Below are 72,089 nucleotides of genomic sequence, written 5' to 3' on the forward strand. Positions count from 1 at the left end.
AGTCTATTGGAAAGCTCATGTCATGGCATGCTAGTCATCATTCAAGTGATGAAAAATGGAGGATCCCTGCAGACACACCGACATGGCAACATATAGATAATTTGTGGCCCGTTTTCAAAGAAGAGCCAAGAAATTTGAGATTTGGTTTAGGTATGGATGGAATCAATCCATTTGGCATCAAAAGCACATCATAGAGTGTATGGCCAGTGGTATTGGTGAACTATAATATTCCTCCATCCATGGCAATTAAAAAGGGACATGTAATGTTGTCCCTTCTGATTCCTGAAAAGCACAAGGTAAAAAACATGGACATTTACTTAGAGCCTTTGATTGAAGAGTTAGAAATGTTATGGGAAGATATTGAGGTGCAAGATACAAGCACATCTGCATCCTCTAGAGATTTCACATTGAAGGCCATGTTGTTGTGAACCATGCATGACTTTCTAGGATACGGAGAGTGTTCAGGTACATGTATATAACTCTATATTTGAAATTCAAGACTTGAATCAATTGCATTTTATTAATTCACTTGTCTGTTCACGTTTAACCACATCAGGATATCATGCATGTCCTATTTGCGGTCCCTCTCTAGTTTCCTCTAGGCCGACACGTTTAAAGAAGGTTATCTATGACAATCATCATCAATTTCTCCCTATTGACCATCCCAAATATATTCTCCCTACTAATGGAATGACTCCACAATCTCTATCCATTTGAGATTAGAAGGAGAGATGGATTAATGCCGACAGCCACCCTCCACTCGACATGATTCGGTAAGAAGTGCATTTCTCTCGATTGACTTTAAAGTATTTAACATTATGAATTGTTTACATAATATATTGTTTATTTGTTAGGTTCTCTATATTTTTTCGTCTTTCGTATTGGACTGAACTCAAGATCAATCACTTGTTGGGACCCCATGCACATATTCAAAAATGTTGTATCTACATTATGGGATCACTTGATAGGGACTCATGATTCAGTCAATGTAAGGGCGGATTTACGTAACATTGGTCGCATGAGATGAGCATGGCCATGCATTGAACCTAGAGGAAAGATTGAGCTACCCCATGCACCTTGGATGTTGTGAAAGAACGAGGAAAAAATAGTGAAGGAACAAATATGTAGCTTTCGAACAACCACAAGATGTATGAGATGTCTCAAGGAAACCTTCATAAAGAAAAAGAAAAGATGTGTGGAGCAACTATCTAGTTTAAAGTCCCACGATTGGCACAAAATGATTCAAGTAAGGGTATCTCTAACCATAAATATAGTAATTAGTGGAGTAACTATGTGTAAACTTTGGGGTATGATGAATTTTTCCTCAACTAATCATTTGATCTATAAATATTGTTTACATTCAGTTCGTACTTCCTACTAGTATATCCCATTGTGTATCCAAAGATGTATGTGATATCATTTACAAGATGGGAGAGCTTGTGAGGTGTGTATACATTGTATTTTTTCATTATATATCTTTGAATTTCTACACAAAAATAAACAATTGTCAAATACATCCTGACAGATACGTGAGCTCAAAGAAAATTGATCGAAACACATTGCATATCTGTTGAGGTGATTTGTTTGGTGGAGGAAATTTTTCCTCGATCCATTTTGACTACTCAATTACATTTACTCATATATTTGATTGATGAGATCGCACTTTGTGGGGCAGTTTATGCAAGGTGGATGTTTTTTCTTAAGCGCTTCATGAAAACCTTGAAAGATTTTGTAAGGCAAAAAGCATGACCTGAGAGAAGCATGGCTGAGGGTTGGTTAGTGCAATCATCCCTTGTTTATATCTCTGAATATCTTACTGAAGTGAACCCCTCTCAACTATGACTATGGAAAGATGATGAAGACTTGAGAATGACCTCTATAATACCTCAAGAAAAATAAATGAGTAAAGTGCTAACAAAAGAAGAACTTCGTAAGTTAAATAGTTTTTGTGTGCTCAATAGTGATGTAATGAGCAAATGGGTGCCACTATATAATGAACCAAGGGCAAGAAGAAAAAGCGAAAGATAAGCATTTCCCACCAGATATGGACGTAATGTATTATTTCTAGATCATCTAAATGCGCTCCCACGTCGTATTGATATAGATTGGTTACATGAGGAAATGGAGAGAATGAAAAAAGAGGAGGAAATTAATATATCTCAAGAAGAGTGGGAATACGTATGAGGTTGCTTATCAAAGGTAAGACATACTATCAATTAATTTGTTTCTATAAGTTATATTTTATATAAAAAATTGACATGTTCGATCTTAATCTTTTACTACTAGTGCACATTATTCAATGCTATTTGGCATGAGGGTAAACATATTCGAACTCAACGTATAGATGAAAAGAGAAATACCCAAGATTGCGGTATCCTTGCTCACTTCGAGGATGCCAATGGTACCATGGAAAGTTATTGTGGCTTGATCCAATATATTCTGAAGCTTGACTTCAGAAGATTCTTTATATATGTAGTGGATATGAAGTGGTTTGAAGAAGTGGTAACAAATGGTGAGCATTGCACAATCAAACGTCATCCAAGCGGTTTTGTAATCATTGACTCTATAAAATTTCACCAAAACAAGAATAACACATTAGTACTACCTCAACAATGCGAGCAGGTATATATGCAAAAGCTAATTTTTTTATATGTATACATGTGATACATATACACAATATAATAAGTATTTAAGTTTCTTGCTTTTGTTTTTCAAATACAAGTTATGTATCATCCAATGGTAAACAATAACCGATGGTAGTATGTCATCCCTATATCTAATCGTTCAAAACCAATATATGGTAATATGACCGACATAGAGATAGTACATGACAATCTAACAATTAATGATGATGTACATGATGACACTATAATGGATGATATGCGTGATATAGTACAAGATGAACCTCGCGAGGATGTTCAAGAAAACGCAGAAGAAAACAACAATGTGATTAATAATATTGATGAAGTTATTGAGCAATATAGCAATACATCTAATAGCGGGATAGACTTATTTGTTTCGTTACCTCTTGGTAACATAGACCTAGAAATAGATAGTTTAGCAAGGGCTGATCTCATTGAAGATGAGATGGATCATTCACTGTAACATACTTAATTTGCTTAATGATTTAATGTGTATTCTTAATTCTATGAAAAATATCATGCGCACACATGCATACTCAAGAATCAATAGTCAAGTTTAAAGCTAAATTGAATTTTCCATAATAAAAAGGAAGTATTTTTTATCATCTTCAAGTAGAGAAATTATGAGATACATGCAATGCTTGCTACTAATTGTATAATAAGGTTTCTGTCGCTTGCCTCTAATTACTTATATCAGGCTTGTCAACTGGAGGAACTGCCATTCATTAGAGAGCAATGCAAAAATAATTATTAACTCTGATTTTTTTATTATATTAAGTCCAATTTCATGAGTAGGATGTAGCTCAATAAGAAAAATCAAATCGCCTCATTGATTCGTATTCGTTTGTTTTCACATGATAATATAGCCAATGGCTATGAAGATGTATTTCATCCTACACAAAGCTTATTGAATAGGATAATAAATTGTCAACAAATTAAGATAAGCAAGGATATGTTGAATTGATGGTATAAGTAACATACAACTTGCTTATATAGAAGTGCAACTTGATGAGTACAATACATATGAGTATCTTTTAAAGTTAAGGGTAACCGTGGCATCTTGGCCACAATTATTAATATTGACCATCTCAAGGTTTAAGAATTATATATTAAATTTATCAGTACCTAGATCCTAGACCCTAGAATATAGGCTTTAAGAGTCAAAATCTTAAAGTCTCAAATGTAAATAACCATTTTATGTGCTCATTTAAAACTTAGCATTCATGATTCACAAATCAAAGGCTACAATGTAGACCACGACTCATTCTATATGAAAAAATAATGTAATACATTTAACATAATGCAAAGGAGAAGTGAAAAGATAAAACTAATGTTAATATGATAATATAAAATAACCAAAACATAAAAATGTGAAAAAAGAGTCAAAGATTCAAGAGTTAAAACTAAAGGCTCCTAGCTAGTACAAACTATTTTGGTTCGAAACATTCCATAACTATGGATAAACAAGGTATTCTCCCAAATATCTAGAGTGAAATCCTTGTGAGGAGCCATGGTGCTCTAAGTTCAAGCCTCAAGGCTAAGGAGATGGGATGATGCAAAAACATGACCTATGATGAGAGCATGGAGAAGGATGAGAAAGAGAAAGAGATGAAAGTGGACTTGGACGAGAAAGAGATGGAGGAGGACAAAAAAGAGATGAAGGCACATGAGAAGAAGTGTGTAGCCATGTAGGTTGAGTAGACAAGCAAGTTGCAAGAGGAGTCACATGAGGAGATAGGAAACCTCCAAGGAGACACAATGGTACCAAAATGTATCCAAGAGAGATGAAATGAAACCAAAAAAAACATATTCTCTAGATAAAACATGATGTTGAATTATTTTGGATAAAGCATGTCCCCAAGAAACACTTTTTAAAATTTAAAAATCTTACCTTAAATGTTTCACTTGTTGACCCTATTTTGTGAAAAGAAACAAAATGTTTTGTTAGTTTTTAGGATTTACATTTCATCGAATCTAGAGACAATTTGTATTACTATGCATGAAACTTTGTAGTGCATATTTTAATTCAACTCAAAGCAACATGAGAATGACAACATTTTAATAGGGGATTTTTTCACCTCTTAGACTTCAAAAAGTCTAATTATAGGTACTACATGTGGCTTGACTCCAAAAATCTACCCCCGACTAAAGAGAACCCTTTGGTTATGGAAGTTATGAGTGACCCAATGTTGTATACCACTTTTCCTATTCCATTAGAGTAAAGGTAACAATGTGTCTTGCACTATTTTCAAAGAGTAGAAGTTCCATGCCTATAGAAAAGTGAACTAGATAAAATTCAAACAAAGCAGAGATAATTTTGTGTGTGCATGTGTGTGTGTCTGTGTTGGATTCCAACCTCCTTGATTCATGTTGAGTTATTCCTTGAGGGATCATTGTAACCCTCTCTAGATGCAGTAAATGAGTTTGCAAGGCTAATATTTTAATTCAAATCAAAGAAAAATGTAAATTATTATATTTTTTAAAGGAATGTTTTCATATTTGAAAATTTTTGTAAACTTATAAAGATGAGATTGTCACTTCATGATTAATCAATTAATATAAGTGTTAAGTGTAATACACCTTTAAGTATGTATCAAACACATTTGATAAAATGCTTTTCCTAGTACAAATCATCCTATGCTTCTCACAATGCTTACTAAATAATGTGGAAGACTAACTAGCATACACATATATCAATGTTTTCTCTAGATTAAGGTCTAAACCCTGCCATGTACTTCTCCATACTACAAGTTCATGGCTATGCTACTAGTCTCTTTGAGCATATTAACTTGTGTCATTTCTTTTAATATTCATTTGAAACATGAGGCATGAGGCTCACAATGTCCCATTTTCCAAGTAAAAGGAAGGTCTAATCTAAAGCATATCTATTTCCTTTAAAGTAAGATAGTAGCGTTAAATTCAAGGAAATCATAATAAACTTAGTACAACTTTAAGATATATTACTTATTTGATTTATGCATTAGGGAGTTAGCAAGATAGAAAAAAAAACCCTCATACAAATAGAAAATATATTTTCTAATCTTAGCCACTAGTACTATCTCCCTTTTAACCTCTAGTTGGATAACTTATGCCCATTATATGAATTAGGGAGTCTCAGAGGTAGCCAAAAAGAGCCCCTCTTATAGAGAAGAAGAGTATTGTCTACCCTCATAGAACACTATATTAGGAAACTTGGAAATTCTCATATGGTTTGGGAATTTCCAATATACTTTATATTTGGCCACATGGCTAAATCTTTACCCTATTTGAAAGTGGGACTTTGGAGATTCCCAGATTCTCTAATATGGTGTTATAGGCAATAATACTAGTTTTCTTATGAGCTTATAAACTCAACATGATTTTCTTCAAGGATTCACTCAAAAAAATGTAGATGTATCACATAAAAGGATATCATTTATTAGGGATATTTAGATACATTGAATAGAATAATAATATGTTTTATTCATCAAGAGTTCACACATAAGGGGTTTTTAAATTAAGCATTGGATGCACCTCAAGTAGTTTTCATAGTTACACTTATTTTAGTGGTCACAATGTCTAAAGGTAGATAACCTTGTTTTTATCATAATTTGATTTTTGTTTCTAATTACCACAAAGTATATGAATTAAATAAAAGACCAAGGGATGCAAAGGACCAATGGAAAAAAGAGAGATATGATTGATTAAGATAGGCTTCACTCCAATAGTCCTTGCATATTTATCCCTCATTGTTTTGTCATTATTTATACAATTTGTTTTGTCATTATTTATCCCTCAATTGTTTTGTCATTATTTATACAATTTCAGATCATTAGTTCTAATTAGATCTATTTTAATCCAATTTTCAAATATTATTTTATCATTTTAGATAGGCACCTTAAAAGATATAAGCGTTTATTCAACTTTTTACATCTCATTACTACTCAAGGTTCACTATTAAGAACCCCTTTCAGTCACACAAAACTAATGCATGTTTTAAAAACCTCTTATGAGTACATATTTTGTGCCATATAGAGCAATTATTTATAGATTGAATAGAAAAGGATTATGTCTTATTTGAGAGAACTCACAAAAATGGGTATTTATAAATAAGCCTTGAATGCATGTGATATAGAGAATACATATATAGTGAACCCCTCGCATAGATAGCCTTTCATCCAATCTTGCTTTCCCACTCTTACTACATAAGAGTTGGTATCATTTCGAAAATTTTTCTGTCTAAAATTCTTGAAACATGTACAATTACTAAATGATACATTACCGAGATGAAAAAGTAGTGAAATAGGACCTCTAAAAATTTAATATTTTTTGGCAACCTCAATATATTTAATGTAATACTTAAGTTTTTCATGAGCACATTTTATTTCATATTTTTAAGAGATTATCATCCACGAGTCCCCTTTATTATGTGATTTAAGTTAGTGGACCAAGACATGCAAAGCTAATAATTGGCCTACACAATGCTTCATTATGCAAAGGATCCACTAAAATTCATTCTCTTTCAAGGCAATTTTGAGTTGTATATTGAAGCCATTTCGAAATTCTATATGCCTTGTCAAAATGAGAGCCAAATGCACATTTATCTCACAACAAGAATATAGGAGAATAGCGACAACCATTTCCAACACAAATTAACGGTGTTGCTATTTGCGTCGCAAATAGCGACGATACTTAGACAAAAAAAAGTGGGTTGAAACCCAAGCGCAGCATTTTGCGCCAAAGAGCGAAAGAGAGCAAACTGCATCGTGTGTTTGAGAGGGAGAGGAAAAAAAAAAGAATGAGGAAAAATGAGAGCTTCTCATCATGGTCGCCACCGTTTGTGAAGAAGAGAGTGTACGAAGGGCGAAGAGAAGCCACTGAATCCATCCTCGAACCTTTGCGGTGAGTACATTGCTCCTCTTGGTTTGCTTTTGTTTTTTCTCTTTTTGTTTTGCTTATTTTTATTAAAAATTGTATACTAAGAGAGAGAAAAAATGAGAGAGAGAGAGAAAGAGAAAAAAAAAGAAGGAACGGGAGAGATAGGGAATAAACATGAAACATAATAAAAAAAGAGAGAAAGAGAGAAAGGAAGAGAGAGCAGAATGAAAGGATAAAAAACAAAGAGAGTAAGATCTTGTTCTTTAATTTTTTATTTTCTTGTTTATTGTAGTAGTAGTAGTAGGAGTTCTTGAATTTATTATTTTCTTATTTGTAGTGGTAGTAGTGGTGGTGCTGGTAGTAATAGTAGTAGTAGTTCTTTAATTTGTAGTAATACTAGTAGTAGTAGTAGTAGTAGTAATAGTAGTAGTTCTTTAATTTGTAGTAGTACTAGTAGTGGTGGTGGTAGTAGTAGTAACAATAGTAGTAGTAGCAATAGTAGTTCTTTAATTTCTTCTTTTTTTATTTTTTGTTGTTGTAGTAGTTCTTTAATTTTTTCTTTTCTTGTTTTTTTTGTTGTTATTGTAGTAGTAGTGGTGGTAGTAGTTTTTTAATTTATTCTTTTCTTGTTTTTTTTTTTGTAGTAGTAGTAGTAGAAGAGAGAGAGAGAAAGAGATGTTTTGTTAAAGGCGCACCTTGGGTATGTTCGACGCTTCGAGAAGGTGAGTGGTGGTGGTGGTGGTGGTGGTGGTAGAGAGAGGTTTTGTTAAAGGCGCATCTTTGGTGTATTTGAGAAGGCGAGTACTAGTAGTAGTGGTGGTCCAGTGCAATACCACGGGACGAGAAATACTCCGACATAGGGTAGCTACTTTCTCGTTCCCATGCGTAGCATATTAGACTTTATTTGTGTTGCTAGGAAAAGGAAAGGTCAAATCCTTTTGTCTCATGCTAAAAATTGAAAGGTCTTTAGACCTTAGCCAATGTATGCAAATTTGAATTTTATAATTCAAGAAAGGAAAAGGAGGTGGTTGCAGTCATGGGATTTGGGGAGGTGGGAGGTTGAGGTGGTTACACCCTCTCTCTTCCTTTATCTTCTCATGTCACGGTTCATTTCTTCCTCTCTCATTTTGGCACAACTCTTGCCTTCTTGTTCTTGTTTCCCTCTCTTGTGCTTCATGCTCATTTCTAATGGAGAGTGAGGAAGAGGAAGAGGGTGAGGATGGAAGAATTGTCAAATTTCTTGTGTGTCCCTCTCTTGTGTGTTTGGAGAGCATGGTTCTTGGTGAGAAAGAAGAGGTTTCTTGCAGGTTTTGTGTCCAGCAATGTATTTGCAGCCTCTACCTAGCCGGTTCGTGGTTCATATTGTGCCGTGGCAGGGTGCACTGGCCGGGAAAGAGGTGGCTATGGAACCTGCAAGAGAATGGGTTGCAGTTGCATTTTGGCCATGGAAAACTTGAATCTTTACGAGTTGCATTCTTAGAGGAAGAGGATGGACCTGCTTTGATGGGAATGTTAGTGAAGGTTTCAATAAGGATTGGGTAATGCCTTATAGATGGATCTTGCAAAACCTTGAAGACAGCTGTGAGTATGAATGTAGTGGCAGCGCGCACAATAATGCTTATACAAAAGGTTTCCTGTGCGCTGACTTTGACAGGCTCAGAGATACAATGATGCGGCCATTACCCAGCACGTAGCACTTAAGTCATTGCATATAATTCTATATTACTACTTCGGACGACCCTTTTAATCACTAGCGCAGCCTCATCCTGGTCACTAGTGCTCAGAGACATAGAGTAGAGAGATAGAGAGAGTGCGAGTGCCCCAGCCACCACAGCTTTGATCCCTCCAATCTGCACTATCAGCTCCCATTTCTCTGACTCGCATCAATGGCAAGATTAGGCCGCGCAGGATCAAGAAACAGTCTAGCTCGTGCTAATAATGGCAGCATCGGCTATTCAGGGCAAAATGGCTGCACATGATTGGGCAAATCGGAAGATCCTTTCCTTTGCTCCTGTGAGCTCACTGAGTACTGTTTGTGCTTCAAACTGCGCCTGGAACACATAACCTTGAAGACAGCTGCGATTCTGGACGACATGGTGGCATCAGACATAGCATCAAGAAATAGCGTAGCCCATGCAAATGACGATAGCATCAGTCAGTCAGAAAAAAATGGTTGTGTAGGATTTCCAGGTCTCTCCCATGGCATCGACAGCTACAGTCTCAGGGGCTATAAAAGATCAATCATCACAGATCTGCAGCATCGAATCACACTGTATGATGGTGTCGACATCAAGTTCGCCTTATCTTTCTTGATATGGCTTCTCAGTATTCCGCGTGGCACCAACGGCCATTCGACCTTATCTCATTATTCCATTTCTTTTAACAGAGAAGAAAAAAATAAGGAAGACCTTCCTTAAAGCTCATTCACCCACTTCCTTTTGACCTTTGCAATATCACTCATTCTATACACACAAGTATTGACTAATTTTTATTTATTTTAGTTTTATCTTTAATAAAACCTACCTTTCTTTCCCTTCCAAAATATATCAACCGGGTGGCGTACCTTATTTCCATATCTCTTGTGAGGGTGTGCTTACGTGTGATATCTTTTTCGGGTTTCTTTCATGAGCTTTATAGTGTGGTTATCTTTCATTCTAACTTGAGTGTGACCTTGTTCTTGTTTACAAATTGTTGAAGAGCCCTATCTTTCGGGTATTTTCTTGTAGTTTTATTTGGCATGTGTTTAAACCTAGGCTTCAACGTCCTAGTTGTGTGTGTATTTTTGTGATTATTTTTCTATCCAAATCCAATGACAATTCAAAGACAATGAAGACCAAAGACGAAGATGAAGATGAAGATTTTTCCAAGAGCTGATTGTGGTTCTTCTTCAAGTTTGTTCGCGGGGACGCTTCACACTTAAGCGTGGGAAGAATGATGACCAGGAAATCAGTGCAAATAAAGGCACAAAAATGTGCTAAACATGGAAACATCCTTTGCAAACTAACACTTTGCTTTTGTACCCCTTTGTCAAAAATCAAATATGAAGCAAAGTAAAATGTGTAGTTAAAAAGGCTCACACTATAAAATGTTGCTAGGAAAAGGAAAGGTCAAATCCTTTTGTCTCATGCTAAAAATTGAAAGGTCTTTAGACCTTAGCCAATGTATGCAAATTTGAATTTTATAATTCAAGAAAGGAAAAGGAGGTGGTTGCAGTCGTGGGATTTGGGGAGGTGGGAGGTTGAGGTGGTTACACCCTCTCTCTTCCTTTATCTTCTCATGTCACGGTTCATTTCTTCCTCTCTCATTTTGGCACAACTCTTGCCTTCTTGTTCTTGTTTCCCTCTCTTGTGCTTCATGCTCATTTCTAATGGAGAGTGAGGAAGAGGAAGAGGGTGAGGATGGAAGAATTGTCAAATTTCTTGTGTGTCCCTCTCTTGTGTGTTTGGAGAGCATGGTTCTTGGTGAGAAAGAAGAGGTTTCTTGCAGGTTTTGTGTCCAGCAATGTATTTGCAGCCTCTACCTAGCCGGTTCGTGGTTCATATTGTGCCGTGGCAGGGTGCTCTTCAGTAGGCCTGTCCATAGGCAGGTGGAGACTTTACATACATTAATTTTGTTAAGTTACAAGTGAATAAATCCCTTCTCAAACAATTTAAGAAAGAAAAAAAGAAGGATAACAAAAACAAATTGTTTGTCAAAACGTAGACCAAATGGAAAATGATGAAGACCGTGATGTTCAAGATTGCGAGACGTATCTTAATCAGCGTGTCCCATATTCTTGCTCTCAATGTAAGTTGGCAATTAGACCAAAACATTGATTGTCTATGGAACACGTAGAACGCTTCGATGAGTTTCAATCAGAGATCATTGATTAAGCGATCTCAGATTTTGAGCAAACGGTAAGAAAAGTATATATCAATCATGCAATGTATTCGCAAACTAATTGAATATCATATACAAAAACATTGAATGTGGCTGTAAAATTTATTATAGGAAGGTGACGTCTCATCCCAACGAGGAGTGCACCTTGGCGGCCAGTTAGAAGAGTTCGTGGGTGTGCAATGGATGGAGTGACTAAGTCAATCCACCACTTAAAATGTACTACCCAATCTATACCGTCAATACTAGAGGAGACAAGCAGTCTTCTAGAATTTTCTACAATCTTGGAGCCTGAGATGGAGGCAATGATTGATATATTGATGCCCATGGATATCAAGACATTTGATCTGCTTAGATTGTAAGTGACCTATGTATTTTGATTGTAAGTGACCTATGTATTTTGCTATTTGGAGTGTATTTGTTGTTTGTAATCCTTCTTCATTTGTGACAATTTGTACTATTGATTGCGATCGCATGATGCCTTGTTCTAGAAATACGCGGGGCGATGTATAGGTTGCCAAATTTAGTGCAATGGATCTCACAGGAGATCAAGACATCCTCTATTGAATCTACAAGGTGGAGATCAGTGGAGATGGTCTGTCTCTTTGAGAAGTACCTACCCACCAGTATGCTGACAATGGAAACCCACCTTCTCGTGCATCTTGTAGTTGAAGTGGAGATTGCTAAACTTGTCCATACGTGATGGATGTTCTTCTTAGAGCGCTTCATGAAAACCCTGAAAGGATTTATGCGACAACGAGCTCCGCCAAACTGGGTGATTTACAGGTTGTCAAATTTAGTACAATGGATCTCAAAAGAAGATTAAGACATCCTCTATTGAATCCGCAAAGCAGGAAGCAATGGAGACGGTCTATCTCTTTAAGAAGTACCTACCCACCAGTATACTCACAATATAAACCCACCTTCTAGTGTATCTTCTAGATAAAGTTGAGATTGTTGGATATGTTCATACGCAATAGATGTTCTTGAAGCGTTTCATGAAAACCCTAAAAGGCTTTGTGTGACAACGAGCTCAGCCAGAAGGTTAGCATGGTTGAAGGTTGGTTGGTGTCTAAGGTATTAATGCATATTTCACACTGGCTACCAACGGTGGATCAACAGTATGCTATGGTCGTTGAAGGACGATGATAGACTGATCGAAGATGTGGTGGTTGAAAATGGGATGGAAAAAAGAATGGATGCTACAATGAAAAAAATAAAATCGTTTTTGTATGTTGCACAATGCCTCCATGGAGACGTGGCTCGCTAGGCAGGAATAAGCTAGGAAAGATCGGAAAGAAGCGCAATCTAAATTTCAACGTAGTACTCACCATCGACCGATTCGATAACTCGAGGACATAAAGGAGATCCCATGGTTTATGTCAACACGGTGGTTGCATGGAGCTTTAAGCGTAGCGTCTTGTGAAGCGGCGAAGATCTCAACTAAGAAGTGGGAATTCTCGAGGGAATGTAGTCCAAAGATGACGACGTGTTTAGGGTTTGTCGTATCTAGATTTTATATACGGCAACTAATTGACTATTTCAATGTACAATACAAATATGCAGTGCAGCGTGACCGCACGAATGGCATTTTTGCATAGAGTATATCGACAAAAATACGCTCCACAACAAATTGTGATATCATGGCAAAGTTCGAGAAAGAGAGCCGACGACGAGCAACAGATTCAAATACCGTTATAGATGAGATAGAGTATTTTGGAAGCTTACAAAGTATTATCACATTGGATTACCGTAGCTTTTCCATGATCCTATTCGATGTGCAATGATTCAAAGTCATACTTAAAGGAGCTAGGGCAAGAGTTCTAAGAGGTCCATCTGGATTTCTCAAAAAAGATTCTGAAAAAACATGGACAAATTTGCGCGACACGTTTGTATTATTGGCCCATTGTGAATAGATATATGAACACATGTTTTTTTAATTTTATTACGACATGGTACATGTCACAAAAGTTAAATCTCTCTTGTACATGATTTTAAACATATAATTTCCTATCTAAACCTCCGACAACCTCGATGATGGTATGTTGTACCTTCAGCTCCTAGAAGTACAAGAGGATATGATCAAAGCAATGTTCCCAAGGTAGATTAGGACGGTATGCAAATAGAGGGGTCAATATTGCAAGGGATAGAGACCACCGAAAGCTTGGAGCATATAAAGGAGCCAGAATTTGATAACAATGATAGAAATACAAGAGTCCAAGAATTCTTTGAGAACGAGGTCAACTCATCCTTTTGTAGTGAACTTTCTATCGATCTTATAGTGTATTCGGAGTTATGTTAGGAGATTGACATGAAACCATAGTGTACTTCATACTTGGAGTATCCATCTACTCAATTCGTTGACAAATCGCTTATAACGATACATAAAATGTGTGTTTTAAGTAAGATCAATTTTTGAAGATTTATATTATCATGCTTTGCTCGATTTATATTGATTATGCTAACATCAATTCTATCTATGCAAGAAACCTTTGTGGATATTTGGATCCACACGATGAGTCTAGGGATGAGCGACAAGAAGCTACAAAATATCTTCACATGTATGTCTCTAGATCAGATGACTCGATTCAAAGATATGGCGGACATTGAGCTATCTCGGGCACCATCAAGTCGTTCTGTTATATTTACTTTGTTGCATTTTGATGCTTGAGTTTCTTGTAGACGAGATCAATACACCAAACTTGGGCCCAACTGAGAGAGTGGTTCTAGAGGATGTTGCAGAGACATGGACACAGTGAGCCCATGATCAGCTCCAGATACAAGTGCTACTTCTCGCTCTCGTGCAGGTTCGAGAGAACGTGGCTCAAATGGTTGTTGTGGAGATACCGACGCAATGTCTCCAACTCCGCGTGCTACATCACCTATGAAAATTTGTCACATTTATGGAAACGTCTACTCTAGTCACTCCAGCTTTTGCTCTCAGCCGTCCGCAGGTGGCACCCCTATGGGTGCTACTCCGAGAGATACTACTCCCATAGGTACACTAGATGTACATGGATATCCTCACTCCAGCTTTTGCTCTCAGCCGTCCGCAGGTGGCACCCCTATGGGTACTACTCCCATAGGTACACTAGATGTACATGGATATCCTGAATATGTCCAAGAGCATGGTCGCAGGTGGGAGAGGATACATCTTAGGCATACCCCATAGGGATATGAATACCTTCACTACAAGGGATCAGGCTCATACCCGCGCTCCTAGCCGCACAAAATGACTTGGAAAAAAAAGTGTCGGGCCCGTGTAATAGCGCGTGTATCATCGCGGCCAGAGACATGCGTGTAAAAGCGCGTGTACAGTGACAGCCAGTCGCGCGAATACACGACCCCATACACGCGTTCTGCGCAGTTTTGCTGCAAATTTACACGCGAATCTAACAGACTATCCGCGCAAATATACGCGATTTTGACAGATGACACGCGCTTATACACGCGATCGCAGAGGGAAAAAAAAAATCCAGAGAGTGCTTTTGGGTGCCTAGATGCTGTTCCAGCATCCAGCCACCCAAAGGCACTCTCTGGATTTTTTTTTGGTGCATTGCACCATAAAAAAAGAGCGATTTAGATTTCAAGACTCACTCTCTATGAATACACGATTCAATATTACTATCTAAAACTTAATACACGACTCAAGACTCACGATTCAATACATTGTCAATACATGATACATTTGTGTACAAGGGAGTCCATATGTCAAAATAGCCCATGGCTTTAATTAGGAACAAATATATACAAAGTCAAATAGGGAGCTAGGTGCAAAAAAGCCCATGGCTTCAATTACAAAATTTTTTTGTACAACCACATCCTACAGTATTCTGAAAGCTAATCAGAGGATGATGAGAACCCTGTGCTCTCTCCATGATCAGAGGAGCTCGCATCGGTATCTTCCGATGAGTGGTGCTCGCCTCCACCAGGAGCAGTGGCACGAACATCAGCAGTGGCGGCTGGATCATCAGGGGCAGGAGCATCAGCAGCTTGTGCCTGTTCAAGAAATATACCGTATGTAAGTATACATATATATGCAATTAAATAAACCGAAATCATTCATTTAGAGTTTTCAAGTACCTGTCGACCGTATGGTCTCATGGCCGCGTCAAACTGCGCATCCGTAATACGTCCCTCGTTTCTGAAGATGGCCCACGTGTCACGTCTGCTATTGCGGCGAGCATACCCAGTCTCGTGGGCTGTGGGCCCTCTCCCCATAACCCGTCGCTGTAACATAATCAAGATAGTTTGTAAGATCAAAACAATCATAGAATCAATGAATTTGGCAAACAATCAAATAAAGAGGCAAGTTACTTACGAACTCTGCCTCCCACGACTCGACGCCGCCAGATCCGAAATGCGACGATCCAATGGTCTCCATCTGGATCCGTCATGCCTCCACATGCTGCCTGCTCTTCACGCCTCCCTCTGCGCGCTTCTTTGCCTCCTTCCACTCGCGTTTGTGGGCAGTGGCAGGTTTCTCACAAGGATAGCCACCCGCAGCTACATTCACCCCATCATCGTACGCGAGTTTCTTAAGGTGAGATCTTTTATTACTTAAGATCTCCCTTATTCGCGTTCTTCCCCATACATCCGAGAATGTCGCTCGTGGGGGATTGGGGTACCGACTATGTACACTATCTAGGACCTCCCTAACTAACCGGCTATCCTGATCTTTAAATTTTACAAAACAGTTTCTATACATGTTTGAAACTACCCCCCGCATATACTCCATCACCTCTTTCCCTCTCGCATCCATGACTACCCCGCCCCTATCCGTAACATCGTAGAAAATCTCTCCCTCCACCTCTCTCGCCTCCTCCGACTCCTCACTGTCTCCTCGTACATGCCTCCCTCCATGCCCTCTCTCACCGCGTGCCCTACTACCCCCCCCACCAAAGCACCCGCCGCATAATCCTCCACTCCCGCTCTCCCTACTGCGACGTCGGCTCTCATCTGTACTGCGGGAGTAGCCATGACTAGGGGTGGCTGCACGTGACTATGTACGTGACTGTGGCTGTGAGGGAGCACGTGATGGTGGCCATGAGCCCTCACGTGACGGTACAGAGGAGGGTGTGCGTGAGTGTGTCCGTGCAGGGGTGTCTCCTCGGTGAGCGTGTATGCGCAGGGGTACGTCTCGCCGAACTCGCAGGCGTAGACGGCAGTGGAGAGGCTTGTGTACTTGGGGGCGCAGTGTGACCTGGGAGTCTAGGAGGAGGATGGGCATACATATACTCTGTCAGCTCCACTGGATTAGGATGGCGCCCAAAATGGTTTATCATCTCCATCATCCAAGTGGCGTATGCCCACGGATCGGAGGAAGAGCCTGGATCCATGAAGAATCTGCAAAGCGTCGAAATTCCGCCTCAATGAACCAAGCAAAACATGCATATAAAAAATAAACATATCTCCTACAATATATCTCCTCAATATATCTCCTACAATATATAACCTACAACATATATCTACCATTCTAGAAAATAAACATATCTCTTACAATACCAAACATCGAATTAGTAGAAGATCATAAGCCAAAAGAAGAAGTTCATTTCGAATTAGTGACGAAATTCATGAAAAACAAAAACTCTTTCCTCTATCTTGACGGACATTGTCCATCAAGGGAGAAATGACTAAACACATACACAAGGGTTCCTTCTTCTCTCTTTCCTCTATCTTGACGGATGTCGTTTGTCAAGAAATAAATAGTTAAGCACATATACAATGTGTGAATTCTATCCTCTGTCGCTTTCAAGTACACATAGCACGGGTGGAAAGAAAGAAAGCGACAGATTTGCCAAAACAAATAAACGACAACCAACCTCTTTGAAAAGTCTTTGAAAAGTGAGTTCATTGATTCTTGCTTCTCTCTCCCTTTCTGTGTTGTCTGCACCCTTTGCTTCTTTTGGGTAGTCCAAGAGGGAGAAGGCTGGTTCGAAGAGGCAGGTTCGAGGGTTTGGAAGAGCTGGAGGCAGAGGTACTGTAGCGACAAAGAAAGAAGAAGAAGAAGTGTTTTGAAAGAGGGCTTTTGAAAGAAAGAAAGCGACGCAGAAAGAAGAAGAAGAAGTGTTTTGAAAGAGGGCTTTTGAAAGAAAGAAAGCGGCGCGCGCGGTAGGTAAACGCGAAAAGCACGTGTGTAAAAGCGCGTGTAAAAGCGCAGCAGAATACATTGTAGATGCGCCTGTACACGCGACACAGAGACTGTTTATACTTTTTTTAAAAACTGATTGTTCTTGTGTATCCATTGTTTTGTGCATAGGATGTGTATGATTTCACTAAAAACTGATCCTACTTCTGTATTGGTTATTTTGGACATAGCATGTCATCATCCTCTTCAAGCAGTTCTGGTGAGGATGAGACAATGCGTCATCGTGATCGCGACGTGTGGCTGGCACAAAGGATCAAGTGTACGTGTAATCGATGTCAAGGGTGCATTGTACGAGCGCGTCGAATTACATTGAATCACATCTCGATGTATGGAGAATGGATTCAAACAGGTTTAGAGGTGAGAAGATGTGAATTGAAAGTATTAAAATAACTCATGGTGTGCAAATTAATGGAGCGCGTTGTAATATATATACTGTGATTGAAGCAGGATGTAGTACCACACCCTAACATGGTGCCATACGCACGGCGAGAGCATGCAAAGCGTCGACGAGATGATGCTGGAGCTTCGGGATCTATTGTCGGAGATGAGTGGGAAAGGGATGACAATAGCCCTGCACCCCACGAAGTTGTGGAAGAGGAAGTGTTTGATGACATGGTGCGGAATCTTTTTAGGGATGATCGCAAAGGTGTGGACGACAATGATATGGAACAAGAGCATCTCTACAACGCTTCATCGACACCGGTTTTTGAAGGGTGCACATTCTCTATTTTACGTGCTTCACTTGAACTGCTCAATATACAAACAGTTTATGGATGGAGCAATGCAAGTCTTGACGCATTATTGAAGTAAGCATTGTAACTTGCAAATTTCAGTTAGTGGTTTTTGGTTTACAGTATAGGGTTTAGGGTTATGGGCTAATTGATGATATTGGATGCAGGCTATTATCAAACATGCTTCCAAAGGGGAATAGACTACCCACCTCAAGAGACAAAGCGAGGCGCTATGTGACATCTCTTGGAGGATTGGATTATGATCGCATACATGCATGCGTCAATGATTGCATTCTCTTTCGTGGGACGCATAAGGAGGCTCGACAGTGTCCCACTTGTGGTGAAGCAAGGTATAGAACAGATGTGAAGAGTTTTGATGTACCTCGTAAAGTCTTGCGACACTTTCCTATAATTCCTCGCATCAAACACATGTTCAAGTGCAAATCCATAGCAGAGCTCATGTCATGGCATTCCTCGCATCGATCGGATGATGGCATGTGGAGAATTCCTGCAGACACTCCTGCTTGGAAGCATATTGAAGATGAGTGGGCCAGCTTTAAAACAGAGCCCAGAAACTTGAGACTTGGCCTAGGTATGGATGGAGTGAATCCGTTTGGTTTCAAGAGCACCGCATACAGCGTGTGGCCGGTTGTGTTGGTGAATTACAACCTTCCACCATCAATGGCGATCAAGAAGGGACATCTTATGTTATCCCTTCTGATTCCAGGGAAACATAAAGTCAAGCATATGGATGTTTATCTTGAACCGTTGATTGATGAGTTGGAGGAACTATGGAGAGGTGTTGCGGTAGTGGACATTAGTAGGCCTCCCTCCTCTCGACACTTCGACTTAAAAGCAGTGTTGATGTGGACAATGCATGACTTTCCAGGATACAGCGATTGTTCTAGTAAGAATTCTAACTACCTCCCGACTCTAATACTACTAGCTATATCAATTATAACTATTGACTTTATTATTCTAACTTTTTTTTTATTTTAACAGGTTTGAGGACATCGGGTAAACATGCATGTCCTATATGTGGCCCTTCATTGGTACATGAGTATGCTGATGGTTTGTGTAAGACCATATTCGATAATCATCATCGATTTCTCCCATCAGATCACCCTAAATATGCTCCTAGTAAGAGGAGCATTCATCCACATACACTTCGTGCAAAAGATTGGAAGCGTATTTGGGAGTCTTCAAATGTTCTTCCTCCAGATGGCATGAACAGGTACATCTCCATTGTTTTCAATCTTGTTTTGTGTAGTCTCTAAAGTTGGAATAAAGATGACAGTCTGTAATCCCTTGTGTAGGTACTCCATTTTTTTCCGGCTACCATATTGGACCCATCTCAAGATCAACCATCTTCTTGATCCCATGCACATCTTCAAGAATGTGGGATCTAGTATTTGGGAACATGTTATTGGTAAAAGAGACAATGTTAGCGTACGGGAGGACTTGCAGGTCGCAGGACGTATGCGTCAAGCTTGGCCACGAGAGGAGGATGGGCACGTTCGTCTTCCGCCTGCTCCCTGGATTATATCAAAGAAGGAGGAGAAGCAGGTAAAGCAAGCCATCACCACTTTGCGTACTCCCACTGGATGCATGAGATCGTTGAAGGGAGCGTTTACAACCACTAAGAAAAGAGGGGTTGAGCAACTACATGGGTTGAAGTCCCACGATTGGCACAAGATGCTCCAAGTAAGTGTTTTCCAATTATTGTAGGTTGAAATTAAATTTTGTAATGCCCTAACCCAAATATACATGTGCTCTTATGTGCGCAGTTCATACTACCTACTAGCATCGACCATTGTGCAAACAGTAGTTTAAAAAGATGTATTTATAAGATGGGCGAGCTTGTGAGGTATGTAAATCCCATGTAAGATCACCCTTCATTATACCTTGCAAAATGAATGTGCATGAGGTATAACGTACTGTGCATTTATTTTTCAGATATGTTAGTTCCAAAGCAATTGATCCAGCCACATTGGATGATGCGCGTGTTATGGCAGTGGAGGTGGTTTGTATGGTAGAGGAGACTTTTCCGCGAACCATTCTCACAAGTCAACTACATCTCATTGTGCATTTAGTGGATGAAATTGCTTTATGTGGCACTGTGCATGCCCGTTGGATGTTCTTCCTAGAGCGCTTCATGAAGACCTTAAAAGACTTTGTGAGGCAAAGTGCAAGGCCCGAAGGAAGCATGGCTGAGGGTTGGTTGATACAAGAGTCTCTTGTATATATATCAGAATTTCTTGATCAGGTGGATAGCTCTTTGCCGCGACTATGGAGCAATGAAGAGGACTTGAGGATGACGTCTATTGTGCCTCAAGGAAAAGGACAGAGCAAAGTAATTGAGAGAACATTGATTGATGATCTTAATTTCACTTGCATCCTTAATAGTGATGTGATGAGCAGATGGGTTACAAGATACGAGGATGCAAAGACAAAAAGGCAAGCAGACAGAGCTCTCTTTCGGAGGCAACATGGCTCTCGTAAGGCGTACCCTAAGCATCTAGCAACACTTCCGAATGATATTCATGTTGATTGGTTGCATGAGGAAATGGAGAGAGCAGAGAGAGATGAGGGGCTGCATATCACGGCGAAAGAATGGGAGTATGCACGAGGATGCATGTTAAAGGTACATAGAACAAATGTAAATTTGCATTCTTTGTAAGTGATTGGCTTTTCATATTTATTCACATTAATTGCTTACATAGATATTGCTTATATTTTGGTCCAGTGCACTATGTTCAATGCTATATGGTGTGAAGGCAAGCATTTTCGAACACAAAGAATAGATGAAAAGAGGAATACACAAGATTGCGGTGTCATTAGTAGCTTTGAGGGAGCCAATGGAAAAATTGATGATTATTGTGACACAATCCAAGACATATACAGACTTGACTTTCGCCGCTTCTTTGTGTATGTTTTGGATGTCAAATGGCAAATGAACGTGGTGGAAAAAGGGCCTAACGCAACGATAAAACGCCATGCAAGTGGCTATGTAACTATTGACTCTACAAAGTTTTGGCAAACAAAGAAAGATAGGCTCGTATTGCCACAACAATGTGAGCAAGTATGCATTTTTTTACAAATGTGTTTCATGTACATATATATCTAAGCTCGCGCACCCCTTGACTTTTGATATGCTAATTAATTAATGAATTATGTGTATTTGAGCAGGTTATCTATCTGCCAATGGTGCATGACAATAAATGGTGGTATGTCATCCCTATTGCACCACGTTCCAAAGTAATGTATAATACATTCACTGATATGGAGCATATGGAGGATGTGGCAAGCCGCAAAGAAGATGATGTCGAACATGCCAATGTAGATGATCATGATAATGAGGATGAGCGTGCCATTTCTCATGATCATGAGGATGACCCTTCCATTGAGGATGATGGTGATGATGATGAGAATGATCAAGGCATCGGTACCATTATCAATGGGCAAAATAGCGATAGTAGAATAAATTTAATCGTAGCCTTACAAATTGATCAAATGGATATTGATGTTGATCGTTTGGCAAGGATGGATCTTATTGAAGATGAGATCAAACCCTAACCAATCCATCACTGTATTGTTCCAAATTCATGATATTTCTATTGTATACTTTGTCTTTCAATAACCATATGAAGATATATTTTTCAATATATTACGTTGTTGTAAGTGCATGTAGTGGGATTTTGTAATGGTTTGTAAACACTGCAATGCACAATGACATTTTTAAAACTTAATGGTTTTCTGTTTTGAAAAGAAATGGATTTCTGTAGTTAGGCTCTGTGTCGCGTGTAACAGAGCGTGTATTATGACAGACTTAACGCGCAAATACACGCGCCCACACATGCAATTATACACGCGCTGTTACATGCATGTATACACGCGCCCGATATTGCTGTAAGTATAAACGACCATACACGCGCCGGTAACTTTTCGCGTGTAATGGACGCGTGTATGGTGGCATTGTGTTGTAGTGCTTGTAGATGATATGACATGAGCCATCATCCTAAATTATAAGAGAATGAGGATAATGGCTCGTATAAAAGAGTTGTGTCAACAAGTTTTTCGACATGTCGTGGATCATTAGAAGAACATATCAGAGGGGAGCAAGGACTATATAGTAGCATCCTTGCATGAGTTTCTGGTACCCACTGCAGTAGATAAGTTTTCCGCAAGTTCGATGATGGAGTTCATGTATGCGTACATGTCACACAGATGATCAGACGCACGCAAGGCACTTAAGAGTGGGGCCTTAAAGTCGGAGTGACTAGATGTAGATGACTGGCGCCGACTCAAGGAGCAGGCTACCAATTCTCGAAGAAATTGGAGACAACAGTGTGAAGCGTCAAGGACATAACTGGAGATAGAAGTGGTCCATCATCTTGGGAGTGACAACCACACAGGACTTATCTAGGAGACTTAGTAAGTTTTTCTTTTATTATTCTTGCTTATTTTTTTACAATCACTTGTATTTAAAATCATGTTTTTAATAGTGTATTTTGTTTTCTTTGTAGCATTCCATTATAAACCGCGATCCCACCGACCTATAGACTCGATATACAAAGAGACACAGTCTCACTGCATTGATCGACCAATTATATGAACGCGGCCGCCTAGTAAGCCACTCATCTTTCTTGTCTGTACTAGTTATTAATTTTAATTAAAATGCATTATTATATGGCGGGCTTCTGTGTAGTTTCTTTTTTTGTTGAGTCCATTTGATGCTCCTTTTTTGCGATGGGACGAGCTTTCGGATGGCGAGGATCTATAGCTCACCCTTGGATCCGTAGAGTGCACAACCTCTTCTTTTTTTGTCATGTGATTTATGTAGACATTTTCTATACACTATCTTATTATCATCATTTACATCTTGCTATGATTGTACCGTCACTTTCATTACACAATCTTGTATTTATTTTATGTATCACTCTTATAGATTCAAGTACACTTTACCTTCATGAAAACATGCATTTTACACTTTACTGTAACTCTTTTGTATGGCCCAAATAAAGCACATAGTGTTATTTGTGATCCCTGTAACCGTCACCATTAGCATTACAAATTTACTGCACGTGTCGCTATTTGCATCGCAGTTAGTGTCGCAAATTGTCACTATTCACGTTGCTATCATCGTAGTATATACAACGATGATAGGGATATGTATAGCGACGATAATAGTGATTGTTCTACGACGTTGCTAATACGAACGTTTTTTTACGACGAGGATAATTTTTGTATGAATATTTTCATCGCTTTGAACGTCTATATGAGGCTTGTATCTTGTAGTGTCTTTGACTACTATGTCATTGTCTCCAGTATGAAATTTGTCTATGATTAAGAGCATAAAGATACCACGACTCAAAATTTACTCATGGGTGTATAAAATAAAGGGGATAATTAAAGTTTTGAATATAAATTGATCATAAAAATGGAGCTTATGAGTGTATATGAAAACATGTGGTCCTATTTGAAAATGAAAAGTATATGACAAGGCTTACTAGTGTTAGTATATGAAAAGTATATAGCAAGTCTCCATGTGATATAAATTTAGAAATTACAAGATAAATTATTTATGCTTTTATTTGAGACATTCAAGCTTGAAACCTTTGTAATCTTAATAATATTTTAAAAACTTACTTTCTTTTCGAAAGGAATTTGAAGACTATCCCATATTTAAAAATAGTATCCAAACATCTTAAGTGAAACCAAACACGACATTCTTGGCCATTTTAATTTGCAATTTTAGAAGGTTCACCACAAATTTTATGAATTTTACAAACTACCCAACTTGTCTCAATTCAAAATCTGGGATGAATGGCTTTTAAGGCTACTATTAAAAATAGTTTTTCTTTTTCTTTACTACTCTTACGCACCCTTGGATATATACTTGAAACATTTTGAAATCTTTGAGATGAGAAAAAATAGATAGAAAACCAAGATACAACATGAGAAAATAAGAAGCTCAAGAGTTATATCAAATGTGACTTTGTGGTGAGGCTATTGATAACATAGATTGATAGAACTTATTGGTATGATTAGTAGCCAATGTGATGGATAGTATTAATCAAAAGATTATAAATAACATCAATTAAGATGAAAAGATTTGAAAATGAGAAAATTTGGAGCCACTGCTTAAGGAGAGATATAAAAGAATTGGAAAGAATAAAATCTAGCACCACATAAGGACATTTTCTTTATAAGAAGTTGCAAATTCTAACTGCTTAAAAATGAATAGCTTTGAAATTTTAAACCTCTAAATAAATTGGTCTATTATTTGAGCTTTATAACCATAAAAGGTATGGGAGAGGCATATCCATCCCAAAACTTCATCATTTTTGTGAAAAGCCCCCTCAAATTTTTACACTTTGCATAAAAGTCTTATGGTTGGTCTTAAGTGAAAACATGGGACATGGGACATGTTTGTCTTGAAAATTGATGATCTTATAGAAATAATTTATTTTTTATCACTATTTTCAAATGATATGTTTACCCCATCTATAACTAAAAGCTTAATAACTTTAGAAGAGGTAAAGAAGTTATTGCATTCTTATAAACCTGAACCTATATCAAGATGTTTTCTTTTTGTGAGAGTTGAGGAACCTTGAGCTTTTGAAAGTAATAATGGATTTTAATACTTAATCAAGAATTCTTCCAAAAAAACTTAAGTCCATATCTAAAACATATACATCCAAAAGTAACTTATTGGTTTTCTCCAAAAAAATTTACATTTTGCAACGTAAGAATAGTTCAGTATCCTCTAGAAAATCTAAATTCATCAAGGTGTTTAAGAATTTTCTATATGAGGATAAACAAAGCCCTATAACTCTAGAAAAGTGAGAAAAGTAAAGTGTTTTTATGTTTCAAGTATGTTGCCTTTGGTAGAAAAACCAATATCCATCGACTCACTTTTCTCTTGAAGGTGTAGTTAAGGTCACCATTCAAGCTTAACATCCATGCTATACACCAAGATATTGATTCATGAATATATAATTTGCCAAAGAGATAAATGCTTGAATGTACAAGATATCATATGACAATCTTGAAGTATTATTACTTTCTTTTCATATGAGAAACATTTGTTTCTTTTCTTTGTATATGCACATTCTAAATCGTGAGTTGAACCTCTTGTATTAGAGCATGAATACTTGAATCCTTTTGGTTTTCTTGATCAAAATTGTGGTTCAAAACTCATGTCATCTTTATACAACTCAAAGGTGCAGTTGACTTCAACATGTTTAAATATATCATGTGCCACCTCCATCCAAGGAGGTCTAAGGATAGACATAATTATGATAGATGTAGGTTAAAATAGAGATATGGTTGGACAAATGATAGAACTAGGATAAAATTCATATTGTGCTACATATCTAGGGCATGCTTCGCATGATGATATGCAAATTGAGTACACATCACATCCCTAAATTCTAACAAACTACACCACACACCCACATCTCACTTTAACCTAAGCCTTATTGAATAGTCCCTAAAAGCAAATTAAGAGGTTGTAGATGATGATATATGTAGGTGGACTGGAGCCCTAAATGAGAAAGGCAATCATCGTTGAATGTATGAAATAAATCATGTGCTAAGATTTCATGGAACTTAGGTCATTGAACATGGCCTTTTGTTGTATTATTGGAGCCATAAATGAAGGACACACCTAGACCCGTGCTTTGCAAGCAATGTAAGTAAAGTTAGGTTTGTCCTAAGCAACACTTTGGATAGCAAGAGGAACACTGACCATTGTTAAACAATGACCTAACATTTCAGTACCAAAAGACATTGCCAAGGATGACACAAGTCTAGATGATATCAATGGAACTATGTTAGGCTCTGCATATCCTACTTCTACATGGGTTGTGGTGGTTGTTGCACCATTTTTCCCATTTATATATCATGATCACAAATCCTATGCATCAATTGGGCAATTTCACCTCCCCCAAAATGGCTTTCATGAAAGAGACCTCGAGCTCCTAGTAGGGGAAACAGTGTGGCCAACAAACCCCAAATGCAAAGTAGTCAAACCAAAAGATGTATCCTAGTGCTCTAGTCGTTAGAATTTAAGGATCAATATTGCTCGTTGATTGGTTTGTAGTTCCATATGCATAGAAGCTAGCCGATGGATAACATTCATATTGCTAGTGCGAGTTAACACCCACATTTTGGAAGGTGTTTAGGTGGACTTCTTGAGGCTACGGAGACCCCACTACCCTTGCAATAACTCTATGCAACACACTGGGTAGTGGGGGATCCCACTACCCTGGGGTAGGACCTGGCTCTAAGAGCTAAGAATCTTGCCACATACTAAGTCTTTACTTGCATTTCAAAGTAAAGATAGCTATCAATTTAGCAGGTTAAAATGAAAAAGGCATATCACACTATGTAAATTTCTTATTAAACATCTAAAAGGTTTTCCAAGTTTATGTATGACCCCACTCTAATATAAAGAATTCTTTTGTATCCATGCCTTATTACTTAGTGGTACCTTCCTTGTAGCCGAGGCACTGCAATAAAAAAAGGAGGCCACACACCACAACAGAAACGAGGCATAGACACGCATGTTAGACACGCAAAGTCGAGCGCATCTATCATTGCGTCTATATGTGTGTATAAAAGAGCGTGTAAATATATGCGAATTTTGCGTCTATATATACGTGTAAATAGATGCGAATATAGACGCGTCTTCAAACGCGTAATTATTTAACCACCTAAAATTGGACTTAATATAATAAAAAAACCAAAGTTAATAATTATTTTTACATTGCTCTCTAATGAATGGCAGTTCCTCCAGTTGACAAGCCTGATATAAGTAATTAGCGACAAGCGACAGAAACCTTATTATACAATTAGTAGCAAGAATTGCATATATCTCGTAATTTCTCTACTTGAAGATGATAAAAAATACTTCCTTTTTATATGAAAAATTCAATTTAGCTTTAATGATTCTTGAGTATGCATGTGTGCGCATGATATTTTCCATAGAATTAAGAATACACATTGAATCATTAAGCAAATTAAGTATGTTACAGTGAATGATCCATCTCATCTTCAATGAGATCAGCCCTTGCTAAACTATCTACTTCTGGGTCTATGTTACCAACAGGTAACGAAACAAACAAGTCTATCCCACTATCAGATGTGTTGCTATATTGCTCAATAACTTCAGCAATATCATCAATCACATTATTGTCCTCTTCTGCGTTTCCTTGAACATCCTCGCGAGGTTCATCTTGTACTATATCATGCATATCATCCATTATGGTATCATCATGTACATCATCATTAATTGTTGAATTGTCATCTACTATCTCTATGTCGATAATATTACCATATATTGGTTTTGAACGATTAGATATAGGGATGACATACCACCATCGGTTATTGTTTACCATTGGATGATACACAACTTGTATTTGAAAAACAAAAGCAAGAAACTTAAATACTTATTATATTGTGTATATGTATCACATGTATACATATAAAAAATTTAGCTTTTGCATATATACCTGCTCGCATTGTTGAGGCAGTACTAATGTGTCATTCTTGTTTTGGTGAAGTTTCATAGAGTCAATGATTACAAAAACACTTGGATGACGTCTGATTGTGCAATACTCACCATTTGTTACTACTTCTTTAAATCACTTCACATCCAGTACATATATAAATAATCGTCTGAAGTCAAGCTTCAGAATATCTTGGATCAAGCCACAATAACCTTCCATGGTACCATTGGCATCCTCGAAGTGAGCAAGGACACCACAATCTTGGGTATTTCTCTTTTCATCTATACGTTGAGTTCGAAGATGTTTATCCTCACACTAAATAGCATTGAATAATGTACACTAGTAGTAAAATATTAAGATCAAACATGTCAATTTTTTATATAAAATATAACTTATAGAAACAAATTAATTGATAGTATGTCTCACCTTTGATAAGAAACCTCATGTGTATTCCCACTCTTCTTGAGATATATTAATTTCCTCTTTTTCCATTCTCGCCATTTTCTCATGTAACCAATCTATATTAATATGACGTGGGAGTGCATTTAGATTATCTGAAAATGAGACATTACATCTATATCTGGTGCGAAATGCTTGTCTTTCGTTTTTTCTTCTTGCCCTTGCTTCATTATATAGTGTCACTCATTTTCTCATTACATCACTATTGAGCACACAAAAACTATTTAACTTACGAAGTTCTTCTTTTGTTAGTACTTTACTCATTCCTTTTCCTTGAGGTATTATAGAGATCATCCTCAAGTCTTCATCATCTTTCCATAGTTGTGGTTTAAAAGGGGTCCACTTCAGTAAGATATTCAGAGATATAAACAAGGGATGATTGCACTAACCAACCCTCAACCATGCTTCCCTCAGGCCGTGCTTTTTTCCTCACAAAATCTTTCAAGATTTTCATGAAGCACTCAAGAAAAAATATCCACCTTGCATGAACTACCCCACAAAGTGCGATCTCATCAATCGAATATATGAGTAAATGTAATTGAGTAGTCAAAATGGATCGAGGAAAAATTTCCTCCACCAAACAAACCACCTCAACAAATAATACTCGAGCATCTTGCAATTTGTTTGGATCAATTTCCTTCAAGCTCACATATCTATCAAGATATATTTGACAATTGTTTATTTTTATGTAGAAATTCAAAGATATATAATGAAAAAATACAATGTATACACACCTCACAAGCTCTCCTATCTTGTAAATGATATCACGTACATCTCTGAATACACAATGGGATATGCTAGTAGGAAGTACGAACTGAATGTAAACAATATTCATAGATCAAATGATTAATTGAGGAAAAAGTCATAATACCTCAAAGTTTACACATAGTTACTCCACTAATTACTATATTCAAGGTTAGAGATACTCTTACTTGAATCATTTTGTGCCAATCGTGGGACTTCAAACCAGATAGTTGCTCCACACATATTTTCTTTTTCTTTATGAAGGCTCCCTTGAGACATCTTATACATCCTGTGGATGTTCGAAAGCTACATATTGTTACTCCACTATTTTTTTCTCATTCTTTGATAACATCCAAGGTGCATGGGGTAGCTCAATCTTTCCTCTAGGTCCAATACATAGCCACACTCGTCTCATGCAACCAATGTTACGTAAATCCTCCCTTACATTGACTGAATCACGAGCCCCTATCAAGTGATCCCATAATGTAGATACAACATTTTTGAATATGTGTATGGGGTCCAACAAGTAATTGATCTTGAGTTCAGTCCAATACGAAAGACGAAAAAATATAGAAAACCTAACAAACAAATAATATATTATGTAAACAATTCATCATGCTAAATACTTTAAAGTCAATCGAGAGAAATGCACTTCTTACCGACTCATGCCGAGTGGAGGATGGCTGTCGGCATTAATCCATCTCTCCTTCCAATCTCGAATGATTAGAGATTGTGGAGTCATTTCATTAGTAGGGAGAACATATTTGGAATGGTCAATAGGAAGAAATCGATGATGATTGTCGATAACCTTCTTTAAACGTGCCGGCCTAGAGGAAACTAGAGAGGGACCGCAAATAGGACATGCGTGATATCCTGATGTGGTTAAACCTGAACAAACAAGTGAATTCAAAAAATGCCACTACAAGGATTTGAGCTAGTAGCGACGCCGATTAGCGACGGCGGATAGCGACGTCGCTATTAGCGTCGCTATTTGCGTCGCTATTTGTATCGCATTTGCGACGTAAATAGCGACGCTCCACAGGAAAAAAAAGCGACCGAAATCGAGCGCGGTTTTCATTTCGTGTTTGCTCCATTGTGAGTTTTGAGAGCGAGAGCGAGGGAGAGAGCGACCGTCGTGAGAGAAGGAGAGGAAGAAGACTTGCCGTCGCCGCCGTTGTTCGCGAAGGAGAGGAGACTTCATCACAAAGAGGAGCCGCCCCACGCTCGCCATATCTTATCGGTGAGTCTCCCTCTCTCTTTCTTTTGCTTATTTAATATTTAAATCACTCTCTTTTGCTTGTTTAGGAGAGGAAATGAGAGAGAATGAGAGGGAGAGGAAGAGAGAGGGAGAGAGTACGAGGGAGAGGAAGAGGAAGAGGGAGGGATAGGAAATGAGAGAGGGAGAGAGAAAAAGAGAGGGAGAGGGAGGGAGAGGAAAAGTACATTCTCTCTTCCTCTCCCTTTTGCTTGTTTAATGTTTAAAGCACTTTCTTTTTTGCTTGTTTAGGAGAGGAAATGAGAGAGTAAGAGAGAAAGAGGGAGAGGGAGAGGAAGAAAGAGAAAGAGAAAGAGAATGAGAGGGAGAGGGAGAGGGAGAGGGAGAGGGAGGGAAAGGAAATGAGAGAGGGAGAGAAAGAGAGAGTGCATTCTCTCTCCCTCTCCCTTTTGCTTGTTTAATGTTTAAAACACTTTATTTTTTGCTTGTTTAGGAGAGAAAATGAGAGAGAAAGAGAGGGAGAGAAAGAGAGGGAGAGGAAGAGGGAGGGGAAGGGGAAGGAAATGAGAGAGAGAGAAAGAGAAAGAGAGGAAGAGTGCATTGTCTCTCTCTCTCTCCCTTTTGCTTGTTTAATGTTTAAATCACTTTATTTTTTGCTTGTTTAGGAAATGAGAGAGAAAGAGAGATAGAGAGGGAGAGAAAGAAAGGGAGAGGAAGAGGGAGGGGAAGGAAATAAGAAAGGGAGAGAAACAGAAAAAGGGAGAGGGAGAGGGAGAGGGAGAGGGAGGGAGAGTGCATTCTCTCTCTCTCTCCCTCTTGCTTGTTTAATGTTTGAATTACTTTCTTTTTTGTTTGTTTAGGAGAGAAAATGAGAGAGAAAGAGAGAAAGAGAGGGAGAGGGAGAGAGAGGGAGAGGAAGAGAGGAAGAGGAAGAGAGAGGAAGAGGAAGGGGAATAAAATTTAAGATAATAGACTTATCGATAATGGTACGCAATGTGCTTTGCCATGGGCCACGTACATTTGTGACTCTTTAAGATGGCTTAAAATTGGTCATGTCCTTCATAATGTCCAAGTAGGGGATCTAATTGTGATATGCATAATTCATTGTTTTTGTATTAACTTTATAAGCATAACAAATTAGAAATCATGCCAACTAGTCAACGGAAGGACTAAAAGAAAATGATACCCTAGCTAATGGTCATTACGGTACTTCATCAAAATGAATCCAAAAGTATTGTTATAGAAGAAGAATCCCTTAAATTGAGTATAAGATATTTTCTCTCAGGTCTTATGACTATGAGTAGAATTGATTGAAATAGATTTTATTACTATACTTGATAAATTTCATACATGGCATTAATTTTAATACGCGATCCTAGGACAAAAAAACCACATTTCTAAGATGCTTTTTATTGAGACTGATTTATTATTAGACTAAAAGATCCTCAATGATGCTCATAAATGGATTACTTATACTCAAAGCCCTCTAGTGCAGTTTTTTACAATAACGAATAATTATCTATCGAGACAAACAAATCCTTGAGCATGATACAAGGCCGAGATATAACATCAAAAAATCTCTCAACTACTATGTACAATGCAAGATTTATGGTCAACTTGCAACTTGACATACATCTCCATAAAGCTATCCATTTAAGCCTCGTTTCATGTAATGTAGATAAGATGAAAAACGAAGGTCTTATTGTTCAAGACGGCGAGACGTATCTTAATCAGCGTGTCCCATGTCCTTGCTCTCAATGCAAGTTGACAATTAGACAAAAATGTAGATTGTCTATAGAACACGTACAACGATTTGGCGAGTTTCAATCTGAGATCATTGATCAGGCGATTGCAGATTTTCAGCAAACGGTAATTTGAAGTTAATATTAATCATGCATTGTACTCGCAAGCTAATTGAAAACCATACACAATAAGATTGGGTCTTGTTGGCAAATTTTCTATCCAGGGGAGGTGATGTCTCAACCCAAGGAGTACACCCTTTGCAGCCAATTAGAAGAGTTCGTGGACGTGCAATGGATGGATTGCACGAGCCAATCCACCACTCGCAAGGCCCATCTATACCGTCAATGCCATAGAAGATAGACAACCTTCTCGACCTACCTACAATCTTGGAGCCTGAGATGGAGGCAATGATCGATGCACTGATTTCCATGGATGTTGAGACGTCTGACCCGCTTAGAGAGGAAGCATCCATATCATTATATGATGGGTGCCGAGTATCTCGGTTGAAGACATTGCTTGCACTCTTAAGTGTGCAAGCAAAATACGGTTGGAGCAATACGAGTGTGACTGAGTTATTCAGGTACCATAGGCTTCATTGATTTTTTTTAATAGTTTTATTACAAACATTTGTGCTTTTTCAAGGTGTTTTATGATTTTTTTCAAGTTATTGAAATATCATATATTACCACCTGCAAATACAATGCCTAAGTCTCGTGATGATGCATGACATGTTTTACAGAAGCTTGGTATGGACTACAATAACATCCATGCATGTATCAACGATTGCATACTGTTTCGAGATGAATACGAGACTATGGAGACATGTCCAAAGTGTGGTGCTCATAGGTATCGACAGGACTTGCAAGGGCAAACCATCCCTCAAAAATTTCTCAGACACTTTCTGCTCATCCCCCGCATAAACCACATTTTTCGCACGTCTGACATGGCAAGCTTAACAACGTGGCATGTGCAGAATAGGTCCACGGATGGAGTTCAACGAATATTAGCGGATTCGCACGCATGGAGCCACATTGACTCTACCTTCCCAGGCTTTGCACGAGAGCCAAGGAATCTTCGGCTCGATCTCGCCATGGATAATGTGAACCCATCCAGTCTGCGCTCAACTTCTTACAGTGTGTGGCCTATAGTGCTTGTCAACTACAACATCCCTCCATGGCTTTCTACGAAGAAAGGACATCTCATCCTTACCTTACTTGTCCCGGGCCGCTACAAAGTAAAAAATATGGACGTGTATCTTCATCCATTAGTCGATGACCTTAAGATTTTGTGGGAGGAGGGGGTCACTGTGCAAGATATGAGCATGCACGATAGTCGGCAGTCAGCCAACATTCGAGCCATTCTCATGTGGACAATGCATGACTTTCCGGGATTGGGAGAGTCCTCAGGTGAGCAGACCTCGGTTCTCGCTGGTAATATCTATATTTTATTTCATTCAATCAAGTATTCACTAGGTCATGACTCGCCTTACAGGTCTTGTTACCTCAGATTATTATGCATGTCCATTGTGTAGGCCACAGTTAGACTCCTGAAGGTCACGAACCATGAAGAAGATGGTATATCAAGGACACGCCGCTTTCTTTCCGGAGAATCATGAACTCAGGGAAGGTTTTCTTGGATGACCTCTAACATGTATGAACGATGCAAGGTGGTAAGAGCTAAAAATGGTAAACCTGGAATCATATCCAAATGGAATGCGACGGTTCTTAGTTTTCTACGAGTTGCCATATTAGACCCACTTACAGGTCAACCACTTGTTGGATCCCATGCATATTTTCAAGAATGTGGGCAGCTTGCTATGGAACCACAGCACAGAAAAGAGAGACACTATAGGGTCTCGAATGGATTTGAAGGAGATAGGTAAGATGGAGACGCTTTGGCCGCAGTCAAGTACTGAAGGGGTAGTGCAGCTTCCTCGCGCTCCTTGGGTTTTGTCCACCAAAGAAGAGCGCATTTTGAAGCAAGTAATCAAGTTTATCCGCACTCTGACGGATATAATGCGTTCTCTCAGGTCCGCATTTTCTAAAGATGACCAATTGTCGAGGCTAAAATCCCATGATTGGCATAAGATATGTCAGGTTTGTGAACATAATGGATTGAAATTAGCGTGGGTATTTTGCAATTTGGAAAGTGGCCATCATTCATAATGCTTTCTCATTTGTGGCAATTTGTTCTACCGATTGTGATCACAGGATGCCTTACTCTAGAAATTTGCGAAGCCATTTACAAGTTGTCGATTTTGGTGCAATGGATCTCACAGAAAGAGATTAAGACGTCCTCTATTGAATCCACAAGGCAAGGAGTAGTGGAGACAGTCTGTCTCTTTGAGAAATACCTGCCCACTAGCATGCTCACAATACAAGTTCACCTTCTTGTGCATCTTGTAAACGAAGTGGAGATTGCTGAACCTGTCCATACGCGATGGATGTTCTTCCTGGAGCGCTTCATAAAAACCCTGAAAAACTTTGTGTGACAACGAGCTCGTCCAGAAGGTAGCATGACGGAAGGTTGGTTGATGTCAGTGGCGTTAGTGTATATCTCACAATGGCTACCAACGGTGGAACTAGCCAATGAAATGCTATGGACACTGAAGGACGATGATAGACTGACTGGAGATGTGGTTGAAAATGGGGTAGAAAAAAGAATGGATACCTCAATGGAAGAGAATGTGAATCGCTTTTATATGTTGCACCATGTCTCCATGGAGACGTAGCTCGCCAAGTACCAAATTGCAAGGCAAGATCGAGAGGAAGCGCAAGCTGAATTTCGACGCAGTACACATCATCGACCGATTCGATATCCCGAAGGCATGGAGGAGATGCCGCGATTTATGTCAACACAATGGTTGCATAGAGCCTTGACCGCAGCATCCAGCGAAGGGACAGAGGTCTCAATGGAAGAGTGGGAGTTCTCGAGGGAATGTAGTCCAAAGGTGATGAGGGATTTAGAATGTGTCGTATCTAAGTTTTATATGCGACATCTAATTTGAGTGTTTCAATGTGCAGTACAAAATATATAGTGCAGTGTGGTCGCGCGGACGACATTTTTGCGTAGAGCGTATTGACAAAATGCGCTCCACCATGGACTATGGTGTCATGGCAAGGTTTGAGCAAGAGAACGGGCGACGAGCAACGGATCCGAACACGGTTGTGAATGAGATGGATTATTTTGGGAACTTGTAAAGATTTATTACGGTGGATTACCGTAGCTTCTCCATGATACTATTCGATGTGCAGTGGTTCAAAGTGGTACTTGGAGGAGCTGGAGCAACAGTTCGACGAGATCCATCTGGATTTCTCGAAATAGATTCCGAAAAAAATAGACGGATTTGTGCGTTGCCGACCCATTGTGAACATGTGCATAGTCATTTGCTTGCTAATTGTAATACGACATGGTTTATGTCACAATGGTTTGAACTCGCTTTGTACGTATTTGTGAACATGTAATCTTCTATCCAAACCCCCGACAACCTCGATGGTGGTATGTTATACCTTCAACTCCTCGAAGTGCGAGAGTATATGATCAAAGCAATGTTTCGAGCATAGATAAAGAAAATATGCAAATAGAGGAGTCAATATTACAAGGAGTGGAGACCACCGCAAGCTTGGAGCCCGCATCGGCTAACAATAATGGAAATACAGTAGTCCAAGAATTTTTTGAGAACGAGACAAACTCGTTTTTTTGTGATGACATGTCTATCGACCTTCCAGTGTATGCAGAGTTGTGTCAAGAGATTAACATGGGACCATAGAATACTTCATTCTTGGAGAATTATATTACTCAATTCGTTGTTTAGATCTTCCATAAAGGTACATAAGATATACATTTTAAGATGGATTTTTCAAAAATGATTTATATTACTGTACTTTGTATAGTTTGAATTGATTATTCTAACACCATTTTTTATCTGTGTAGGTGATATTTTCAAGATGAGTCGAGGGATGAGCGATGAGTTTCAGGACATGATGACACGCATGTCTCCAGACCAGCTTGCGAGATTCAAAGAGATGACAGACCAGGAGCTGTCTCGTTCTTCGTCAGGGGACTCTGCTAAATCTGCTTCAGCGCGATCAAATGCTTCAACTTCGAGCAGACGATCTTGACGCTCACGACTTGGACCAGAAGAAGGGACTGCATCGGGATCAGGGGGATGTTGCCGTGGAGACACGGATGTGGTGTCTCTGTCTCGTCGTTCAGCTGGAGTTGCGTCACCTCCAGGATTTGTCACACCTGTGGGGACGTCTACTCCAGTTACTCCGGCTTTTGCGCAGCCGTCAGCAGGTGGTACCCCTTTTGGTGGCACCCCTTTGAGTGCCACTTTGAGAGAGGTTACCCCTGTCGGTACACCAGATGTAGAGGGGTCTCTTGGATATGCCTAGGAGCGTGGACGGAGATGAGAGAGAACCCATCTTAGGCAGACTCCTCGGGGTTATGGATACCTGATTGATAGTAGGTCAGGAGCCATCATCATGAATGATGAGGGGAGGAGGGTGATGGCTCACATGAGAGAGTTGTGCCAACAAGTTTTTCGACACGTCTTGGATCATTGGAAGAACATACCGGAGGGGAGCAAGAACTACATAGTAGCATCCTTGCACGAGGAGTTTCCGGTACCAGCCGCAGTAGATAGATTCTCTACGGGCTGGATGATGGATTGCATGCATGCATACATATCACAGAGACGATCCGACGAACGCAAGGCAATCAAGAGTGGGGCTGCAAAGCTCGAGTGGTTAGATACAAACGACTCGCACCGATTTAGGGAGAAGTCTACAGATTTGCCAGGACGTTGGAGTCAGCAGCGAAAGGCGGCGAGGGTAGGACTCCAGGCCGGAGTGGTCCATCATCTTGGAAGTGACGGCCACAGGACATATTTGAAGGACTTTGTAAGTTTTTCTTTTATTTTGCTTATTTATTTTTTTGAAATATTTTTTGTATTGACAATCATGTTTTTAACAGTTAACATTTTATTTTCTTTGCAACACTCCATTACAAATCGCGATCCGCAAGGCCTTGAGACTCGATATGCAAAGAGACACGATCTCAATGCATTGATTGACCGATTGTATAGACGCGGTGGCCTTGTAAGTCACTCATCTTTCTTGTCCGTAGTTACCATGAGATATTTAAATACATTATTGTATGGTGGATTGATATGTTGTTTCTTTTTCTGCAGAATCCGTTCGACGCTCCTTTGCGGCGGGACGAGCTTTCGGGGGACGAGGATTTCTAGCTCGCCCTTGGATCCTTGGAGCTCACACACCTTTAATTTTTAATCGCTTGATCTATGTAGACATTTTCTATGTATTAGTGATATCCTTTCATGATTGTACCAATCGCATTTTATGCGATCATGTATTTATTTCATGTATCAAATTTATGATTTCAGTATACATTCTTTTTGTTTGCAAGCGCTTTGTATGCAGTAGTACACTGCCCTGCCACAAAAAAAAAATTACATGTTGCTGTCGCTATTTGCGTCGCAAATTTACCGCTCGCGTCGCTATTGGCCTCGCTATGCGCGTCACAAATTCACTGGTTGCGTCGCTATATGGTTGTGTCGCATCTAGCAACGCCAATAGGGACATTTCTATAGCGTCGTCAATAACAACGCTTTTTGTGATGACGGGGGCAAATTTTGTTGTTTGTATTTTTGTCGCTTTAAACGTCGGTATAAGGTCTATATCTTATAGTGTGCAATTGATTCAAGTCTTGAATTTTAAATATAGAGTTATATACATGTACTTGAACACTCTCCGTATCCTGAAAAGTCATGCATGGTCCACAACATGGCCTTCAACGTGAAATCTCTAAAGGATACTGATGCGCTTGTATCTTGCATCTCAATATCTTCCCATAACATTTATAATTCTTCAATCAAAGGCTCTAAGTACATGTCCATGTTTTTTACCTTGTGCTTTACACGAATCAGAAGAAAACATTACATGTCCCTTTTTAATTGCCATGGATAAAGGAATATTATAGTTCACCAATACCACTCGCCATACACTATATGATGTGCTTTTGATGCCAAATGGATTAATTCCATCCATACCTAAACCAAATCTCAAATTTCTTGGCTCTTCTTTGAAAACGGGCCACAAATTATCTATATGTTGCCATGCTGGTGTGTCTACAGGGATCCTCCATTTTTCATCACTTGAACGATGACTGACATGCCATGACATGAGCTTTCCAATAGACTTACACTTGAATATAAGTTGAATACGTGAAACAATCAAAAAATGTCGCAAAACCTTACGAGACACATCCATTGACTTCATCTCCACTTCTTATCTTGATTCACCACAAACAAGACACTCGTGCGAACTCATGAATCCCACGAAATAAGACACAATCATTGACACGTGTATGGATCTTGACATAATCGAGACCTCCCAGAGATGTCAAGTAATGTTTTGCTTGCTCTCTCTTAGTTGACAATTTGTTTCCTTTTGAAAGCATTTATAATAATAACCTACATATATTTTTAAAAGTGAGTTAAAAAACCACCAACATATATTTGTGTCTGATTTCAAAATAGAACAATTAATATTATGATTCATAAGCCAAACTAAATTGATACCTACTTCAATAACGCATTTAAACTGACATTACTCCATCCATAAATTGTTTGCAAGTTAAGTATCTCAAGGGACGCACAAAGAACGGAGTACGTACAACCTTCATACAAGGGAGTAGATGACGCTATGTATAGTGGATCATCTGGCTTCGTAGAGTGACATTCTCCCTGAACCGGTTGCGAAAATAGATGGTGTACCATGTTGTCCAAAATCTCATCCTCTACAACTTGATGGGGCATTTCATGAGGGCTATTATCATGGTCATTAGTCTCCACTCTTCTTGAAGACTCTTATGTATAGAGGATCATCTGGCTTCGTAAAGTGACCTCCCTGAACTGGTTGCGAAAATAGATCGTGTACCATGTTGTCCAAAATCTCATCCTCTACAACTTGATGGGGCATTTCATGAGGGCTATTATCATGGTCATTAGTCTCCACTCTTCTTGAAGACTATGCATTCTCGCATCGACGTTTTGCAATCTCTCAACACCCGGGAGAAAGCATCTGAGGATGTGACACCAAAAGGGAGTTTCATGTACGTTGATATATATTGAGTAACATAGACTAGCAATTTTAGTGTTTAAAAAAACAATGAATACTGGTGATTTTTCTCGGTCCCATTCTCCACACATACTGAGATGTGACATTAGAACTCCATGTGCTCGAAAAATACACCCTCAACAATGATCACATACATTTAATTTTTCGTCATAGCCATGCATCTCGACTATGAAGACGTAATGTTTCATCCTCACTTGAGGATGTGCTCATTGACTCATCAGCATGCACCGCACTAAGTGATGACAACGACATGATTAAACCTAATTCATGACAACATCAAAATATTTGTTATTCATATGTTTACATAAAAACTTCAAGCTAACGTATTAATTATTCTAAAATCTCAATTTTAAATACACAAAACTTATCATAAATATATAAAAACATATAATAAAAACTTACTATCAAAACCTATCTTAAAAATAAAAATTTCTGATAAAAGCTAAATGCGCGTCTATATTTGCATTTACCTACGTGTCTATTTGCGCGTCTAACTTCGCGTCTATATATACGTGTACGTAAACTTAGACACGCATATACACGCGAAAATAGACGTAAACGTCAAAATTCAAAAGATACTTGAATCATTTCTTTTCAAAATACGCATTTTTTTAAATGCTTTTTTTGCACGTTCTAAAGCTCGAGTTTAGCCGACATGCAGTCTCTTCATGCCTCCCCTCTCATGACTCACCTCTTCTTTCACTTCAAAGAGACGAGGGAAAAAAAGAAAAGCCAAGGAGAGGAAGAAAAAAAGAACAAGAGAGAGGAGAACAAGAGAAAGAAGAAGCAAAGAGAGGAGACAAGCAGCAAGCAAGCATCAAGGGAGAGTAACTCACCAAGGAGAGGAAGAAGAAGAAGGAAGAAGCGCTACCACCTGCCACACCAAACACCCAAGGTGAGTCCTCTCTCTCACTCACTCACACACACACACACACACACTCTCTGTATTAGGATCTATGATTGCATTTTGTATAGCACAAATAAATCATGAATGGCAGTCATCGGACTGAAATTAGCCGACTGAGCGCGTTTGCCAGTGCGTCTACGTTTCAATACAAACGCAGGAATAGACGCAAAGCTATGTTTGTTGTCATTGCGTCTGCGGCCGCGTCTCATGGCGCGTATATTCTGCATCTCAGACGCGAGAATACACGCACTCTACAAAGAAGAAGCTGACTTCAGAGACGCGTCTCCAGGTGCATGTATCTTGTATGTGACACAAGAATACACACGCCCTACCCAGAAGCTTTGACTTTAGAGTCGTGTCTCCACGTGTGTGTATTCTGCATTCCACACGCAAGGATACACCCGCACCCAGAAGCATTGACTCTAGAATCGCATCTAATAGCGTGTCTATGCTGCATCTCAGATGCGGATATACATGCGCTCTGACCAAAGGGTTGACTTCAGAGATACGTCTGAGAGTGCGTCTATCCTGCATTTTAAACGCGATTATACACGCACCAGCCAGCTCTGATAAAAAGTAATTTTTTATTTCTTGAATTATACAAAAAAAAATTCCTATGTTTTTTTTGCAAATGTCGCATCCTGGTTCACCTAGCAATGATCCAAATTTGGATCGCATGAATGATACATTAGGCTTATTCGACAGAGGGATCAATGCATTTTTTAGAGGTTTTTCTAATAAGGAAGACTTCATAGGAGAGATGACCAAACACCTTGGCCGCTCTCCCACAGTAGAGATGTTCAGCATCATGTCTAGAATGCCTGACGTCTTTGCCTGACACTGCTTCCCAAACACCAAATGTCCAAACTCCAATTGCACGTACACGTGCAGCACCTATACATGCATCGGCTGAAGCACAGGCGTCAACCACACGCACGAGGGAGTCATTGCGGAGACAGAAGAAGGGGCGTGGAGCCTATAGCCAACCACCTATGTGCCACTGCATAGTGGAAAAAAGCCAAGAAAAAAGCAGTAGAGAAAGTGAAGTCGCCAATACGCAGAGGCGCTACGCATCTAAATGGAAACCATGGGATCGTCGCATTACGGATCGGACAGTAGAGTCGTGGGAGACAGAGTTTGTAAGTATATTTTGATTTCTAGTTTTTTAAATTTTATATTTCTTTCAATTCTTTATATAATTTGTCCTAATACATTGTGTCTCATAATTATTTGTATATATCATAATTGTTTTACAGACTACTATCATTGGTAGGATACCTACTCCTAGAGAGAGAGTTTACCATCGAGGCCATAACCTCGCAGCCACATGGCTTCACTTCTATGAGGAGGGTCTCATCACTGAGGATCAATACAACCGGCCTATGAGGATTCAATAGCCAAAGAAAGTATGTTTTTCTTACTTTCCTATTAAAAGTATAGCTAATTATAACTTTTTCTTTGCAATTGAACGTAAGCAACCTTGATCTTTTATGTGTGTAGAAGAACCCCGATGTGGAGCATAGCAAGGAGAGGGATAGCGACGCTAATAGCCATGGTGGTGCTAGTGAAGATGTTTCTTCTTCAGATTCATAAAGAATCACCATACCTCCTCTATGGCCTTGTTTTCTTGTATATCTATTATCCATCTTTTAGCCCACTGCTCACGACCACGCTTTAGGTCGCAAGCACTTAAACTCCCCATGTAAATGCGTTTTATCTATAATGAATATATGGATTTTTGTTTTCAATTCTCGTGCTTTCAGATGCATTGTGTCCTAATACATTGTGTCTCATAATTATTTGTATATATCATAATTGTTTTGCAGACTACTATCGTTGGTAGGATACCTACTCCTAAAGAGGTAGTTTACCATCGAGGCCATAATCGCGCAGCCACATGGCTTCACTTCTATGAGGAGGGTCTCATCACTGAGGATCAATACAACCAGCCTATGAGGATTCAATAGCCAAAGAATGTATGTTTTTCTTACTTTCCTATTAAAAGTATAGCTAATTATAACTTTTTCTTTGCAATTGAACGTAAGCAACCTTGATCTTTTATGTGTGTAGGCGAACCCCGATGTGGAGCATAGCAAGGAGAGGGATAGCGACGCTAATAGCCATAGTGGTGCTAGTGAAGATGTTTCTTTTTCAGATTCGTAAAGAAGCACCATACCTCCTCTATGGCCTTGTTTTCTTATATATCTATTATCCATCTTTGAGCCCACTGCTCACGGCCACGCTTTAGGTCGCAAGCACTTAAACTCCCCATGTAAATGCGTTTTATCTATAATGAATATATGGATTTTTGTTTTCAATTCTCGTGCTTTCAGATGCATTGTGTTTTTTCCAAATGCACAATTTGATATATGGAAGGAAGAAAAAAAAAACCAGAGAGCGTGTTCTCTGGTTTTTTTTTTCCAGGTCTGTTTTGCGCGTCTATCTGGGCATCTAAATTGCAGAAAACGCGCGTTTATAAGCACGTCTAAAATGTAAAGTACATGTGCTCATACATGTACTACATAATTCAAATTTTTAAAAAAATAAATATCTTTTATAAATGAGATTTTTTGTTTTGCGTTCGTGTCTATCGACGCTTGTAAAAGCGCGTTTATGGGCGTGTCTATATACCTCTCTAATTTTCCATCTAGACGCGCTGGTAGACGCACAAAAGAAATTAAATAGATAACAATTTTGATTTTTTTTCTGCGCTTGTATTCACACGTGTATATGCACGTCCATTGCGCGTCTATTTCTGCGTATAGATTTCTTCATACATGCGACCACAAACGCGAGTTTGTAGACGCACAAATAGACAAGCCGGTAGACGCACCCGTAAGATTTTCTCTCAATTCTAAAATCGCATCTAAAAGTGCGTCTAAGAGGCCTTTTTGTTGTAGTGACTCGAAATCATCATTCCCTTCGCCAACACTACTGTAACAATCAATCTGTACATGAGCTCTCATACCTCTCCATCTGACAGACATAATTATCACCAATAGCATGCTATTTCTTACTCTGATTATCATGATCATCAACTTCATGAACAGGATGATAATGGCCCAGCCCACTCTGCAACCCCTTTGCACATGCTCGATATTCGCATCCTATACATCCTTATGCTTGATGCCTTCGAGAGACAGCGGGCCCTTATTGAGGCTCTGAGAACCATCTCGATCCGCCCACCAATTGTTATCGCAACGCTTTCTTTCCATGAACACAGGACACGACCAACAAGCTAGATATCTCCCGGCTCACGAGGTCGATTTCGAATGGGGCTAAACAAGTGTATAAAGAGGCGAGGTAGTGGCCCATAGACTTGGTGTAGCCTTGCGGATGGAATGGTCGTTTATCCCTGAATTCTTACTCAAGAGATAATGCAAAGAAATTGAAAGAATTGACTGCGAGGGTTTATTAACACCATAGGCCCACAGAAGAAGTAATAGGAATCGTGCCAGAGTTACGAATTAGAGCAAACTGCAAAATAAGCATGTTAAATGGCTATCATTCAAATTTGACGCACTATAAATCAAGATCCGTGGGGTGGTTGAAATCTAAGACATCATTTTCTGATTCATTAGCCCTGTTAGTGCCAAGATAGCGCACTGGTTGTTGAGTGAGGAAGAGGAAAGATAGTCTAGGATGAAAGCGCCAATAAAGTGACGCTCGTCCCACCCCATCCCAAATTAATAACAATATTGTATTTTATAACAAAGATGTGACCTTTTTAATCACTTAATATTACAATATGATTTTTTTAAATTACAAATTAGCTTAATGTAAGTCACAAAATTGAGCCATATGAGTTTTTTATATTTTGGATTTTGTAAATCTTTAAACTAATGCATTCTTGAGTGTCACTCTATTGGCCCCTCACAATCATTCTTTTATAAATGGTTACTTGATAAAAATATCAAAATGATCCAATATTTTTCTTTGAGATTTATATGATAGAAATAGTTTGACCATTAAAAAATATTTATAAAACTCACTCGAAAAAAAGTTATAATAGAGAATTCTTAGATGACACTCTATTGGCCTCTTTACCCTAAGGTTTTGGGAAGCCCCACTACCCCTACTCCTATTGAATGCAACTACAAGCAAAGAGAGTCATCCCACCTCCACTTCTCCCATTGTAGCTAAGTGCAACCCAGCTCCACTTCCCCCATTATAGCTAGGTGCAACCCTGCTCTAAAGAATATGATAGCAGTATGAGAAAGGGGCCAAAGTGATACCTCCCAAAAACAAAACACACTCTCCAATTTTATGATAATTTTGCGAAAATGGTGCAACTTTTATAACAACTTAAAGTTATAAGATACACAAGCTTAATGCAAGTCAAACAATTGAACCATGCAAAATTTTTTATATTTGGAATTTTATAAAACCTTACAACAATGCATCATTAAGTATCACTCTATTGGCTCCATATTCTTCATTTATGACTAGGTCTAGTTGATAAAAATATCAAAAATCCCCAAAGTCTCTTTTGAGCTCCATAAGAGATATATAGTTTGACTATTCAAACATTCATATAATTCACTTAAGAAAGGGGGATGTTTAGATGAGATTCTATTGGTCCCTTTATTCCACAAGGAGATTGCAAAATTTAGAAAATAACCTTCAAGTTTTTTAGAAGAGGTTTTATAACTAATGAAAAGAGTATATTTTAGTTAACTATTGTTGCCTTGAAAGAAAACCTAGAAGAAGTCAAATTGAAGGTTTTTCTATCAGCTCTCAAAATTATTTTTATGAGTATCCATGTCAAACAAAGCCCTGGTTGCTCAAGAAATGTTACTTTGTTAGAAAGATAATGATGATGGATTTAGGGTACCCCTCAAAGGAAACATTCAAAATGATGATTTTCGTACCTTACAGGATTCACATATATCTGCATTCCTCTCTTCTATAAGTCCCACAAAAGAAAAATCAACAAAAATACACATTGCATGCAAGATAGCAAGGGATGGCATATTGAGGAAATTTTTGAAAAGATGGTATAGATTAGAGTCTTAACGTGAGGTAGTACAAGGGCATCCAACCTCATGTCTTTTAGATAATACCCTTAGCATGACAAAGAGGGAAACTAACCACAAATGGTTTACACGTATGAGTGGAAGGTGATAAGATAGAGGGTTAACAAAGGATTGGAAGGAAAATTGAATATACAAAAGGTTAAAATGATATAATATAAAAAGTGCCCTCAAGAAAAACCTACAAATAATAAACTTGAAGATTGAAGAGGACATCAATGTATCCAAGTACCTCCCTTTCCTTCATAGATCCCCCCTCCTCGAAAATTTGAGGGAATGAAAAGAGTTAATATATACATTATATGGAAGGTAGGACACCATTGTATAACCAGGATATGTGACAAAAATTAAGATATCCAATGATTCTCAAAGAATTGTGACATGAATATCTCATCGGTTGCATACCTTCAATGGAAGGTAACCAATATGTAGATGATGAGAACATTAGTAGGCAACATTGTCATTGGGAGTGAGAACATGGAAGGATTAGGATAGGTGTGAAAACTTTTCATTAAAGAAAGAATATTTCCAACCCATGGTACAACTATCCTTGGGTTTAGGGCCTTTCAAAGATTAATAGATATATACTGAAGGAATTGAGAAAGAATACAATAAGCTTCAAATGCAATGCCGAGGCAGAACTAGAGCATCTAATCAGTTGCGGTTGAATCTGATCAGTTTCGGTTGAACTTTCTATGTAAGCTAACCATATCATGTAAGAGCACCATTCTTCATTGCTACATGTAAATCAAAAGCTTCTCTTAACAAGGAAGCAAGAAGAAATGCATGCAATGGCTAGCCTTACAAGGCCAAAGACATCTTTTCTTTAATCTTTAATCTTTATTTTTCTTTAATTATTATTATTTTTATTATGCTTATTAAAAAGAGGTTTTGGGGTGCCGCGTGGCACTCCCTAAATCCGCCTAAAACCTCTCTTAATTTGACATGTGTCTCTTATCGCGCGCGCTCTCGCGAACGACGACTAATGAGGGCGGCTGGAGGGGGTCGATTAACACCACGGCAGGATGGCAAGATGGCGGGGAGCGACTAACAGCATGGCAAGATGGCGGGGAGCAGCTAGCGACCAGCGGCGGCCACCAAGAAGAGAGAGAGAAGGGGGAGGGAGGGACAGAAGAAGAAGTGAGAAGAAATGAAGAGAGAAAAGAAAGGGGGGGAGAGACAATTTCCAAAATGCCAGCACAGTTTACTCCATGCCAGCTCGACTAACTGAGTGTTTAACATTTGTCTCGATAGTATAACGCAGGTCTCAGTAGTGGATTGGTGAACGGCATAGCCTTGATAGAGTAAGAACTAAGGAGATTAAGAAGCAAGAATACTATGTCCTTGACGACTTGATTGTTGAATTGTTAGTAACAAAACATAACCGTGCCAGTGCAGGCATCGATGCTAGTAAGCTCATTATGATTTGTTGGGATCCTTCCGGACTAGCTACATTTGCATGGTATCAAAAGCCCCGGGGTCGAAACTTCGGATTATAATTCTGCAGATATGTGGAATGAAGTCGACTTCCCGTATAAAATGGACCTGGACCACCGCACTATTCCATAGGACAGCCGATATAATGTGCGCACGACAGCTATCTCGATTTGTATATACACTCCCAGTTTTCAACATGCATTATTTGTACGGTACATTAATTGAAGCATGACTGAATTCCGAAGTTCTTTCTTTAAAGATAATGGATCAGCAGAGGTTGCAGTTAACTATAATCAATTATTCTAAATGCTCTTAAACAAGACCTTTCGTGATAACGGAGATGATGGGGATGATAATCGAGGTTCTTACCTGGGACATAAACTGTGACCCTTCTGCAGACGTCTTTCCTTTCTTTGAAGCCGCGTCATGCGTTCCAGCGTTGTTTTTGCAGTTGCGCTTCATGGTCGGCACAGTAATATCCTGAGGTCTGCTTCTGCTTGACATGATGGTGGACTTGCGTTTCTGTCTTTTCTCTCCTGCGCTATTTTTCGAAGGTGACAGCATCAAAACCCGATGACAAACGTCATCATGTTCCTCATCATTCTTTTCTTCATCTCCATTATCATCGTCATCAGCCTCATCATCAATATTTCTCTCGATCTCAAGGCATGATGGGGGCGCTGCGCTGTAGTACAGCTTTGCGTTTCTTCCTTGATTTGGCTTTCGAACACCTAGACTTTCAGATCTGCATGTCATGATTATCGAAAAAGTTTGCGAAGCACTGGTCAATGTGTGCGTTCAGGGCAGTGTTGGAAGAGCACTGAATGACAAGGCATACGGGGCATTTCTGCTGTGGCAAATATTTATATTCACGTGATCGATATCATCAGGATTATGCGGATCATTGCAATGGCAAGAGTTTTCTGAATTCTTGTAATAGCCGCTTCATGATTATAACGGCTGCCATTAATCTCATAATCATTATCAGCAGCAACAGCAACAACAATGTTGAGAGCGTCGACATCATTATCCGCTGGCGCTGATGTGGGACTGCCGTCCGTACCATCCACCGTATCCACAAGCAGGGCCAGCAAGAGGTGTTTGCCCTCGCTTAGATGCTGCTTGAGCAGCCATGGCGAGAAAGGCTAGCACCTGGCTATGTCCTTTTCCCGCCCAGAAGCGACATATCCCCTATGAACGATAATGGATGATGATCATGAGGCAGCAAGTGACCAACTTTCCTTGTCGAATTGTTAATTTATGGCTTTGATAGTGACGCCCTTCTATTACACTTTATATTTATGATGAGTGAGAGAGCCTAATTAGGACACATGTGATCATTTTCTTCCTAGCTAGTTCTGTGACAGGCTAATGGATTTTGCTAAAGAATACGGATCGAGAGGGAGAGACCTACCGAAAGGTGAAGCTGGATGGCGAATCTTCCAAAATGGAAATTTGATGTCTCCTTGATGTTGCAACGCCAGCCTGGACATCCGCGGGGTAGTTCGCATCTTTATCTGTCTCCTTCTTGGAGTCCGGCATCGCAGACCCAGCTGTACTGGCTTGCCCCTTGACGACTCTAAAATTCTGACGATGGCCATCATCGGTCGGCCCCAAGAAGGTCCCCTGGCAGAACGCCGCTGGTTTCTGAGACGTAGCCTTTCCTATGGTTGGTGTGTCCACCTCAAGCTGCAAGCTTGCCTGATGCGCATAGGATGTCGGAGCAGCAGCCATCGTCATAAGGGAGGGTGCCACGGCTGGTTTGTCTTGCGAGAGGTGATACACGGAGAAAGGTAATGCCTGCGGAATGGATAATGACCTGGCGATGTCACTTCCATCTGCCGGATCAAGCAATCATGGAGGTAGGGGAGCGGCTCTCCATGGAAGTAGGGCCGGGAGAGGACAGGAAGGTGCTCCATGAAGGGGAGGAAGAGAGACCGAGAGCAGAAGGAGCGCGCAGGTCAGAATAGGGGAAACAGAGGCACGAGCGAGCGCGAGAGGAGAGAGAGAACAAAGAAAAAGTGGCTTCTCGTTGGCATAAGGGAAGGAAGGCAGCTTTTACGATCCTCTCCCTCTCTCTGTGTCGGGACTCGGACGCAGTTTCTCTCCCTTCCAAGCTCGCGGCCCTAGAATCTGTGTTCTCTCTTTTGTGGTAGTGTACCGTGGTGTTGGAACTTGGTATGCCTGCTCCATCCATGTGGACCCTACCATTTCTGATGTCTGCCCTAAAGCTTGGGTCGCCGTCCGTGGGTGGGACGCTCCGGTGCCATCTGACGGCCTGCGTGACGCGTCTCGTCTGGTCCCCGCCGGCCCCCGGGGCCCGCGCCCTCCTCTCTCTCTCTCTCTCTCTCCATATTATACCAATATCTGGATAGAACACTTCAGTCGGACAGACTAGACTCTCTCTCATGTCTGATGAACCTCAGCCTTAGGAGTCAGGCGCTTCTCTGTGTCTCTCTCTCCTTCATGAAAGAAGGCCAGTGCCTCAATAAATTATAGTTCAACTAGAACTAGATAGCAGATTCCCACCTTCAAAAAGTTCGACGCCGCCCCCATCACATTTGTTATTAACTATAACATTATTACATTATTTAATGTTTGTCATCTTATTTGCAGCTGCTATCAAAAGAGAACCCTACTATATTAACCCCTACTCGATCTAGCTAACGACCGCTTCTTCGACAGGCATGCAGATTCAGTGGACCTTTCTCTGTCTCCCTCCCTCTCTCTCTCTCCGCCCCGACCCCGTCGTCGTCCTCAAGTCTAAACGACACGGATGAAGCGCCTTTACCGTATTACGCATAGCTCATTGTATTGTGATTAATATACCTCCCGGTGAGTCGCTATGTGGTTTTAGCTGATCAGTCCACTGTAAACGCACACAGTGGTCAGGGTTTTTGGATCAACAGTATTGCGCAGCGCAGCCTGCGTATGCCTGAGATACAGATTATATCCCAACGTCCTCCCAATCATGTCTCTGCAGTTCTCGTCACAATCGGCCCGCGCACGCCCCGCCTGGCCCCGCCCATCCCAACTCCAAAAATCGAGCCCTTCAGCAAAAGCATCGTCTAGGACTTCTACATCAATATGGACATTGCCGTGCTTTTTACAGGCAACAAGCACTATCTTGGGGACACTGCTTTAGAAGCACAACTATGTACAATGTCAATGATTCCTTGCACTACGATACTTTGCTGCAATTATATACAAGTTGGTGGGATTGTTTTAATGTACACCCCCAATTTCCAAGTTGGATTGACTTCCTTGCACTACAATGCTTCGTTGCAAATTTATACCAAGCTAATAGCTTATGATCCTAGAATTGTGATTGTGTCATCTTGCTAATGAAAGCAATTCTATAGTGCAAGAAACAAGGTTGACAAATGAAGGGTATGCCTCCATCTTGGAGAACATGTTTTAATTATTTGCCCAAGTGCATTATAAAAAGGGAAACATAATTGTGCTAGATAGAGGTACAAACTCATGTGTTGCAAATGACACACTATTTATGAAACTTTATCTAGATGCCACCACATAAACAATGTTGGTGCTAATCGTGGGTATAATGAAAAGGTTAAGCATAATACTGGCCATCACCATACTAATAGCCATTGTTATAGCACTATAATAACGATGATAAACATTCTAGGGAGAATGTGAGAGAATGATCTAATTAAGTGATAGTTCAAGTTATAGTTGTTGCTTATGGGATTACAATGGAGTTGTTTATACACCAACCATACAACTTTTAACATTGCCATTGCTAAAGGCCGGTCAATTTAAAATATGTCATAGTTGTGTGCAAAGGAACCAATGATAAACACCTATATTTGACATTTGCAAAATTTCAAGAATGTGAAACTTTTGCTAATAACAATAGGGAGTTAGAAGCGAGAGTTTCATGTCAAGTAATAGGAAATAAGCAAAGGAAAAAGAGAAACAATAGTAGTGTAACATGCATAGTCTCACTCCCATGCATAAACATTAATACATCGATGCTATTAAAGAGGAGAAAGTTACCAACCTAACAAGGTGGTTCTTTTTACACATATGTGCTTGTGCATGTGACCATACTAAATATCATATTTAGTGTGGCTGTAGCCACATGCCTAATGTAGGTTAAGCATAGTTGTAGGCATAGACAAAGTGTGGGTGTAGGTATTGTTGTAGGTATAGGCATAGGCTTAGCATAAGTACTATGCATAATGTAGCATAGGCATATGTGTAGGTTAGGCTAGGCATGGGTAGATCACTAGGGGTAAGTAGAGCTCCATGCCAAACATCATATGGCCATAGCCTAGCCTAGCCTAAATGTATGCGTAGCATGTTCCTAGCCTATGCATGTTCAGCAAATGCCTACTAGTCTATGCCATGTAGGTACGTGATAGGCATGGGAAATTGGCAGAGATTAAGGGCAATTGCATGCATTGTTATGCCTAGTATACACATATACTTGCGACATTGCCTAGCTTGGTCTATTCCTACACATGTGTCTAGCCTATACCATGACTAGGCTAGGCTAGGCATGGTATAGCTTGGCCTATACCTATACATGTGCCTAGCTTATACCATGCCTAGGCTAGGCTAGGCATGATGAAGATTGAGGCCAATGCAAGGCTATGCCACCTAGTATACAGTTATGTCTATGCCATGCTTATCCTTGTCTATAGTTTTATGCCTTACATGTGATTATGTGCCTAGCCTATGGCTAATCTATGACATGTGTATGATAGGCTAGGCATAGGTATAGACTAATCTAGACATGGAGTAGACTAAGGGCAGGCACAAATGTCCACCTATACTTATGCCATACCTTGTGTGGCCTATGCCTATGCTTAACATGTGCCTAGCCTATGTATAGTCTTTGCCATGCATAGGCTAGGCTAGGCATAGCATTGACTAAGGGCAAGTGCAAACCTATACCTATGCCATACCTAGAATGTGCCTAGCCCATGCATAGGCTAGGCTATATGCTAGGGATGGTAAAGGCTAAGCGTAAGCATGGGAGTAGACTAGATATACATAGATTGTTGCCTGTTACATGTTGTTCAATTGTTAGATTATGGACTATTTCATATAGATGCACATAACTAACCTTGATGGGTTGTGCTCTTTTAGATGTATTTGTTCATATTTTTTATAGATATTGATGTCATTAGGATCTTTGTTTTGGAATCTTGACCTCAACATTGAAAGGAGTAAATGAAATGTTTATAATGGTTAAGATTGGGGCATTCTTTAAGCATGTCTTTGCCATAAATTAGTTATGTGAATATACGACTAGTCCTTGACCTTTATAGACATAGATCATCCTCTAGACTTTGTTGATATGCCCTTATGTATCATTAATTCTATTTAGGTCCTTATGTGTGTTTTGCATCCAACCCAATGACAAAACCTAGAAGTCCCAAGTTAACCTCTCATCCTAACTATTGCTACCAAACCTATATCTCTTATCAACCTTGAACTAAATCACGGCTCTTGTTCTATCTACACATTTGCTAAGGATATGGCTGAGCATACTACATAGAATAGTTCCTCTAGACTTGATATTCGAAACGTTCACTAAGGTTTTTCTAATGATCAACATGGGCCTTGCTGATAACAACATGGTTAAGCTAGTTTCCCAATAGCATTGAAATTGGGAGGAAAAATAGTATCTCTTTCAAAAAAGCATTTCTTGTGTAGGAGAAATTGATGTAAGAAATTTTTAAGAACCAATTGCAATCACAAAGATTGATTTTCTCTCATGCATTAGCTACTTAGATAAAGTATTAAGCAAGGATCCAAGAGCTTAAACAGAAGCCCATCTCCTTGATTTGCTCCATGAAGGAATGGTATACACTTCAGGTTGATATTGCATGTGATGGTAGTTGCTTCATGATGAATGTTGAATAGTATCAACACTTCAACATGATTCAATGTACTCCAATGTCATATTTCTTAGATCCATCATTCTTTCAAGAGAACTTGACTCACCCCTAGAGTTGCAACACCATCTTTTGCTTGACAAGATTCTAACTGAGGAAGAGTTGTAATTGTACATAGTTAATGCTTTGATGGACTCTTCTTTCTTTGTGATATCACATCATAGCTTTGCATTACCACCCTCTAGAATCACCATATGGACGTCTTAGTAGAGCCAAAGTGGAACCCTGACTTTTATGGCTCGTGGACTCCTAAAACACCACTCCAAACCAATTGCACATAAATGAACTGATGTGTCCTTTGTATATAATAACAATATATAGTTCTTGAAAGAAATATATATACATATTGTAACCCTACATCAACCTAGGAAGCTTTCTCGCTTCTTTTTGCAAGGGAGGAATATAACAATACTCTAATTTTTTAGCTCCTTTTCCCCCTTTCTAGGGCTTCACTATATAAAAATATTTTATATCACATGCATTCAAGGCCTATCTATAAATACAGTGAATGCATCTCTTTCCAATGTTTTGTGAGTAGCCCCTTTATATGGTATATTTTTAGATGTAAAAAATGTATAAACACAGTATTTTAAAAATCCATTGTGTTGAAACTACATGATATATTTACATATTTATGAGTGACACCCGTCCCCCCACTAAGATATTTTGTAAACTTTTCATTTTGGCTAACATCTTTTGGTAAAAGAAAAGATAAGAGAATGGGTTTGAATTTTTCTATTTTCTATGTATTAGTTATATCTTGTCATGATTGTACCAATCGCTTATTATGATTTCAGTATACATTGTTTTTGTTTGCAAGCGCATTGTACACAGTGCAGAAACTATTTTGTATGGCTCTCATAAAGCACACACTCCCATATGTGGCAGGACAGCTTGCTGCCCTGCCACAAATTTTTTTTTTCCCTATTACCGTCGCTCTTAGTATCACAAATTTTACTGCTCGTGTCGTTATTGGCGTTGTAATTCACGTTGCAAACCGTCGCTATCAACATCGGTATTGGCGTCGGTATCATCGTCGTATATTATTGGCGTCGGTATCAGCATCGCTGATAGCGACGGTGATACCGACTGTTCTATGGCGTCGCCAATAACGACGCTTTTTGCGATGACGGGGGTAAATTTTGTTATTTGCATTTTCGTCGCTTTAAACGTCGGTATAAGGCCTATATCTTGTAGTGGAACTTGTGTGAGAGCTAAAATTCTAATGAAACCTACATCTTGTTCCATGAGAGGTTTTCCACTCATGGAAGGCTAAAAATACCTATGCTATAGTTAAGTTGATGCAAGGTCTACTTCTAGAATTTTTCAACACTGTGACCTAGCATCAGAGTGGTGGAAATACTTGAGTGATTTCTATGTGGCTTAGGGATGGACCCATGGTATAAACACGATGAGCTTCAAAGTTCCAAAATTATTGATCGGGATAACCTAAAGCTTAAGGTGGCTAAGTATTGCCAATTTCTCACTTAAATCTCTATTATGGGGGCTCCTAAGTCCCCTAATAACTAGATCACTTTGTTTCTAAACAAGATTCCTAAAAAATACTTCCATTTTGAGCAACAAGTAATCTCACAGCCACCATGCCTATGTTTTATAAATTTCAGTGTCAGATATTGCATTATGCTTGGTTGTTGGATTAGTTTCATAGTGCAACCTCCATACAAGGGACTCTTTTTATTTCTTCTTAGAAGGGGCAGCAAAGGAAAAGGTAAAAAAAGTCAAAATCCAAATCACACTTAAAGTCAAAATCAAGCTAGTGAGTCACAAGGGAAATCCTAGTCATCCCTAAAACCTAGATGACATAATGTACCAATGAAAAACAAGTATTGCCAACACTATCAAAAGAATGACCACTTTGACGACAAACATCAATCAAAGGCAAGAGGCATCCAACCCAAATCTAAAACTCACACCCTCGTCCCTTATAATTTGACAAAAAGTCAAAAGCTAGTTGCTAACCAACTGCTTCAATACAGACCTGCTAAAGGAGCTATCGAAAAAGCATATGCACATTCATTATACGTAGAGGAACCCCTAGCCATAACCTACATCACACCCAAGGACACATCAAGAGTAGGACATTCTAGGTTTGTTTGGATAATGAGTCACCCTGATAAAGCATTGCACCACACTCTTTCACTAATTATGTCCTTAAGTATTGAACAATGTTCCAAGTATACTTAGGATTCAGCCAAGCCTCGAGTTGCAAAGTATATGCACACAACTACACTAGATAGGTGGACATACCCTCTTGAGAGATGTTCTCCTCAGCATGCCCATAAGAAATGCAAGTGGAAAGCAGATACAATGGCCCTAAGAGAAATCAGAAAGTGTCAATACTCTTTTGATCTCATTGTTCCAAAGGCTAGTATATTGAGACTTGTTTGCAATATTATGCAACCTATCAAAAAAAAAGTAGGAGGCAATATTTGACATAGGGTTAAAATAGACCCAATCAATTTACAAAAGAATATATTCATGCTTTGCCAACATGCCATATAGCACTTGCTAATAGATTTAATGATTTATGCACAAATGCTGTGCAATACATGCAAAGCACATTACTATAACCACATTATTGTAACCCCCAAAGACTTCTAGCTTATAAAACATCCTTAAGATATGAAGGATGTATTCATTTTAATGGAATGAATATGGTTTATAATGTTATCTATTTTTGGAATAGTGTTCTTTACATACAATGGATACGTGACCATGTCCCATTGCAAAATTGTTGTGCTTGCTTAAAAGTATAAATAAAGTTTTTGATCTCATCCTTCACTCTCAACTTTAATGTGTAGCTTTATTGTATTATTAATCACTCAATTGCAAGATTCTATGGGAAAGGACGATCTACTTGCGCACTTTAGTTCAATCAAAACTATAGAGATTGCTTTTCAATCATCATCAAAGACCAAGATCTAAATGCATTGTAGGCAACCATTGATGTAGTACATGAGAAGTATCATACCCCCCCATGTATGAGATTTACAAACCATTGGGCTTGATAAAGGATCGAAAAGACACTTTCCAACAAGAGAGCCATGGTCAACATACGGCCATAGAAGATTATAAGAGCTTAAAGCAAGACTTAGATCCTATGCAAACGTTGCTGACTGCACATAGTTAAGAGTGGATAGAAGTCCAAAGTAGGGTGGGCAAGTAGGATATTGGTATGTGAATCAATGGAAGGATTTAGCTATGAAGGAGTACATTGTCAATCTTTTTGTCAACATGGTAGTCTTCAACAAGAAATGCTTATCACGAGGGGAGAAAACAATCATGAAAGTTTACGTATTGACCAAGTTTAGGACCTTTTTGAGTAATAATTCTAGCAAAAAACTTGGAGAAGTTGGTGTTATGCAAAAGCGATCAAAGTTTCTTTATTTTGACCAAGTGAGGCAATGTATGTGCTTGCTATATTAGCTGAACTTGCAAAAGGCTTGCAAATGTGTCATACTATCTTCTGAAGGGAGAGTTGAAGTAGAAACATGTTGATTTTGAAGCAAAGAAGGAACTTCTAATGTCATCTAAGGCAAGCCCCTACTCTCCACCATTTAAAAGCCAAGGAAAGAATCAAAGTCCTTATTGGATATCAACTCTTTATATTTATTATTACTACCAACTATTGCATGTATTTTTCTTGATGAATATAAGACATATGGCTTTGTCTCAATAAATATAAATTTATTAAATCCGTTTGTGGTTCACGTAAGTGTGGAGACAATGTGTGGTACGTGAAAGACACATTCATGTATGTTGGCATAATCTAGTTTAATTACATAAATGCATGTTGTATATATCTACAATTGTGTATAAATGATCATGCAACTCATATTTGTACCTATTACTAATTTTGATGCATGCACATATTAAATATAAACTAATACTCGTGAGTTTCAACAAAAGAAACAAAAACTTTACTTAAATTAATTGAATTGACTACACATCACATGAGATAAAAACATGTATGTATATATTCCATTGTTACAGAGTATATAAAAGTCTTAGCTTTCCAAGTTATCATGCTATAGCAGTTATGGCAAGATCTTGTGTCATTGGTATCGTAAACTTATGGAGAAGCTCCCTTACCATATTGAAGCTAAATAATAAAGTTCATAGCTTTGTCAATGATTATAACATGCTTTGCATGGATGGCCCCTAGTTGTATATATCAAATATGCTTATGAAAAACATCTCTACAATTGTTTGCAAGGTCTCCATGGCTAAAGCAGTCCACTTGAGTGACAATGGATAATCAGTAATTCGTGCCCAATACATTCTTAACCGCGGTTAACTTCATCTGATATAATTTCTCAGAACACCTTTTGGAAGGATATTTTCGAGATAAGGAGCTTGCAGCCACACCTCGGGCAATTCAATATATGTATACCCTCTATATCATGTGCATTTAAGAACTATTTATAAATATAATTATCTATAAAAATTTCCTTAATAAAATATAACCCTTTTCTATTCAATTTGTAAGTAACCCCTTTATATGGGACCCTTTTGTATGTAAAAAATGTGTAAATTTTGCATTTAAGAAATCCCTTATGTTGAACCCATGTGATACATACATATATTTATGACTGACCTCCCCGAGAGCCACACTAGATATACCTTATCTTCCATAGGGCAATAATGCATGATCTCCTATTCCTCTTCTTCTATGGCAGTCTTTGTGCTCTAGGGAGAGTACCTGTTGGCTCCACTTTGTGCTCTAAGGTGAGACTTCATACCTAGTTTTCATTGGGAACTGATGAATGGCTTGCTTAGTGCACACCATCAAGTTCGAGGAGAGCAAGATAGAGGAGATACACATTACGAATGCGAGAGTGCAAGAAATTACAATGAAAGAAAGATGTGAAAATGAGAAGAAGAATGAACTTTTAACTCATTTAAACTCCTAAATTAGGTTAATGTAGCTTTATATGTAGAGACTAGTACATGATCCTAAGTCCATAACCTTTGATCGAAAATGCTATGAAATATCACATGCACACTCTTTAGTGACCAAGGACTTACCATTTTTTAAAAGAAAAAAAGGCGCTAGTGGACCTTTGGCTCAAAGTTTGGCATTTGGTTTTGCAGAAAAGTGGCTCCAAACACACTAGACTACTTCCAAGTAGGGATCTACTAGCAACTTTGGAGCATGGATCTACTAGTAAACAATTGGCTCTAGATACAAGACTTCGAATCATGGGACTATGATACATTTGTTCGAAAACAAAAGTTATCACTGTTAGCTATCTAATGAGCATGCACGTGAAGTTTTGTCACATTCTATGGATGGATCTATAATCAAGAAATTAATGATGTGGTTAATAGCGTTTAGAAATTTTTGACCACATAGACTATACAAAGGTATCAAATGTAAAGTTTAAAATAAGAAATGACAAGTTATCACATATTTTTCCTAATAAAATTGATGATGATAGCAAAATCTGAAACATCAAATAGCTCGTGTGCACGAGGAGATTTCAACATTAGAAATATTGGGATAAAAAGTATTTAAATCCATGTTAAAAAACACGATTATACATGTAACAATATGCATGTTTAAATGCCTTTAGAGATTGAACCAGTAACACCTGCATTAACATGGACAACAAAAGACATATTTCCATAGCAAGAATCCTGTAAACCCTCATTGTCATTACACCACTTACATTTGAGGACACCATAATGTAATAGATTCACATTTAGAAACAAAGACTTTACCATGTAAGCTTCAAGTACTAGCAAGTACTCTTTGTGCTACAAGTGCTCTTCAAAGCTCTCACTCTATATGTGTATGTATGTGTGTTTGTGTGTTTTGAGTTTTGTTTGAGTTTCATCTTTTCATTCAAACAAAAAGTTGCACATCTTTAAAGTGTGTGTGGAAAAAACCAGGAAAACGTAGATTTGAATTTCGTGTTTAAATAAATGTTTTGCCAAGCATGTGTCTTGTGTATTTACATGGTATCTTAGATGCACCCACTAATGCATGTTATACCTCCATGTATCTGATCCAATTTTGTTGTATTGTTGGGATAGGTTTGAGGCCATACAATGGATTATTTGAACATTGGGACATCACATCGCTCCTCTATTATAAAGTGTTAAACTATTATACCAAACCATACAAGCATGTTGTGGCTCACACATCTCTTTACCTCCCCAACAACATGCTTTAGATTGGTATTGATCTTTTAAATGGGCATAGGTTTGCTTGCATTAGACTAGTAAGAATGCCTAACTTTGATCACTTTCTTTCAAAAATTTTGTTTTTAAAATAGTAATTTCAATACTGAAAGTTAATTTGTGAACCCTTGTCTTCCTCGAGCTCTAAAGGCTCTTTACATACTCTATAATAATAAATAAGATGATAAAAAAGAAAAAAATTCTATTAAACATAATAGTGATATAGTCCTTATGAGATCAAAACTTGTAAGCAGTGTGTAGCCCTATGAATACGAACTTGATTTATGCTTGGTTCTATTGGGTGTCTCATCAGATTTGACCAAGTGGTATAGTTAGACCTTTTAAAACAAGTCTTGTTAGTATAAGCATGCTTGGCTCTATTTCGTGGTATAACCAAATGGTCTACTAGAAACTACCATACCGGAAAACTGTGGTATCAACTACTCCGCACTTGGAAAGGCTTGTGTAGATACCCCAAGTTCTCAATATCCCAAAGATACATAAGGTGGAGAAGGAACCTTTCCCATAGGTTCATGTATATCACTTGGAAGTGAAGTTATAGGGATTGTAAAGACTGTGCTTATGTTTGAAGAACCATGTGGTGTGGTATATGATGTGACAATCAATGTTTAAAAGGAAAAAGTGAATGGTGTGAATGGCAAGGGAAATGTGGTGAAAGAAGTGTGTGGGATATTTGATGTTTAAAATTGAGATGTGAATGATGTAGATGTCCATGCATTGAATTGATTTTATTGATTTAATGATGAAAATTGAAATAAAGTTGAAGATCTAGAGTGCAATGAAAATGAAACACCAAAATCATTCTATGAGAATCATAATTCAACGAAGGAAAAGTGGAACAAGAGTTACTTGACTTTTTCTTATAATCCCCTCTATGTGTCTTAACATACAAGAATTGATCCTCTAGAGAATTTTTTCCATGGTCAATATACTAAACTTTATCTTCCTCATGATCTTTACCTAAATGTTGCAAAGAAATAGAAGTAATATAAGAACAAGGAACATAAGTGAAAACTTGTGTATCTTGCACCGAAGTGAAATAATAATTCTGTCAAAAAGCAACATACTTAGAATCTCTTTTCCCAATAGGGAGACCCATCCTTGATGGAGGTTTGGATGGTCCTATAACATCATCAAATTTATCTACAACATCTGAAGAGAAAGACTCATAGAAACCTTCCCTTATGTAGCTATTCTCCAAGTGCAACTTGTCGTGGGAGAATAGACTATGCTCAAGAGACTAGATTAGATGCAAGTTTTGTTACTAGAATTATGATTACAAGCACTACAAGGATATGAGGCTATAGCGACGGGCGTTAGTGATGACAAATAGCGGCATCGCTATAGCGACAAGTGTTAGTGGATGACAAATAGCGGCGTCGCTATTAGCATCGCATTTTACAAAAAAATACGGGCCGAAACCCGAGCGCGTCATTTTTCGCTCATTCACGAAAGAGAAAGCAAGAGAGAGAGTGACCATCTTGCTGAGAGGGAGAGAAAGAGAGAAAGAAGGCTTCTCACCACCATTGCCGCTGCCACCGCCATCGTTCGCAAAGAAGAGGAGGAGGTGTATGGAGGGCGAAGAGGAGCCGCCAAACCCTTCTTCGAGTCTTTACGGTGAGTGCATTGTCCATTCTTGCTTTGCTTTTGTGTTTTCTCTCTCTCTTTTACTTATTTTTTGTATAATTTGTGTATGTTGAGAGAGGGAGAGGAAATGAGAGAGAAAGAGAGGGAGAGGGAGAGGGAGGGAGAGAGAAAGAGAGGGAGAGGGAGAGGGGGAGGGAAAGAAAATGAGAGAGAGAGAGAGAGAGAGAGAGAGAGAGAGAGAGAGAGAGAGAGAGAGAGTTTTCTCTCTCTCTTTTACTTGTTTTTGTTATAATCTGTTTGTATTGAGAGAGGGAGAGGAAATGAGAGAGAAAGAGAGGGAGAGGGAGAGTGAGGGAGAGGAAATGAGAGAGGGAGAGGGAGGGAGAGAGAGAGAAAGAGAGGGAGAGGGAGAGGGGGAGGAAATGGGAAAGGAAGAGGGAGGGAGAGGGAGAGGGAGAGGGAGGGAGAGAGAAAGAGAGGGGGATGGAGAGGGAGAGGGGGGAGAGGAAATGAGAGAGGGAGAGGGAGAGGGAGGGAGACATTAAACATAATAGGGAAATGAGAGAGGGAGAGGGAGAGGGAGAGGGAGAGGGAGAGGGAGGGAGAGAGAAGCATTGAAAGAGAGAAAGAGAGGGGGAGGGAGAGAAGAAGAGAGAAAAAACATTAAACATAATAGGGAAAGAGTGAAAGAGAGGGACAACGTGAGGGAGGGAGAAGAAATGAGAGAGGGAGAGGAAGAGAGCAAAAGGAAATGAAAGAGGGAGAGGAAAGAGAAAAAATGAGAGAATGAGAGGAGAGAGAAAAAGAGAGAAAAGATGTTAAACATAATGAGGAAGAGAGCAAAAGGAAATGAGAGATGGAGAGGAGAGAGAGAAAATGAGAGAATGAGAGGAGAGAGAAAAAGAGAAAATATGTTAAACATAATAGGGAAAGAGAGAAAGAGAGGGAGAGGGTGAGGGTGAGGGAGGGAGAGGAGAGAGAAAAAGAAATGAAAGAGGGAGAGGAGAGAGAAAAAGAGAGAAAAATTATTAAACCTAATAGGGAAAGAGAGAAAGAGAGGGTGAGGGCGAGGGAGGGAGAGGAAATGAGAGAGAGAGATAAAGAGAGAAAAGGAAATGAGAGAGGGAGAGCGAGAGAAAAAGAGAGAAAAATCATTAAACCTAATAGGGAAAGAGAGAAAGAGAGGGTGAGAGTGAGGGAGGGAGAGGAAATGAGAGAGGGAGAGAAAGAGAGAAAATGAAATAAGACCTTACCATAAGCTCATCCTACGCTCATAGGGGTTAGGCCGATCCTCAACAAACCTAAGGGATATATGGCTAGAGAACCCTAGTACACTTGCGTCTCCTAGCATAATGTTCTTCCTAGAAAGAGACCTATCATACATGGGGCTTATCCTAGCCTCCACCATGCAAGTATACAACGAAGGCAATCAGCCTATCAGTTAGAAAAACATTCATTTTTCATAACGTAAATCCAAAAATAACTTTGGATATTTCATAAAAATCAATCTCTTCTTAAAAAGACAAATTCAAAAAACTAAAACAGCATCATTTATATGCTTCGCAAAAACTAAAACAATATCACCACAAGATCTCTTAGGAAACTCATCTTCAACTATCAATTTTAATTAAAAAATATAATATAAAATCACTTGCAAGGAAGGATACTCTTTTATCATTAAACCTCTTTCATCCTTAGAATAGTATTAGGAACAAATTTCTGCTCTAACAAGCATATCATAATAACTATTTTAAGGTTTATTCCATGAGTAGTAGTAGTATATATGCAACCATCAAGCTAGAGATCATGCTTTGGTATCTATGGAGATCCCAATCTCATGCCCTAATAGATATTGTAGTATGCAATAGTGTGGATAAAAGGTGGGTGAGTTGTAAACGGTAAAGGAGAATTCTATTGATGATGGAGAGAAAATGAGGTGAATCACCAATTCTATTCTTAGTGAGTGCAACCTAGGCCACTTTCTTGCCAGAGGGTCATGAACTCAAGGAAGGTTTTCTTAGATGTCCTCCAACATGTATGAATGCCGCAAGCTAGTACGAGTTGAAAATGGTCCACACAAAGTCACATCCAAACAAAATGCGACGGTTCTCAGTTTTCTATGAGTTGCCATATTAGACCCACTTACAGGTTCCCATGCATATTTTCAAGAATGTGGGCAGCTTGCTATGGGACCACATCACAAGAAAGAGAGATACTATAGGGGCACGAATAGATTTGAAGGAGGTAGGTAAGATGGAGGCGCTTTGGCCCAGTCGAGTGCTGATGGTCGTGTGCAACTACCTCACGCTCCTTGGGTTTTTTCCACTAAAGAAGAGCGCATTGTGAAGCAAGTAGTCAAGTCTATCCGCATTTCGACGGATATGATGCGTTCTCTCAGGTCTACATTTTCAAAAGACGACCAATTATCAGGGCTAAAATCCCATGACTGGCATAAGATATGTCAGGTTTGTACTACGAATGGATTGTAATTGATGTGTATATTTTGCTATTTGGAGTGTAGCCATTGTTCATAATGCTTTCTCATTTGTGGCAGTTTCTACTACCGATCGCGATCGCATGATGCCTTACTCTAGAAATATGCCAGGCCATTTACAGGTTGTTGACTTTGGTGCAATGGATCTCAGAGAAGGAGATTAAGACATCCTCTATTGAATCCGCGAGGCGGGGAGCAGTGGAGATGGTCTGTCTCTTTGAGAAAGACTTGCCTACCAGCATGCTCACGATACAAATCCACCTTCTTGTACATCTTGTAGATAAAGTGGAGAAGGGCATGGAGAAGATGCCGTGGTTCATGTCAATGCGATGGTTGCATGGAGCTTTGACCATAGTGTCTCGCTAAGGGGCGAACGTCTCAATGGAGAAGTGTAAATTCTTGAGGGGATGTAGTCCAAAGGTGATGACGTGTTTAGGATTTGTCATATATATATTTTATATGCGACAACTAATTTGAGTGTTTCAATGTACAGTACAAAATATATAGTGCAGCGTGGTCGCGCAGATGGCATTTTCGCTTGGAGCGTATTGACAAAATGCGGTCAACAATGGACTGTGGTATCATGGCAAGGTTCGAGCAAAAGAGCCGACAACGAGCAACCGATCCAAACACGATTATAGATGAGATGGAGTATTTTGGGAACTTGCAAAGTATTTTTACGGTGGATTACTATAGCTTCTCTATGATACTGTTCGATGTGCAGTGGTTCAAAGTGATACTTGAAGGAGCTGGAGCAACACTTCGATGAGGTCCATCTGGATTTCTCGAAATATATTCAAAAAAAAAAGGACGGATTTACATGACACCTTTGTGTTGCCGGCCCATTGTGAACAGATGCATGAACTCATTTGTTTGTTAATTGTATTACGACATGGTACATGCCACAATAGTTTAATCTCTCTTGTATGTATTTGTGAATATGTAATCTTCTATCCAAACCCCGGACAACCTCGATGGTGGTATGTTATACCTTCAGCTCGCCAAACTGTGAGAGTATATGATCAAAGCGATTTTCCAAGCATAGATGAGGACAATATGCAAATAGAGGGGTTGATATTGCAAGGGGTGGAGGCCACCGAAAGCTTGGAATATGTAGAGGAGCCAGCATCGGCTAACAATGATGGAAATACAGGAGTCCAAGAATTCTGTGAGAACGAGGTGGACTCATCCTTTTGTGGTGACATGTCTATCGACCTTCTAGTGTATGCGGAGTTGTGTCAGGAGATTGACATGGGACCATAGGATACTTCATACTTGGAGCATCCACTTACTCAATTCGTTGTACATAAGGTATGTATTTTAAGTCAGATTATTTTTTTAGGATTTATATTACCGTGCTTTGTATGATTTAAATTGATTATGCTAACATCATTTTTTGTCTGTGCAGGTGACATTTTTAGGATGAGTCGAGGGATGAGCGATGAGGAGTTACAGGATATCTTCACATGCATATCTCCAGATCAGATAGCGAGATTCAGAGACATCGCAGACCAGGAGCTGTCTCAGACATCGTCAAGCTGCTCTACTAGATCTACTTCGGCGCGATCAGATGCTTCACCTTCAAGAAGATAAGGTCGACGCTCCAAACTTAGGCCAGAGGGAGGGAGTGGTTCAGGGTCAGGGGGATGCTGTAGAGATATGGAGGCAGTGAGCCCGCGGTCGGCAGGGATAGAGGTGCGTCTCCTTGCTCTTGTGGCGGTTCCAGGGAGCGTGGCTCAGGTGGATGCTGTGGAGGCACGGACGTAGTGTCTTCGTCTTGTCGTTCTGCTGGAGTTGCGTCACCTCCAAGATTTGTCACACCTGTGGGGACGCCTACTCCAGTTACTCCAGCTTTTGCTAAATCGTTTGCAGAGGTGGCACCCCTATGGTGGGTGCTACTCCGATAGATACTACCCCGGTCGGTACACCAGATGTCCATGGGTCTCCTGGATATGCCGAGGAGCATGGACGCAAGTGGGAGAGGACCCATCTTAGGCATACCCAAGGGGGATATGCCTATCTTGTCGATGATAGGTTAGGAGCCATCATCATGAGTGATGAGGGGAGGAGGGTGATGGCCTGCATGAGAGAGTTGTGCTAAAAAGTTTTTCGGCACAACGTCTTAGATCATTGGAAAAACATACCGGAGCTAGGAAAATCATAAGAGGCCACTAAATCCCATTTTAGTTACCCTAACTTTTGAAAAATTGGCATTGATTTCATGGGATCTATGCATCCTTTGTCTACTACACGAAAGTGTTATATCATTGTGGCGATAAACTATTTTACGAAGTGGTCTAAAGCTCATGCTACGATGAAGGATAATGCCAAGGAGATGTCTAGTTTTATTTTTGGAGAAAACTATTTGCCATTTTGGTCCACCTAAAGAGCTTGTGTATGACCATGGGACACATATTCTGAATAAAGTTATTGAGGCTTTGATGGAAGCTCTAAAGATTAAACATAGTAAGACAAGGCCTTACAACCCCCAAGCAAACGGGTAAGTAGAGAGTATCAATAAATAGCTTGTGGAGATTTGATCTAAGAAATTGATTTTAAAAAATAGTTTACTTGTAGATGTATTGTATATTATGAGATTGAAGGGAAACTTCATTACTTTTTTTATGAGGGGTTTGGACCTTGAGTATGAGGACCAAAGATGCCAAGGATTGTTCTTATTGAAGATCTAGTTATATGGAGAGAAGCTTATGAGGAGAAAGACAAAAACAAAGGTAGAGTGTCAATGATTCAACCAATTCTTATAGATTTTCTCAATGCTATCTCTAGAGTTAGCTCTCTATATGCTACTACTATAGCAACACTACCACATCATCCATGAGTCAAAGTGGTCACATTAGACTAGGCAACCATACTTCATAGACCACGGAGCCCACCACCCTGTCACTGTGCCCAACATTCTTATCTCTAGTAGATTCAAGCTACATAATTCACCATTAGATGACAGAGACAAGCAACTCCCCTTAGCGAACTTGATATCTTATACCACCCACGATAGATATTCTTGCTTGAAGGAGGGTATATTATTTCTAGAGAGTCATATTGATCATGATGGGATTCTAGAGGTTAGCTAAAGGATCAATGAGAGATCATTTTTGTAGATAATGATAACCTATAGCTAGTCATATTCATTTTCGTTGTTTTTTGTCCCATAGGCCATTTTGGCTTTTCGGAGACATAAATACCTCTCTCTCTCTCTCTCTCTCTCTCTCTCTCTCTCTCTTCATAATAGGTAATTCTATTAATTACAAAAAAATACAAGTACAAGATTGCAAGATTACAAGGTGCAACATGACTCAAGTTGTCTTGCATAAAAGATACAAAGTCACATCAAAGGAACAGAGGAGATTCCCATAGGCCAAGGAACTAGATCATCTCTAACCAAGATATCCGCATGTTGTAGAAAGTCAAGCTACCATTGGAGAAGTCCCTTAAGCTTCAAAACATGACGCTAAATGCCCAATGCAGCATAAAAAATGAATGCATTGTGAGTGATCCAAATATGCTGAAAACTCCAAATTTGAAAAAGTGAAATAGAATCTTCATATAAGGCTGGCCATCGCATTTAGCTTTTCCAAAAACCCAATCAAGTGGACGCATCCTTATGCCCATCGTTGCATGCCAAATGTTTGAGAGAAGGGTCCAAATCTTCTGAGCAAAAGGATAGGAAATGAATTTGTGATGGGAAGACTCCATCGCAATGGTACAAAAGAAACAATGCCCATTAGGTCTACCTCTACAATGAAGGGCCAACACAAGAGGAGGCCCCTCCACCAACATTCTCCAAATGAATACCTTGCATTTGCATGGCCTCTTATCAGTCAATCCCTCCATTATTTGTCAATTTCCAACAAGCTTTAGATTTGTGTAATCCCCAAAGAGAATTGACTACAGTGGCAATCCATGTGTGGTTTGTGATCATGAGATGATAGATATGATTAATTGAAGAGGATTGAAGGGTCAAACACTTTGTAAGATCCCAGTCCTACCAAGGGCAATCAGATTCCACAACAAGAAAGGACTACTGGTCCTGTAAGAGATTGGATATTATACCCCAGAGATCATTGGAGCCATGTGATACTCAAAAGATTCTTATGATGGTACAAAATGACATTAGGGTGCCTCAAGGCAAGAGGGTGGCAGCCACCAAGGTCAATCCAAGGTGTGCCATGCAATTAAATTTAGGTCTATAATGAAGCAAATTATCAACATGGGAGTTGAAGCCTACTCCAAGTATGAACTTTGTAAAATACTTGAGCCAAGAGAAAAGAGGACTTTATGAATTAGTGTAAAAGGCAAGACGTGCTAATGTAGCATGATTTTTTGGCACTATCACAAATTTATCATTCTTGTTCTTCATTTTCTTGTACTTTGTTTACAACCCATGGCCACATTGTGCTATGGTAATGGAAGATGTTCCATGGCATGGCCATGTTGGTAATTTAGTTTGTTACATTTCTTGATGTGTGTAGCTTAGAATAATTTGATTTCTTGTTCATTTCCATTGTTATATTAGTCCTTCTTTATATTGGTATCAAAGCATTAGTTTAGATCCTCTTAGAAGTCATTTTCATGCATTAGATTTAGTTGCAGTGACTAGGGAGTAGAAACCGTAGTTAAAATTCAGTCTCATAGGAGTTAGTTCTCCCATAACTGTGATCTAACATGGAGATTTGTCACAAACCGTGACTAAGATGGAGATTCATGGTATGAACCTGTGGATAATGGTGGCGAGCTCCAACCAATTTGGCAACTCGTGACCAAGTTTTGGACCGAAAATTTGGGTAAGTTGGACAAAATGAGGGTTACAGGACTTAGTTTGGATTAAACTTGAGTTACTTTTCAAGAACACAGGTTTCTTCCCTTTCCTTTCAAGCTAGCCTCAAGAATCCATGGCCAAAGGCTGATCAAATCTCTTGCTCGTGATCTCTATCATGCCAATGGACTTCATAGCCTTGTTCTCCATCTCTTGAGCTTCCCATAGAATAGTGGTTTGGCACATTATGCCTTATTCTTGTCTTGAAATCCAAGAGTAGGCAGCAACGTGAATTGTGCTTGCTGCATATTGAGGCCTATCACATGTTAAAAATGATCTATGGAGCTTAAGTAATCCTTAATAGTGCTCAAGCACCAATGGCAAGTGGTCTCCTTCAATCTTGGACAATATTTATTCCTATTTTTTGATTCTTCTCTCCCCCATGAAACCCTATTATTGACAATTTTGGACAGCAACAAAGAATCTCTGATTTCCTGAAGCAAATGAAGGGAGTATTGGTGGCAATTTACTCCTAGAGCTTGCTTATGCATGTGGCTTCAATTCATTGATAACATTGAAGCAACATTGAAGAATCTTTGGGCACATATTGATTTGTGGAAGCTTTGGATAGCATGCATCTTAAATGTCAATGAAATTCTTGATTCTTTTTCCAATATTAGGATTTTTCAATCTACATTGAAGTTGTTCACTACCATATTTCAAGTTCTTCATCAAATAGAAGAAGATTATACCTTCACCAAGCATTCTTGAAGCATGGGGCAACCACGGAGTTCATAGAAAGCTGGGAGCTTATGCTATATTGAAGCATGCTGAAATTGGGATTTTTGTGGATCTTTATAAGTTGAAGATAGCCCATCATTGTGTGAGGGATCTACATCAACTACATTCTTCACTTACAAGCATAAGAGGTACTTTCAATCATCTTTAATCTCTCCCTTTTAAATCCAATTGCTGAGCTAATCCAATTGATGAAAGAGGGAGTAAAATGATTCATAATTTCAATCATTTACTTAAATGCACTTCATGAATAATCCATTTAGCTACATTAGTGATTAATCACTGATTGATCACTTACATTCATTGAAATAGTCACTTCCAATGCCTCTAATTCTCATCCATTCTGTTCTAACCCTGACATTGAGCTGTTTGCGTCTTATTTCATTGCCATGAATGGAAATTTTGCCCAATAGTAAGTGAAATAAAAATTGTAAAGCAGTGAGTCATTGCTTCAGGTATTCCTTACCTATCCTCATTTCATTTTTAGTCCAATTTCTTCTAAGCTCTTGCATATCATGAAATGGCAATCCAATCCTTTCCAATACATGCATTTCATTATGTCTTCTTAGCCTTGCATTTATCTACCATGTCTATACCCACGAGAAAAAGTGGATGTCGAGCAAGTTGGTAGGACAAAAGAGAGGCGACCCTCCCCTACTGACAAGGACCCTGAAGGGGAGCATAAACCGGCTTGAGAGAGAAATTTGCACACCCCTCAAGTCTCGAATCCCATGCATTTAAACTTTAGGTGTAGGTACCATTTCAAAGGCATAAGAATTCAGCCTTTAGCATGGTGTATTTGGCACGGGCTACATGATGTAAATGCAAATATATGGTAACATAATGCAATGCAATTGGCAAATTGGAATAGAGCTATGCTGAGAAAGATGTATGCTCCTTGTGGCATTTCTAACTTGGGTCAGCAATAAAGAGTTTGAACATGGTTTTCAAGCAAGGTTCCATTGATTGGATCCTTATTTTGCATCTTATAATGGGATTATTCAATCATTGGTTACTTAGAGAGGTTATTATCAATGTTGGCAAATGTATGGAGTTCCTTTGTAGGTCTACATAGTTGGTACATGCATGAAATTGATAGTACAAGTCATTAAATGACCAAAACAGAGCATTCACAGGTTTTAGGAAATTCCAGACAGCTAGAAAAAATTGCTTACAGAATTTTCTATACTAAATTATTTTCAATACTTGATAGCTCATCTGAAAGGCATCATTCTAAACTTTATACAGAGCCAAGAACGTGGTTGTTTGGATCATTAGAGCTCAAGATATTTGAGTTTTCCTTTCGTTGTACACCCAAGACAGGACGACATCACCTATGGCAGAAAGGAACCATTATGGATACTATCAGTGAAGGTTTAAGGGACTATCAACTGGATAAAGAGCGTGAAGCTTTACAAAAGGCTATTTACATTGAGAACCATGATAATGAGAAGCTAGAGATAAGTTCAACACATGATGCAGTAAACAAACAAGTGAATGGGGTTGGCACTACTCATGTCTCTACTGATTCTAACAGTTTTCAACAACTCTCCAAGACATAAAGGATATGAAATCAGGCATTGATAAGCTTGTGGATCTCTTGAGTGAGAGGATATTACCTACAGCTATTCCAAATGCTCCAAGTCTTTCCATTGTTCAAGAGCAGTCAAAGACCACAAACCCAAAGGTTGTTGGACATTATGAAGTTGGAGAGCCATCAAGAGCTCAGCCCTCTCATTTTCAGCCTTAATTTCAGTCCCTTTATCAACCCAAGAGATACACTAGCCCTCATGGACATGATTTGGAAGATAAGATTCATGCTAACTTAAGGCTTGATGATGACACACATGGATGCCATCCTTTTTACATGTCTTTTTATGGACAACCATCTACTATCCCTAAATCTACACATGAAGAGAAAGATGGAAGAACAAAGGTCTTATCATGGTCAAGCAAGTGGAGGTAATAATTCTCATAGGAAGCACCCTTACAATGGACATGGTCATGTAAATTCAGTTCCAAATTCTTATGGACAACAACATCATGTCAGCAATAATCATGTGAATAATCAGTCTTTTAAACAAGGTCCTCATTCAAATCAGTTCTGGCCTCATCAAATAAGTGGACAAAAACCACCAATGAATGCCACAACAAATATACATTCTCCAATGTATGGACATGTTGTTTGTAACTCTCTCTTTCCGCAATAAGGACAATTTAATCAACCAAATGGGTTTGTACATACTCATGGGGACAACAACAACCATATGTTCATGGAGCATGGAGTAATGAGGTTCAAAAGCAAAATTCTTTTGGTCCACCAAACTTTAATGGACATCAACACAATAATGGCCAATCTCATCAATATGAGCGGGAATACAAGGAGAAAATAACCATTTCTAATTTCAAGGGTGAAAATCCATCCCCTATTGAATTAGAAGAATGGTTTGACAAGCTTGAGATGTATTTTTCTTTGTATCCTAGACCGGAGAATGCCAAGATTAAATTCATAGTCCTACATTTGGAGGGATATGCACACACTTGGTGGCGGTACATGTCAAGGATTGGTAATGAATTCTTGACATGGGATGCATTAAAGAGGGCAATGATCAAAGTTTTTGTGTCTCCTATTGAAAAAGAGAAGTTAGAGAAGAAGTGGTATGCTCTTGAGCAAAGGGTATTAATGGTTAGAGATTATTCTAACCAACTCCTTGACCTCTCCATGTATGTGGATGGAGTACTAGGCTTGAGTCTTCTCTATCTTCGGAAGTGGGAGCTATGAAACCATCCTCTTTACAAGCTACCATACAATTGGCTGAAAGGTATGGTAAAAAATACAAGAGTTTTCAGCAAAGAACAAGGCAAGATTTTCAGCCAAACCAATCCACTAGAACAACTGCAAATTATGGGCAAACCAAGATCGAATTTTAGCAAGGAGGGACACCAACAAATACCTATAGCAAGATCCCTACATTTCCTACTATTTATGGACCAAAACAAGGCATCAATTTTAGATTTAATGTTCAAAATAGATCAGATGGAAAGAGGACTGAAATAAGTGGCAAAAACTCAGCTCCTATGGTGCAAGGAAAGCATGTGTCTAATGATAAGCTAAAGGACTTGTATGCAAAAGGTCTATGCTTCAAATGTGGGGAGAAATGGTCTCCCGACCACAAGACAAAGTGCAAAGCCAAGAATGTCAAAGTTAGCATGATCTTTAAAGAGGAATTGGATGCTGAGACAAATGAAAGTAGTCTATCTCAGCTTGAGTGCTTACCTACTCTTGAGGAGATGCATGACCATGGGGATGATTGCCATGAAGAATTCTATGACCCTATGGATGGTTTTCCATTCGACTTGGGTGGTTACTACATGGATGATCCTTGGAAAAATTTGGATTCATTGAAGCTTTGTTCTATCTCCTGTGATGCATGGAATGGTTCAAAGGGGACAATACATTACGCCTTAAAGGCTACATTAATGGAAGAATTGCTCATATCCTTGTCGATACCGGGAGTACACATAGCTTCGTTAATACACGTTGATGGGCTGAAGTTGTATACACAAGAAATGCATTCATCATTAAGAATCCAAGTGGCAAAATGGAGCTTATGAGAGCAGTAATCAGATTTGTTCCAATGTTCCCATCAGTTTATCATCATCTTGTACCACTTCGGTGAATCTTATTGCCTTGGAGATGGGTTCCATTGATATCATACTTGGTTGCAATTGGCTAAAAAGTATTGGTAGGTTTACCATGGATTAGAATAGGTTGCAAATGGGATTTCAATGGCATGGACAACAAGT

The 72,089-nt window shown here is 39.1% G+C and overlaps 4 protein-coding genes across 4 annotated transcripts; 2 read left to right on the top strand and 2 right to left on the bottom strand.

Annotated features, from left to right (window-relative positions):
• Positions 1–15,215: 15,215 nt before the first annotated feature.
• LOC148020734 (uncharacterized) lies at positions 15,216–15,759 on the bottom strand. The gene is made up of 3 exons (XM_087698173.1): positions 15,697–15,759; positions 15,459–15,605; positions 15,216–15,374 (listed from the first exon to the last, which is right to left on the bottom strand). The coding sequence occupies exons 1-3, from the start codon at positions 15,757–15,759 to the stop codon at positions 15,216–15,218; spliced, it is 369 nt and encodes a 122-aa protein (XP_087554299.1).
• Positions 15,760–16,624: 865 nt separating this feature from the next.
• LOC148020735 (uncharacterized) lies at positions 16,625–48,479 on the bottom strand. Its single transcript, XM_087699443.1, has 3 exons — positions 47,886–48,479; positions 46,841–47,662; positions 16,625–16,721 (listed from the first exon to the last, which is right to left on the bottom strand). The coding sequence occupies exons 2-3, from the start codon at positions 47,225–47,227 to the stop codon at positions 16,632–16,634; spliced, it is 477 nt and encodes a 158-aa protein (XP_087555569.1). The 5' UTR covers positions 47,228–47,662; positions 47,886–48,479; the 3' UTR covers positions 16,625–16,631.
• LOC148020736 (uncharacterized) lies at positions 18,936–19,531 on the top strand. The gene is made up of 2 exons (XM_087699365.1): positions 18,936–19,161; positions 19,257–19,531. Exons 1-2 carry the CDS (start codon positions 18,936–18,938, stop codon positions 19,529–19,531), a joined length of 501 nt encoding a protein of 166 aa, XP_087555491.1.
• LOC148020737 (uncharacterized) lies at positions 19,734–21,830 on the top strand. Its single transcript, XM_087699366.1, has 4 exons — positions 19,734–19,820; positions 20,206–20,898; positions 21,001–21,336; positions 21,444–21,830. The coding sequence occupies exons 1-4, from the start codon at positions 19,734–19,736 to the stop codon at positions 21,828–21,830; spliced, it is 1,503 nt and encodes a 500-aa protein (XP_087555492.1).
• Positions 48,480–72,089: the final 23,610 nt, after the last annotated feature.

The sequence above is a fragment of the Lygodium microphyllum genome, chromosome 18, assembly GCF_053477565.2.
Source record: "Lygodium microphyllum isolate KBCC chromosome 18, Lygodium_microphyllum_v1.1.10, whole genome shotgun sequence".
Taxonomy (NCBI): Eukaryota; Viridiplantae; Streptophyta; class Polypodiopsida; order Schizaeales; family Lygodiaceae; genus Lygodium; species Lygodium microphyllum.

What these genes read in the sequence shown, in the direction of transcription:
- LOC148020734 (XM_087698173.1), bottom strand. Translation starts at nt 15,759, where the DNA reads ATGGAGACCATTGGATCGTCGCATTTCGGATCTGGCGGCGTCGAGTCG. An exon ending in AGTCGTGGGAGGCAGAGTTC is followed by an intron (nt 15,606 to 15,696) that starts GTAAGTAACTTG and finishes ATTATGTTACAG; the next exon opens with CGACGGGTTATGGGGAGAGG. An exon ending in TGAGACCATACGGTCGACAG is followed by an intron (nt 15,375 to 15,458) that starts GTACTTGAAAAC and finishes TTTCTTGAACAG; the next exon opens with GCACAAGCTGCTGATGCTCC.
- LOC148020736 (XM_087699365.1), top strand. Translation starts at nt 18,936, where the DNA reads ATGGCGATCAAGAAGGGACATCTTATGTTATCCCTTCTGATTCCAGGG. An exon ending in AGGATACAGCGATTGTTCTA is followed by an intron (nt 19,162 to 19,256) that starts GTAAGAATTCTA and finishes TTATTTTAACAG; the next exon opens with GTTTGAGGACATCGGGTAAA.
- LOC148020737 (XM_087699366.1), top strand. Translation starts at nt 19,734, where the DNA reads ATGCGTCAAGCTTGGCCACGAGAGGAGGATGGGCACGTTCGTCTTCCG. An exon ending in CAAAGAAGGAGGAGAAGCAG is followed by an intron (nt 19,821 to 20,205) that starts GTAAAGCAAGCC and finishes GTGCATTTATTT; the next exon opens with TTCAGATATGTTAGTTCCAA. An exon ending in CACGAGGATGCATGTTAAAG is followed by an intron (nt 20,899 to 21,000) that starts GTACATAGAACA and finishes ATTTTGGTCCAG; the next exon opens with TGCACTATGTTCAATGCTAT.
- LOC148020735 (XM_087699443.1), bottom strand. Translation starts at nt 47,227, where the DNA reads ATGACATGCAGATCTGAAAGTCTAGGTGTTCGAAAGCCAAATCAAGGA. An exon ending in GGTCACAGTTTATGTCCCAG is followed by an intron (nt 16,722 to 46,840) that starts GTAAGAACCTCG and finishes GACGCTTTGCAG; the next exon opens with ATTCTTCATGGATCCAGGCT.